Source organism: Lactuca sativa, chromosome 1 (assembly GCF_002870075.4).
Source record: "Lactuca sativa cultivar Salinas chromosome 1, Lsat_Salinas_v11, whole genome shotgun sequence".
Taxonomy (NCBI): Eukaryota; Viridiplantae; Streptophyta; class Magnoliopsida; order Asterales; family Asteraceae; genus Lactuca; species Lactuca sativa.
In genome coordinates this window covers 203216203-203288291 of record NC_056623.2, presented here as the reverse complement: position 1 = coordinate 203288291, position 72089 = coordinate 203216203, and the positions used below count along the sequence as shown (strand labels likewise).

The window sequence follows — 72089 nt, the reverse complement described above, 5'->3', positions numbered from 1 at the left end:
AGCACATTCTTGAGCTTATCCATGGGTGTGATTAAAACAGTGAGGCATATAAGAAGTTTTTCTCAGATATGCTTCGGTGGTATATGGCCTTCAGACAGACTCTTCTTGCCATCATACCAAAGTTGTTTAAGGTTGTGAAGCGAACTCCTCAACCTCCACCGAAGTGAAGTCTCGCTTTAATTGACGCAAAGGGGGAGATTGTTGGGTCCAAAAGTGTTGCGTCTTTGGGCTCGGTCTAGAAGTGTTGCGTCTTTCATCGAGCTCTGCTGAGGTGTGACTACATTTGAATCATTAAGCATTACTTGATTCTATATCGTGTTTATTGTGTCTGTTTGTTTTTATTGATTAATATGTTGAAGATCTAATCGATCTAAGAGTTTTTCAACTCATCACTATCTAAGGAAAGGTGTATGATTTTGATAAAGTCTTATCAAAGCATCTCGTATCAGAAATCTGAACTTTGGTAAGAAAGTTAATAAAGTATTGATTTCTAGAAGTCCAGTTGATTTTTGGATACATGTCAAACCTAGTAGGAGCATAATTGTTATGCTAATAATTATCATGTTAGTGGGAGCATGATTATTATGTTAAGTGTTAATTATAGAAAACAAAAGTATCAATTCGTGACTCTGCAGGATTTGAAAAGTTGTTTTGCTATAATTAAGGGAGAGGAAATTATACTTCATTTCAATTCTAAAAGCTTAGATTGAGATTTTAATCATCTTTAGTCAAGGATATATATATATATATATATATATATATATATATATATATATATATATATATATATATATATATATATATACATATATGAATTTTATGTTGGAATGGTTCAACCTAAGGAAATTCTATATATATTGCGTTATCAATATTCGATTATGATTATGTCATCCCTCTTCATAGTCGAATTATGAAAACATGGAAAATACAAAATATTGTAGCAAAAGACTGGTCTAGGATCATGTCTTTATGTGAGACATCATGAATCGTGTCCCATATGCTTCGGATATAGGATCGATTACATGTGCTATAATATTTATCCTTTCTAAATTTTCCAAATGCCCATGGCATTAAGACGGGAAAAGGTCTAGAATTGGATATGACTAAAATGATTAAGCACTTGTCGAGGACAATTTGAGGTTTACCAAAGATTGGTTCCTCATGGACAGTTGAAAGTATCATGTAAATTTCTGGAAAGGACCATATTGACATATTCTGAAAAGAGGCAACTCTTGTTCAGAAGTGATAGTCAATATGGGAATATGGAAATGTCTCTATATGTGGAAGTTATTCAATCTGTGTAAGATTAGAAAACTTAATGCAAGAAGGATGTTCAAAGGAATGTACTTTGAATTTGAGACTTCGTTTCCATGGAATTGATCTCCATTAAAATACTCTGTAATGTATGTTGATAAGTCTTTGTGACTTTGTGCATAGTCATTATAAGAGGATCAATTCATATAAGTTTAGAATCTAACAGATTTCGTTAAATGGCAGGAATTTGGAATTCTTACATTTACGATAAGGATTTCGGATTATGAAATGAGCATCATTGGAATCATGTTCAATTGGTCTATTTCACAAAGTAGGGATAATAGAAAAACATAGTGTGCATACGTGGAATATGGCATAACTATTGTTTGGACAAACACAGTGTAACAACCCGAAATTTCGTTTCATTACTTGTACCCCTTTTCGCGACTCGTTTCGATCATCCAGTCGCCGTTTTCGATTTCGTTTCCGATTTCCATCAATTAATTAAGTCATTGATGTGGATTTTATTTTATGACTTAATAAGTGTCCTAATACCCTTAGAACTCATTCTAACGCCCAGTATTAGCGATCGGAACATTTCTAGAATCAACCATATCGGGTAACGGCAACTTAATCGGGTGCGACCAAAAGCCCCGTTTAACGTCGGTATCGGGTAGAATTCCATCGTGTCCCGAACTTAGGACCTATTTAAACATGTTCAAGCTATCATTTGAAGCTTTTTCTATCTCTCTCTAACCTCTCTCTGAAATCCAAGTTTAAAGGTCCAAATCTAGAGTTTAAGGTCTCAAATCTTCAAGGTACCTTCCTATACTCATTTTGCATCATATTGGACCTTCAAATTCGAGATTTATTCATGATTTAGAGACTTGTATATGATTTTACGGCCCAAAATGGTGCTTAGGCCGTAAACCCATATTTAAAGGGTTTTAAGCCCTTAAACCCTTCCATGGCTTAAACAAGACTTAGATACGACTTTTAGAATATTGTTTATGGACCTAGAACACCTTAGAAATGAATTTTGAGGCGTTTGTGTGAGTTTACGGCCAAGGCATGTGCTTGGGCTGTAAACTCCTTAAACATGGGTGTAAACTCATTTTCAAGGTGTTAGAAAGCCATCCAACACCACCAAAAGCCTTGGAATAAATCATAGAACCAACCAAAAATAGTTTAAGGACCTTAAACACATCAAAAATCTTCATTTGAGAGTTTACGGCCATAGAAGGTGCTCCATGGCCGTAAACTCCTAAAAGTATGTCATTTGTGTCCAAAAATCATTTCAAGGCTTGTAGGAATTTTTAGAATCACATGTGATTAACTTTGGGACCTTAGAAACACTTATTCAAGGGGATATGAGAGTTTACGGCCATAGGCTCCATGCCAAGACCGTAAACTCCCTTAAGGGTGTTATTTGATGTTTTAAATAAATTCCAAGCCTTAAGAAAAATTATTCCAAGCATTTCCAAGTGATATTAGCCATTTGTGAACCATTAAGCTCCATAACCCTTGCCAACATGAGTTCACGGCTGTGAAATCATGTGTGGGTAGTGTTTAGGCCGTAAACTCAATTAGGAAGTTTACTCTTGGGGAGTAAACTCAAATCCCAAGTCCCTCGCTTCAATCCCCGTCCGTAGATGTCACCCGGGTCACTCCAAACACCCGTTTTGAGGTGTTTTCGTTCGTTGGAGTGTAATATCGTATCTAATTAGAGCTTATAAATCTAATTAGATATATTTGTATATCATTTTGTATTACATAGGAACCTCGCGTGTTATCAAACCTTGAATCGACACTTAGCATCCGGAACGTCGCGTTTCTCAACCGGTGAGTTCATACCCCTACCCTTTTTCAACTGTTTTCATTGTTTTCAGGGGGGAATACAAGCAAAAGTACAAGGAAATCTTGTACTCCAACTTATTATTTTCAGTTCAATTGATTTTATTCTGTATGTTCTAATATCAATAACTGTGTTTATCAAATAGTTCGAATTACGAAGTTAGCTTTCAAATTAATCATAGATTTCTTGATAAAATGTTACAATCTAAATTATGTTTCAGAATCTACGAATAATCCATACTAATCATCATTTAGAACGAATACGAAACTATAACTAGGAACAGAACGAATACGAAACTATAACTAGGAACATAACGTATACGAAACTATAACTAAGAACAGAACGAATATGAAACTATAATTAGGAATACAACGAATACGAATACGAATACGAATACGAATAGTAATAGGAGTAGGATTAGGGAAACGAATACGACTATGAAAACGAATACGAATACGAATACGAATAGTAATAAGAGTAGGATTAGGGAAACGAATACGACTACGAATACGAATACAAATACGAATGCGAATAAGTATATGAATATGTTTAAGAATAGGAACACGAATACGAAGATATGTATCTAAGTACACTCCAAGGTAACACCATTAGGATATCATAACACCTAGTTAATACAATAGGTACGAATGGAAATCAATCATTACATCGAAATTCAATAACTAAACTTACTTTTAGGAAAGTATGGGACTTTCCTGGGGAAACGTTACATAACTAGAAAAGTGTAATAACCAGATAACTTTATATCTTTCACAATTGGTAATATACAATCAGGAAAGTATGGGACTTTTCTGGGATCAAAGTTAAACATAACTAGAACCGTGTAACCTAACAATTAATCAAACGTTACTTGTAAGAAAATATGGGATTTTCTTGGATAACAAACTTTTCGGAAAACCAAAGGAAACTCGTACATTTTCACAAAACGAACATCTTATGAACTCACCAGCTTTATGCTGATTTTCAAACTGCTTGTATTCTCAGGTCAACATTAGACAGGTACCCGACGATATCTTTTGGCGAAGACGGAGTGCATAGAAGACTCGTCTTATTTTGTTCATATATACTATGTATCACAAATGTACAACTTTACTTTTGAACAAATGTAAACTTTAATATGTAATGTAATGGTTGTTTACTTTGCTTACTATGTGCATTGGATTTGATACTCAACGTGGAGTCCGCCCCGGAAATGTTTCCGCCTTAGGTTTTCGGGGTGTGACACACAGTGTGCATGCTTGGAGCGTGGCATGACGATAGTTTCAATTCAAGTATTAAGTTGATTATTCGAAACATTATACAATGAATAACGTGTAATCAATATGGTGATAAATAAAAGGTGTTTTGTTTATATTCATAAGTTCTGAGACCATATTGGATTCGATTATTCTTGTGTTTCACTTTGCATGTTTTGACTTCCCGAATAACTAGGTTATTCAAACTCTCCATAATCAATCATACTTTGGAGGTAGGTATGAATTAAGACTGTCATGAATTGGGCTTGTAGATGGCTAAGGTTCTTAGACATAGCAAAAGTTGTTGCAGCATTCATGAGTGCTCCTGGAATGAGATTCGATTATTTGATTAAACCCATGGTCATTTGAATCACTTCATGGATTTTATCACGAGTGATCATGAGACGATAATATCTTATATTCTTCAAACGGAGACGTGTGAGTTGTAGTTGTGCGTCAGTTGCACATTGACATATGTAAACGCAACTAGTAACTTGGATGTTACAAAGCATATCGTTGTGTGTAATTTGATGAGTAAGTACAAGCGAACATTTGGGTCGAAGTTTATCCATTCCTTTTACCCTTGGAGGGATAAAAGCGATATCTCTAGGTCCCTCAATGATTTAATGATGACACCCTAAGTGCTTGGCCAAGCTTGGACTGATTTGATTTGTTCAATTAGCTGGTCGTCATAAATCAGAAATCGGGAAACAACAGATGGATAGAGAGAATGATTATAATCCATGCCTTAGTCCATATGATATATAGAGTTCCATGCCTTAGTCCTTATCTAATGGACACGTCATTGATTTGTTCAGAGTTCCACAACGGATTTTAAGAGCTACGATTGCAAGTCAGGTTGTAGAGTCATACTTGCAATAATAGTTATTAGACTTATCCAAGTGGGAGACTGTTGGATTAGTGTCTAAGTCCATAACTATAATTGGTATGTACTTGATTCGATTTGGCATGGTCCATTTGGGTTGCATGGCATCAGAACAATTTGGATAGACTTTTGTGAGAAAATGATATTTATGATTTATTAATATATTATAAGTTCTAATATATTAATATGAAATCATATTATTTAATTAGTATTGATCAAGAATTAATTTGGAATTAATTATGTGATCAAAAGAGACTAACTAAATATATGGGGATTGATTATATAAATCATTCATTCTTATATATGTGGGCTTATGATCCATAGTTCTTCATGTTGGGCTAAACCCATGGGGTAACCCATGGATACTCCATGGAGGTTAAAACCCATGGATCATGAGGAATATGGAAAGTCATGAGTTACATGGTGTAACCCTAATAGCCACAATATATAAAGACCCCATAGCTCAAGAAAATAGCGCTAACGATTCATATGAGAGGACTAGCCGATTTTGAGCATAAGAACTTTTCTCTCAAGTTATTCCAAGTTGGTGGTGGTGTTGTGTGAGTCATTTGAGGTGTCACACTTGGGGCACTAGGCTATTAAGCTTCATGGAATCAAGCTACAACAAGAGGTATGTCATTCTAATCGATTCTTGTATTATATATATACTATATATTATGCTAGTTAGGATGAAACCTTGGAATATTGAATATTTGCATGTATAATAGAGAAAACATAGATCCAACTTTTATAGGGTTGCATGTACACCATAGGAGTGTTAGATTGCTCAAAACCCAACTCTGCTCATCCCTGGATGACAATCAAAATATGCCAAGTCCCTTCTTCCTTTTCGTACTGTCTACATCAACACCATGTTGCTAATGGGAGTTAAGCCGATTCAACATTGCTCCTTTGAGAGCCTGAGTATGGTATTTTCTATCGCGGCGGACAAAATCAAATGTGCTTTCAACTTATTGAAGAACTTCATGCTGCTCCAACATAGAGTATATTTCATCTTCAATTCTAGTGAATGGTGCATAAAGAAGCGGAACAAGATTAGAACTGGTTGATATCATTGGAACTAAGAAATCGTATTAAAGAGCTTAAATGAGAAATTTTCAGTGGATGAAGCAAGACGAAAAATACACGAATGCAATTAAAGTCAGTTTTGACATCATCAGATAGGGGAGATTGTAAGGTCGAACCTTATAATCTAATGAGTCAAATACACGTTGACCATCAACCCTAACTTATGAATCTCACGAGCTTCAACGTGTGATCATTAGTAGTAGTGTATTTACTTTGTATTCTTTAATTATAGTAATAGTAGCTTTCAGCTAGTTGTTCTTTGATATCAGTGATTAGGATCAGTCTGTTGACTTAGAAAGTTAGACTAGAATCAATCCCTTCAATGTCGGGATTGATTATTACTAGTGTTACTATACATTTGTGTAATCGTTTTGCGCTAGTTGTAACCCAAAATATTGCCACTTTTTGTCGATTCTCTATGTAGGGATCGCTTCTTAATGAAAACATCTTTATGATAACTTTGTTCTTAGTTCTTTCTTGTTTGTATCCAACCAAGCGCACCTTCCGTTCATATTTCAAATAATGAAAACTAGGTGTCACAACCACCATAGCCATCGATGGCATCATGACCCACCACTATCTGCTTCACATCTCCACCGCTACCCAAATCTGTCCCCACCTTTAATTTAATTTTGGCAACCTTTCTTCAACGTTCCAACAAACACCTAAAAGCAACCTAAGGGCCATTTAGCGGGTTTGCTGCATTAATTGGATTTAATTTCTAAAAATCACAATATTAAACCCTCAAAAATTGTACTTGAAGCTGACCTAGTTTAATTGTTTTGGAGCTTATGCAGTGGTAGTATTAATGTTATCATATAATAGATGGGTTTCATTCATTCTTTGTTGTTTCACTGATTGTTTGGAGTTATAGGTTTAGTTTGTGTGTTTATAACTGCTTTTAATGTTTAATTTGGTTTTTTGTTGATTTTGGTTGCATTTGGGGAAATAGATTTTGAATTGATGTTTGTTAAGTTCAAATTATGAACTGATTTGTTTGGACTTTACTCCTATTATGAGTTTCTTTTAGTTCCATAATGTTTTTTTAGCATTCTTTCTACTTACGCACAATTTTAGTTCAAAATTATATATACAAACAAAAAAAAACAGTAACATTAGATGATTGACCGGAAGATGAATGAGGGAGGGGATTCTGACGATGACTTCTGGTGCGTGCATGAAAATATATGAGAGAAGATGGTGGGATAGGCCGGAAACGCCCTTCTTTTTTTTCCATTTTTTAACAGGAAGGTGGTTAGGGATGACGATGTTAGTAGATGACGGTGATGGACGTAAAGAAAAGAGATACATACATATGGAGGTAGTGAGAGGGGCATTACGCGGAGGTCTGGTATTCGTTTGTAGCCGATGAGAAGAGGGGTGATCTTATAAGGTTCTTACTGATTTTAGGGTTTTTACAAAAATTTTCAATACAGTTTAATATTTAAATAAGCAAAAATACAAGTGGAAAAACGAAAACGTGCTTCTCTTTTTGCTAGATAATGTTGGAACATTTTTGCTAGATAATGTTGGGTTCCAAAGTCTATAACCAACAACGACCAAAACCAATAAAAACATCTTACTTTAGATAATTGATACAACACCAAATCTTAATTCTGAAAAGTACATATTTTTTTTTTTCTTGTTGTTCAAATTTGAACCATTTTTACAAATTTATCTCATTTTTACCTTTTACTATTCATGAACCATTTTGACAACCACATGAAAATTTGTCTTGTTTTCCCGTCTTCATCTTTCATTATCTTTGGGATACGTTTATTTTTGTTTTTCGAATATTTTATCAACTTCTCTGTAGCCCCTTTTGTGGGCCACCCATTTATTTAATGCTACATTAATATAGACACCCCACTCTCGTTTGTGCACTGCTTACCACCATTACATTTCCACATATCAACTATATACACCTACTTAGCTACTACTCTACTTCCGAGGGGTCTCATTCTCATCAAACGAAAACTCCAGTAATGGAAAAATCCAAACACATTCTGATTTCGCTTTTGATAATCTTTGCACCTTTCATACGTGCATCAAACTCAAGCTCAATCATCAAGAGACTTCCAGGTTTTGATGGTGATCTTCCTTTCAAACTGGAAACCGGGTATGTCTCCGTTTTCATTGTCTTTACTGTTTCAGACGACTCTTAAATTAGTCTTTTGTTTTTCTCGAAAGATACATTGGAGTTGGAAAAGATGAAGCAGTGCAGATCTTTTACTACTTCGTTGAGTCCGAAAGAAACCCCTCCGAAGACCCTTTTCTTCTTTACCTCACTGGTGGGCCCGGCACTTCGGTACTTTATTCCATGATGTATCAAATAGGTAATCATCTTGCGTTTTGTGGCTATGGTTGATTTTTGTTGTAGTGCGTTTTGCACTGATTAAAGTAAAAAAAAAAAAAAAATGTATTCCCCCAAATCCATATAGATAGATATTGCAAGCATAAAATCGAAAAAAGTAAAGTGATGACATTGGACATATATAATTATATATTGTTGGTTGTTGGAGTTTAATTAGATTAAACTTTTAAAGAGTTTAAATAATGTCTCAGTTTTATATGATCCATATCTAAGACAATCGTGTTGATATTTTTGGCATATTTTCGAAAACATGATGTATTTTAAGAGCATATCTATCATATTACGCTTTGAGAAAATATATATCTTGGATTGGACGAGAGGATTAGGCTATATAAGATATAAAACTAAACAGACAGGGGATGAAGATAAATACAAAAAAAAAACATAATCCTAATTATATATAAACACCAACACCCTCAAATTGTGTATGGCGTTTGACTTCCAATGATATTACAAATTAAGGAGCCATAGCTTAATAGATTAATGTCGAGTTGTGGAGTACAATTACCCCGATTTTGTGAAACATGTTAATTTTTGTGTGTTCTCTATTTTATTCTCTTCTTATATCTTTTTGTGATATGTCGTTTATAATCCTAAAAATCAAGTGATGGATGGTGAAGACTGGGATGATCAATGGATTAAGGGTTTAGGTTACTATTTTTACATATACACCCTAATAGATATAGACACACACACAAAATATGAAGATAACTATTAAAGGATAACCCTAAAGTATATAAACACTATCTATATAAACACTAAGGGCATCTATAGTTCATTGAACTCATTAGAGTTTAATGGGATGTAACTTGCCGAATCCTCATTCTACTCTTCATACAATTTATTTTTTCTATAATGCATTTGAACTCTGTTTTAGGCCTTTACGAATAATAAGTTAATATTTCCTATGTGAAATTCCAAACCTTAACCACTTCCATAACAGCCGGACATTCTAGCAAACATCATTTGTTGGGTATTTGGTTAATCATATTATTTTTATAATTTATATGAATCATGTGCTTTTGAGGCTATTATTATAAATTATTTTTACTTGGCCATGCCAAATAAAAAACACTATGATTGGGAGGTTTGGCCTAACTTTCATTTATTTGATTAATTGTATTATTTTAATAATTTCTGTCAATCATGTGATGTTTTACATCTTTAGGCTATTATTATTTTACTTGGTTTTGAAATTTGACGTTTTTACCCTACACACTAAAAATAAAACCTAGTGACACTTTTTGTAACTTTTAAAGTCATTGTATACTATTATTAAATAGTGACTGATCTTACTTCCGATTTATCCACACCACTTATTAACATTATTTAACTATCATTTTTCCAGGTCCACTTAATTTCAATTTGGAAACTTCAACGGATGATAACATTACATTGACATTAAATCCATATCCATGGAATAAGGTTTACATTCTCACTCCAAAAACATGGTTTCTAAAAATTAATATTATAATCCTATAAATCTTACTCCTACATGAAACGTTTATAAAATATAATCGTGTAATTTTGTAGGTTGCTAATATGTTATTCATAGATGCACCAGCGGGAGCAGGGTTCTCATATTCTACAACATACGAAGGAACGATTTGCAGTGATTCCCTTCTAGCTTCATATGCTTATGATTTTCTACGAAAGGTTTTGTAATAACTTCTATTAATTCATTAATTTATTGACTTCTTATTTAATCTTAAAATGATTTTGTTGTACATGTTAATTATACAGTGGTTTACGGATCATCCTAGTTTTTTGAGCAATCCGTTCTACGTATCGGGGATTTCATACATGGGGATTATCATACCAAATGTTGCTTTGCATGTATATAATGGTAAGAGCTCTACACATTAAGGTGTTGTTTGTTTTTCTGAAGCAAAATTCATGTAGTCTGCGGACCACCTTTGTCGTAGAAGAGGTGGACCAAATGGTTGTAGACTGTAATAAGAAACGTGTTTGCTTTTTTAACATCCGCAAGCTGCTGCATATATTAAAAAATTAAAATAGATTGATTTTATAAACCCAAATAGTTTTTTAATACCGAAAAATTAATAATGTATGATATTTCAGTAAGAATTTATGATATTTAACAAAGAAATGATATTTCAACAAAAAAAAAATAAAGATATTTTAGCAAAAAATAATGATATTTTTCAAGAAGTTATCATTATTTAATATAAAAATGAAAAAAAAGAATTCAACAAGAATAAAAAAAAAAAGGAAAAATAAGATTTCGGCAACATCTAATCAAGAATTCAACAAGAAAAAAGAAAAGGAAGAGGTTGGAAGAGGTTATACAAGTGTTGCACCAAACAAAAAATGCGTAAATGTTTTTTACTCTAAAAGCTTTTAAAAAAACAAACAACTGCGAGATTAAAAGTGTTGTGCGTGTTCTGTGCCACCCAGCAATAAAAGTCTGAATCTGAAGATATTTTTTTCAAAAAAAACAAACACCATCTAAATTACAAAAATGGTCCATGTGGTTTAATTAAATTTGCGGTTCAATTTTACAAAAGTTGGATTGAAGATGCGAATTCAACCGAACAACAGGGGCCATTTTGGTAGTTTACTCTAGTTTAAATTGAAAAATATAAATGTGGTATCTTATTTTATTTTATTTTTTAAACCGATGTAAATATATAAATAAAACATACAAAATCTTACAAGAATCCAGGAACAACAATAATGCCAAAACATTATAATACAAAGGAAAATTAAGTAATGTCACTAGCCGCAAAGGACAAAGGGACAATGACCCCATCCGCAAAAGATAAATTTAGTACCTTTCGTATGTTTTTAATATAAGGTTAAAGAAGATATTTTTTGTGATTTTGGTTTTTAAATTATAGTTTTTAATATAAGGTGAAGGAAGATATTTTTTGTGATTTTGGTTTTTAAATTATAATTTTTAATATAAGGTGAAGGAAGATATTTTTTGTGATTTTGGTTTTTAAATTATATTTCATGAAGGTTTTGACTCTAGTTATTAAATAATAAAAATTGACAATAAAAACCGGTAAATGGCATCATTTGAACCGGCTAACCTGATATGATTTGAACGTTGAACATTCTATACCAATAGGCTTCTTTTGTGTGGACATTGAGCGAAAGAAAATACTAACAAAATTCATCTCTTTCATCATAAAACTAAATAAAACCAATTAATCAAACATTGTACTAAAACAATCTGAAATCAAAATCAAAGCTCAAAAAAAGAAAAAACAAAATGAAATAAAATAGTAATATTAAACTCATTTTGATTTTGTTATCCAAATCAAAGCTTTATATTGATTTTTTTTTTCATTTCCCCTTTTCTAGTATAATGTGATAACAAAATTTCACAAAACCATACTAACCAATTTGCGTACCCTTAAATTATTTTAAGAATCAGTCAAACACAACCACTTGGATTTGGTGCAAGTAACAGTCTAATCAGTCAAAGACAACCCTTAAATTATTAAGTCATATTTGTTAGTAGTTAAAAGGCTCAATTTTCTAACATTCTATTTATGATGTCTTGTATTTTGTAGGCAATGAACGTGGAAATCAACCACAACTCAATATTAAAGTAAATATTCTTCTATATAAACTTTATAATATTATTTACAAATATTGTTTTATAAAACAAAGTACATAACATAATATTAACTAATGTTTTTTGGATTATATATAGGGGGTCATTAGTGTTTCTCCATTAACTGATAAATTCAGTGATTTTAATTCAAGATTTGAGTTTGCTCATCGGCTATCATTAATATCAGACGATATTTATGAGGTAAAGAAATATATTTATACAAGAATTTTTAGCATTTAATGCTCCATGCGACCACATTTTTTTTTTGTAATTTGATAATATTTGTTTTATATTTCAGTCTACAACACAAACATGTAAGGGTAACTATGTAATCAATGATTTACACAACATCCTTTGTGCAAATAATCTCCAATGGGTGAATGAGGTAATACTCTTTTTAATAAGATCTTATAGAATTTTATGTAGCATAACTCTAATCCTGATTCTCAATTGTAGTGCACAAGCAGGATTAACTTAGAGAATATATTGGATCCGTTGTGTGACACAACATATCAAGACCCAACTTGCAGAGTAATTTCTCTTTGAAATAAATCGATCAACACTTACTTTTTGAGTTTTTTCTAATATGATTCTTTTACTGAATTCAATGTTAGTTGTATTTTGTTTAGGAAGCTAGGTATCTACTCATTGGGATATGGGCAAATCAAAAAGACGTTCAGAAAGCTCTCAATGTTCGTGAGGTATGTTATATATACTATATAGCACTTATGTTTCTCAAAAGGTATACATGCAAATATAGTCGAGGTTTTTGTAATGTGTGAGTTTCAATTCCAATGTGTATTCGGGCTCATTTTACACATTGGGCTCTTATCTGGTTGTTGTATGTCTGATTTACATTTGACATGATGCTCTAAGAACAGGGTTTAGGTGTAAAAATGACCCTTTTGTACAAAGTGTGTCGTCATTTCATAATATGTTCAAGAGTTCTTGAATGCGTTTCTTTTTATCTACAGGGAACAATAGAAAAATGGGTGATTAAAAATGAGAGTCTTCATTATGATTTAGGGAAAAAGGACACAACATGTTACTCTTACGATGTTTTCAGCACAATCCCCATCCACAAAAAACTACTTGCCAAGAAATGCCAATACTTGATCATATGGTAATACTTGTACACTTGGAGATAAGATTTACAATTTCATTATTACATAGAAAAAGTATGTTTTGCAACATTTATATATTTATATGTCACATACCAACACTTATATAATCATGTCTTATATTCATAACCTATTTAAAACAAATGAAATATGATTTATTCAACAACAAATGAATCACTATTATCATGAACGAATTTCGAGAATCCTAATTGCACGTTTGGTCCCTAAACGTTTTAATAAAAGAATGAGTAAATTAATGAAATCGTCCCTATGGTTTGGTCAAAATTGCACGTTTGGTCCCTAACTTTTTTTCTACACTCGGATCATCCTTGTGGTTTGATTTTGTTGCGTTTTTCGTCCTTATGATTTGGTTAAAATTGCATGTTTGGTCCGTAACTTTATGTATGTCAGTGACGAAAAACGAAACAAAATCAAACCTCAGGAACGAGCCGAATGCAAAAAAAAAAAAAAAAAAAAAAGTTAGTGACCAAACATGCAATTTTGACCAAACCATAAGGACGATTTCAATAATTTACTCTAAAACATTTATAACAAATCTACCAACAAACATCCACCAAGTGTCCAAGTGATATGTTGTGTGTAACCTTGGACCATATGCGTATTTAAGATTTATAGTTTTTTTGTCATGATGACAGCTTTTATTTTATTTTTATTTTTTTCATTTCTTAAAAATTCTATTTTGCAGTGGTGATCATGACATGACATTTCCACATGTGGGCACAGAGAGGTGGATAAGAAGTCTCAATCTTCCAGTTGAAAAGAAATGGGCACCATGGTTTGTTAATAACCAGATCGCAGGGTAAGCTTAAATTTAAGAATCTTTTAACAATACACTCAAACTATTTTTTCATTTCCATTCTCCTATTGTTGTTAGCACATTTTATTTCATGAAATGATACATTATTTAGAACTAATCAATCAAAGTGGTCATTTACGTTTTTGTAGATATCAGATGACATATGCATTGAGTGAATACACGTTAAAATATGCGACTATAAAGGTAAGAAACCTAAGCCTTAAACTTGTTCTATGGTACAATTTTGAGTGTTTTTGATTAAGTGTTTTTTTTTTAAAATGTGTACCCACAAAAGATACGAGCATTTCACTTAATTAAATAACAAAGATAAATAATGCAAGCATATGCAATTTATCTATTTGCATAACAACATAAATAAATATTTGAAAGGTTTTTTTTTTTTTTTTAAATTTTATTTATCTCGGGTCCACTCTTCTGCAGGGTGCAGGCCATGGAGTGGCATTGTACAAGCCTGAAGAAGCTTTGACCATGGTGGATGGGTGGCTTGCATCTCAAAAATATTTAAGTGACTCTTAAGAATAATATTTCATTCATTATTATATTGCTACTATCGATGCTTCATGATTTTGTATTTAAAAGTTTTATTTCGAAAGTATTGAAACGATGTGGTGATTTTGCATTTATAAGTTTTGTTTACAAAGTATTGAAATAATGCCTCCAAAGCCCCCTCGTCGCCTGTTTTCAGTAAAGGTGAATCAATGGATCTTGAGTGATAATTGATCCATTTGATTTTTAAAAGAGAAAAGGTAGTGTTCCAGATTAAAAACATAAAAGCTAAGAAGAAGAAGAATAAATATCAGCTAAGACACCAAATCATAAACATGTGCTAACAACATATAGGGTAACACCCCTCACCAAACTCACAATGCCGCATCAATAATCATTAAGAGTTTGTCAAACAAAAAAACTCGTACAAAAATGACCTATGGTTATATTTTTGCCAGAACTGCCCGATCATACTTTTGATTAAAACTGTGTCTGAAGGTTATTGCTAAAATCCTACCATTGTTTTAGTGACGTTTTAAGTTGTATTTCATGACCATTAGTAATATAGTTGAAACATTTAGACACGTTTAAATATAACAAATATGACAATTATTAGCCACACTGGAACAATGTGGCCAAATGTTACGATCTGTCATAGGCAATTGGAGAGCTAGTTCTACTTGTAATATTGACTAAGGTTTGCAGAAGGAATGAGGATTCTGGTTACCTTTCTAAATATATGACGCATCGGTAGGGGCGTACGATGGATATCTGATTAGGTTCAGGTTGAGGTGTAACACCGTAAATTTCAAAACAATTTTTCGCATTTTATAAAAGCATAATTCATTTAGTATTCATAAAAACATCAGTGTTTGAAACTCAAATCCATAACATATAAAAATTCCAAGATCTCATAACATAAAAATCCTGTGTGTGTACTGATCAGGCCAGCGCCTTCCCGCGGTCATCACTAGTACCTGAAACAAATAACACCAAACACTGTAAGCACAAAGCTTAGTGAGTTCCCCTAAATACCACACACAACACATATTAGCCACTCGAGGCTATAACTCTGTGGGTCCGTGGACCCTACTTTGGGAACCCTCTAGTTCTAACACTGTGAACCTTCCGGTTCCAACTCTATAAACATGCACAGCATAAATCACATAGAAATAATGCAGTACAACACATAACATACATATAGCATACAAATACTCTGTCACATAACTCTGATTACCTACTCAAGGTAAAGTATAGTGAGAAGACTCACCTCGCATATCTCGATAACATGCAAATCCCTGAAATCACTAGTGCTCGATCTCCCGAGCTATAGTCCTCCTATAACACAACACATCTCTAATTAACACTTTCCCTACTAAGGTTGACTAACCCTATCAAGTCAACACTGGTCAACTCTGGTCAACGGTCAACGGTTAACTCAACTCGCCGAGTCTGGCATGGACTCGCCGAGTCTCTACGGGGACCCGATTCCTCCGAGTCCCTTCCGACTCACCGAGTCACTCACCCGACTCGGTTACTCAAACCCTGGTTCGAAATCACTGAACAACCCGCACCAACTCGTCGAGTCTGGAAATGGACTCGGCGAGTGCATTCCATGCACAACCCCAAACGACCTTCTGAGGTCAGATCTGCTTCACTAACTCATAGATCCAGTCCTTCCAAGCTTATTCATCACGTAAAGTTCATGTCTTGGCGCTCATAACACACCTAATGACTCATAAATGGTGTTTTGACCTCAAGCACAAAGACCCCAATCCAGAACCTCCATGGATTCATAAAAAGCTTGGACAAAGGGACACTCTGGACCTCCAAGGGTCCAGATCCAGAACCTAACTCACTTAAGGGACCAAGGAAGCACTAGATCTAGCCACAAAAGGGTTCAATAAGCCCTAAATCAACATGAACATCACCATAACAGAGAATGGTTCGAAAAATAGTACCTCAAACGTGATGTTCTGGACCTCAGATCTTCAAGAAGTTGTTCCTCTTGTTTCCCCTTGGCTATTGCTTCTTTTCCCTTGCTAGATAACACCTACAAGGTCAACAATAACTCCTTATCTCATTTCAAACGCTCAAGCTCACTAGGGTTTCACTCTGGGGACTGGTGAGCACAAATGACGGCCATAAGGCCCTTTAAATAGGCCCCAAACCCGAGAAATTGGGGTTTCATTAAACAGCGCAGACTCACCGAGTCCACCAATGTGACTCGTCGAGTCCAGTCATTAATCCGGGTGAGAAATCGCGTCTCTACTCGGCGAGTCTTCGCACCAACTCGCCGAGTTCTTCCACAAAACTCAAAATAAAATGAATAAATATAATACTTGAAATTCCGGATGTTACATGAGGGCTATGTTAGAGCCTCTCTACCGGTTCTTCTCTGATTAACGCTTTGAGATTCGAAGCATGACCTCAACACCTGATTAAGGTATAGTTGGGTGAGGTTTCGACTCGTGATTGATTATGGTATGGTAGATGGACGGCAAGGGCATGGGTTAGGCCCATGGCCATTGTGAAAATTGTAACACTATGGGGTAGCTGTAGCATTCATCAGGTTGATAGGTTGTTGTGAAAGTGTTGTACGACTAAGGGGTAGCCGTAACATTCACCATGTTGATAGGATACGAAGTCCGTTTTTGACGTTCTTTATATGCACGTGTAGGTAAAATTACGCTCTACAACTTTCGTTTAGACTTCGTCGGCTAATTTTTAATTTAATTTTTACATTATTATTTTTAACAGACCGGGACAGGAAATCTGTTAAAAATTCATAACTTCTTCATCCGACGTCTGTTTTCATCAGACTTTTTACCGTTGTACAGCTAATGACAAGACCTTCGATTCTCGTTTAGGTTGTGTCGGCTGAAAATCACTCGATCTAAAATTCGAGTTTTTAGTTGTCTACTGCTAGGCTGAAATTTCGAAAAATCATAACTTCCTCATACGAAGTCAGATTTGGGCGTTCTTTTTATACATACTCTCGGTTTAACGAGCACTACGACTTCCGTTTAGATCACTAAGGCTAATCGTTCTTAAATTTTATTTTTTTATAGATTTAACAACATCGATTAGTAATGGAGACAGCGGGAGGTGATTTTTTTATAGAGTTAACAACATCGATTAGTAATGGAGACAATGGATACAGCCAGAGGTGAAGGCATGGAAATAAAGAGTGTAGGAATAGTTTTTTTATGATCTTTTTATTTTTATTTTTGATATTTGATTTCTAGAATAATAATAACAATAATAATAATAATAATAATAATAATAATAGCAGTAGTAGTAGTAGTAGTTATAATAATAATAATAATAATAATAATAACAATAATAATAAATCATTAAAAATTTTAAAAATATTGTTAGATGCCATCTTATTCATCTTATAGGGTAGTTTTTGTTATCATTTAGGATCATATTTTGTACATTTGCATGTCATTTAGATAAATAATGTTCAGCTCATGTACTTCGTTAGAATTCTCGTACTGCTCATGTTTTATTGTCAATTTCAGATAGTTCGAGTGGAGTAGTGCTTTGGGAGCAGTGCGATGCGCGTTTGGAGCTTAAAATGGAGCTTGAAACTTATGGAGTATGTTGAGGAATGTTTGGATGATGCTTTGGTCAAGAAACATTCAATTGAATTGATCACACGAAGATAGAATATGCAATATCAAAGTTAAAGGATGTTGCTGGCAGCTTTGACCCCCTGTCAGTATTTTGACCATATCTTGAGAACCGTAACTCCGATTGATGGGATTCAAAATGATCTGAAAAGGAGACGAAATTTTGGACTTCATAGGCATAACCTGCGATCGCAGGTTATCTCCTAGGTTCTTTTGTGCCAAAAATTCATCCGGAAGTAAAATCTCAAAACCTGCGATCGCAGGTTGGCCAAAAAGTGTCAAAATAGCATCCTACTTCATTAAAACGACATCAGATGTGTTTATTTCAAAACCTGCAATCGCAGGTTGTGTACATGCGATCGCAGGTGCGCCGTTTTTGCTGTTGGACTTATAAAAAGACCCTGATAGCCTTGTATTAACCTAAGTTGACAATTCTAGAGGTTCCAGACGACAAAAATACGATTTTTGAGGTGTTCCTTCTCCGATTTCATCAATTTCTGAAGATCTGAAGACTGTGGATCATCTCCTACGTTTAGTTTAGTAAGATTAGTTGTTTGATGTCTTTATTTAGTTGTTTTATCAGATTTTAGCCATGTCTGGCTAAACCCTAGTTTTCAGTTCTGCAAAGACAAGTACTTTTCATGTGATTGATCATTAGATTTGGTTTTTGATTTGTGTTTCTATCTAGATTCTTCAGTTTTGTTCTTAATGAATGTTTGATTTGAATTCTTGTTAGTCTGATCACCTAGCTAGGGTTTTATCATTCCAGTTAATCAGTTATAGAATCCATAATTGTTCTTGTAAACTGGTAAAAGTAACAAGTATTAGATTGGTTCCGTTTTGGGATTTAACTCTGGTATAAACTGTGAAAATCATATCGTTACGCTTCCGAGCCTGTGAGAAGTATTGGGTATTGCTAGGAATTTTACATAGAACTTAATGCAACTTTTCTGATCTTAATTAAGAGCTTATTTGATTAGACAGTAAAAAGTTAGGGTTAATTAAAGAGCTTGTTTTGATTAACTAAATAAGGTAAAAGTGGAATTACTAGAGCTTGTTAGTTTTTCTCAGTACCAGCTTAGATAGAACGCATCTCAAATAACCAAGTCAATGTTGTTGCATGATTAGGAAAGTCAAAGCAGAGCTGAAACCATTTTTATTATTGATTTTTGTTTACTTTATTATCACTGCATTTCTAGTTATTAGTTTTAATAAAAAAGAACCCCCCTTTTATATTCTATTTCTTGACTAGATGTGCCTGATGCAAAAAGGCATTGACCATTAGGCTGTGTCCCTGAGGATTCGACCCTGCTTCCCTGTGCTATATTTTTAGTGCAACCAGCAGTGATAACTTATTTGCTTAATATGTGCGCGACAGCATGTTTAACAAATTGTCGTCGTTTCCGGGGACACGGTGCTTTCTAGTAGTTTTATGCCAAGAATTTTTCGTTCAGCTACACCTTTAGTTTTTGATCTAGAAATCGAGCGAACTGCAAGGAAACCGAAACAAGAAGCAGCAAGAAAAAAACAATCAGCTGGTCTCTTTGGTTCATCATCTTCCATACCCCCAGAAACCTCCACTCCACAAGGCGCTCCCTTGTAGAATGAATCAGATCCGTTTTTTCCAAAAGTACCCCCATCTTCTCCTCAAAACAGACTATATAAAACTTACTCCCCACCCCTTCCGTTAAAACTGAAACCACAAACTCTTCAAAAACTGAATCTGAAGACTTAGTTATGAGTGGAAACGAAGCAGAAAAGACCCTTAGAGAGTGGGCCACTCAAGAGGTCAACCAATAGCCCCTTTGCATTACGTTTCCAGAAGCCCAGAACTTCGAACTTAAATCTGGGCTGATTCATCTTCTTCCCACTTTCAGAGGATTGGAAAATGAAGACCCACATAAATTCCTCAAGGAATTTCATGTGGTTTGTTCAGGAATGAAGCCTCATGTTGTCACAGAAGACCAGATAAAGTTAAGGGCATTCCCCTTTTCGCTTCAAGATTCTGCAAGAGAATGGTTGTATGAACTCCCATCAGGTTCCATCACCACTTGGACAGAACTCGCAAAGCTGTTTTTAGAGAAATACTTTCTAGAAACGCGAGTCTCCAGTCTTAGAAGAGAAATCCTTGGTATCAAACAAGGAAAAAGAGAAGCCCTACATACCTACTGGGAGAGGTTCAAAAAGTTGTTGGTCCATTGCCCTCAACATGGAATTAGTGATTACCAACTCTATAACTGTTTATGTGAAGGTCTAACACCCATGGAAAGACGGCTTATAAATGCTTCCAGTGGTGGTTCTTTGGGTGATATGACACCAACTGAAATCAGAGAGCTGATCGAAAAGTTGGCAATCGAGTCTAAACATTCTGGAAATGAAGATGAATGGTATCCAGATCAGGCAAGAGGGGTCAAGGAAGTCAGCAATGTTCATCTAGAAGCTCAGATATCTGAGCTCACGAAAGCAGTGTTGTTGTTGACTAAAGAAAAAGCTGTTGCGAAGAAACCATGTGGCATATGCTTGAAGACGGACCATCCAGCTGATATGTGTCCAATTTTGCAAGAGGATGTTGCTCCAGTTAAAGCTGTTGGGGGCTACCAACAGAATTTTCAAAATAATTATCAGCAGAAACAACAATTTCAGCCTCCACCCGGATTTCAGCAGCAGTGAAATTTTCAGCAGCCGGGCTTTCAGCAAAACTTTCAGCAGCAAAATTTCCAGAATCAGAATTACCAGAATCAGAACACCCATCAACAACCCAGTAGTTCCAGCATGGCCTTAGAAGATATAGTGAAGAGTCTTGCCACGAGCACCCAAGCATTCCAGACCGAAACTAGACCCAATATCAAGAATCTGGACCAACAGGTGTCTCAACTTGCCACTTCTGTGGGTCGTCTGGAGTCTCAAGGAAAGTTACCAGGGCATACTGAAAACAATCCAAAGCATAATGTGAGTGCTATTTTCTTGAGAAGCGGGAAGACATATGAAGGCCCGAGCTCATCTGAACCAGAAAACAAAGAAGCTGAAGAGTTTGAAGAGGTGTTGGTTGAAGAAGAATCGGAAAAGCTGGAAGAAAAAGAAACTCCAACACTACCCAAGCCAATTCTAAAGGAGTACAAGCCACTACCTCCATTCCCATCAAGACTGAAGAGCATAAAACACGAGCGTGCAGATGAGGACATCATGGACATTTTTCGCAAAGTAGAGGTAAACATCCCGTTACTTGATGTTATAAAACACATTCCTTGTTATGCTAAGTTTTTAAAAGAATTGTGTGTTTCAAAGAAAAAATTGAAATCTAATGAAACAATTAAAGCTGGTGAAAATATTTCTTTAATTTTAAAAAAAGGTTTGCCTCCAAAGTACAAGGATCCGGGGATTTTCTCAGTTCCTTGTAAATTGGGGAAACTTTATTTTCCAAAAGCCATGCTTGATTTAGGAGCTTCAGTTAATGACCTTCCCTATTCTATTTTTGAAAAATTAAAAATGGGATCTTTGCAAAAGACCGAGACCATCATCCAGTTGGCGGATCATTCAACAGTACACCCAAAAGGTGTACTTGAGGATGTCCTTGTCCAAGTCGGTGGGCTTATTTTTCCCGCTGATTTTTCTATTTTGGAAATGGGAAACTTGGACACTTCAGATTCAAACTCTATTATTTTGGGAATACCTTTTATGAAAACTGCAAAAACAAAAATTGATGTTTTTGCTGGTACACTTTCAATGGAGTTTGATGAGGAAGTTGTGAACTTTAAAATTAATAATGATGATTTTCCTTCTGAAAATATTTCTATCAATTATATGGGCACCAGCAGTCCTTTGTTAGAGGATTGCTGCCAGTGTTCTAATGTCTTTGTGCAAGAAAAATTTTTAGACAGGAATTCATCTGATAGTATATCCAAGGAGCTGGCAGAAGATAAGCTTGGGGAGGTGGAAGAAGTTGAGATGACATTTGCTACGGAAGAAGAATCAAATAAAAATCTGAAAAGGAAAATGTTTTTGGACAAAGAAGAGGTGAGAGATGTGATTTCAGATATGAATCTGAAACGAAAAGAATTTGAAGAGAATAATTTTGGGAAGAAGTCTGAAAGTAATTTGAAAGATATATTTGAAGACAATCTGGATTCTTTTCAGTCTGTTGAGCAAGTTCTAGATCCACCAATATTGCCATATTTGAAGGGATCTGGAGTTACAAGAAAAACAGTTGAGCTTCAAAGAAGTCCCAACCACACCAGTTAATAATCTGGTTGGGCAAAGTCGAGCCAACGACTTTAAAAAAGGGCGGCTTTCCGGGAGGCAACCCGATGATTAGTTTTTAGTTTTTATGCTTTCAATAAAGAGATGGTCGCAGTTCCAAGCAAGCTTGGGGAAATCAGAGGATCTTCAAAGTCGCTGAAATTCGGATTTTTCGCCACATTGTCGTCAAAATCAGAATTTCTACGAACATATCAGGTACATTCATTCCTAGCTGTACATTTTTGTTTTTATTTGCTTTATTGAGCTGTTAATTCCTCTCTAAGCATTGAGGACAATGCATCATTTTATGTTTGGGGGAGGGGGTTTGTGTAAAAATTTGCATTTTTTGTTAAAAATTTTAATTTTTTTTTTCAGTTTTTCATTTAAAATTTTTCAAATTTTATTTTTCTTTTTGCATTTTATTTTCTACATTGCATTTAAAAAATCAAATACCCAAAAATATTTTTATTTCTAGTTTTTTTTTTTCTGCATTCCAAAAAAAATGAAGTATACATGAGATGAGGATTTCTTTTTACACTCGATAGCTCTGTTAAGATGAAGTGTGATAGTTACCGAAAATGACAGTCTCATTGCAATTAATAATAAGTATTATCTTTTGAAGTGCTTTAAATGTTTTCAATATGAACCAACATAAGAGTCAGACAATTTTTACAATGGAAGTGTGGGATGGAAAAACGAATAGTGTTTTGAAAATAATTTCCTTGAATGCCTTAAAAAGAACCTAGATTGGATAACCCTTATCATTCCTTGAAGTACTGAACCCTATAGTTTCTACGCCTTTTGAGGTTGGGAGGGAACTCTTGTTATACCCACAAAATAGTTATCATTTTTGAAGTATTGAAGATATGGTGGGCCTCAAAGTAAAATCCGTGCCTGATCTATATATATGTTACAAATGGTACATCAAGACTTGAAGAAATCTACAATTCAAAGTCAAAACCAAATCAAGTTCAAGTCGAAATCAAGAAGCAAACAAGTTAAATTTGAAGAGTTGATGAAGACAAAGAAGATGTGTGGTATAATGATATTGATCCCTCGATAGTGGAATCATAGGGGTAAGCTTGGATTTTCTGTCCATAATGGAGCTTACCGCGTTTACTGGACGAGTTCGGAAAAAAATGAGGGGTTGGTCAAGCTAAGTTTTTATAAACGAATTTTCGTGAGATTATTTTTAAAAATACACTGTTTTCACAAATTTAATTCGGCGTAAAAATTATTTGCTCGAGCTTGGTTTAACTCATTAAATATGAAATATGAATCATTAATATAAGATATTGAGATTGTTGTCTAGGTAGTGATTTCATTGGAGCTTCCTCGTTGTGAAATCTGATCATGTGAACAAAAAAAAAGTGAAGTGTTTTGATAAAGTTTGAAATTTTAGTTTCCTTAATCTTGTTTTAGTTTTCATTTTAAGTTCTTTTTAGGTTATCTATATTTTTCCATTTGTTTATAATGTTTTATCTTCTTCTTACTTGAGGGCAAGTAAGGTTTAAGCTTGGGGAGATTTATTAGATGTCATCTTATGCATCTTATAGGGTAGTTTTTGTTATCATTTAGGATCATATTTTGTACATTTGCATGTCATTTAGATAAATAATGTTCAGCTCATGTACTTCGTTGGAATTCCCGTACTGCTCATGTTTTATTGTCAATTTCAGATAGTTCGAGTGGAGCAGTGCTTTGGGATCAGTTGGATGCGCGTTTGGAGCTTAAAATGGATCTTGAAACTTATGGAGTATGTTGTGGAATGTTTGGATGATGCTTTGGTCAAGAAACATTCAATTGAATTGATCACACGAAGATAGAATATGCAATATCAAAGTTAAAGGATGTTGCTGGCAGCTTTGACCCCCTGTCAGTATTTTGACCATATCTTGAGAACCGTAACTCCGATTGACGCGATTCAAAATTATCTGAAAAGTAGACGAAATTTCGGACATCATAGGCATAAACTGCGATCGAAGGTTGTCTCCTTGCGATCGCAGGTGACCTTTTTGCGATCGCAAGTTTGGTCGCAGGTTACCTTCGAGGTTCTTTTGTGCCCAAAATTCATCCGGAAGTGAAATCTCAAAATCTGCGATCGCAAGTTGTCTCCTTGCGATCGCAGTTTGGCCAAAAAGTGTCAAAATAGCATCCTACTTCATTAAAACGGCATCAGATGTGTTTATTTCAAAACCTGCAATCGCAGGTTGTGTACATGCGATCGCAGGTGCGCCGTTTTTGCTGTTGGACGTATAAAAAGACCCTGATAGCCTTGTATTAACCTAAGTTGACAATTCTAGAGGTTCCAGACGACAAAAATACGATTTTTGAGGTGTTCCTTCTCCGATTTCATCAATTTCTGAAGATCTGAAGACTGTGGATCATCTCCTACGTTTAGTTTAGTAAGATTAGTTGTTTGATGTCTTTATTTAGTTGTTTTATCAGATTTTAGCCATGTCTGGCTAAACCCTAGTTTTCAGTTCTGCAAAGACAAGTACTTTTCATGTGATTGATCATTAGATTTGGTTTTTGATTTGTGTTTCTATCTAGATTCTTCAGTTTTGTTCTTAATGAATGTTTGATTTGAATTCTTGTTAGTCTGATCACCTAGCTAGGGTTTTATCATTCCAGTTAATCAGTTATAGAATCCATAATTGTTCTTGTAAACTGGTAAAAGTAACAAGTATTAGATTGGTTCCATTTTGGGATTTAACTCTGGTATAAACTGTGAAAATCATATCGTTACGCTTCCGAGCCTGTGAGAAGTATTGGGTATTGCTAGGAATTTTACATAGAACTTAATGCAACTTTTCTGATCTTAATTAAGAGCTTATTTGATTAGACAGTAAAAAGTTAGGGTTAATTAAAGAGCTTGTTTTGATTAACTAAATAAGGTAAAAGTGGAATTACTAGAGCTTGTTAGTTTTTCTCAGTACCAGCTTAGATAGAACGCATCTCAAATAACCAAGTCAATGTTGTTGCATGATTAGGAAAGTCAAAGCAGAGCTGAAACCATTTTTATTATTGATTTTTGTTTACTTTATTATCACTGCATTTCTAGTTATTAGTTTTAATAAAAAAGAACCCCCCTTTTATATTCTATTTCTTGACTAGATGTGCCTGATGCAAAAAGGCATTGACCATTAGGCTGTGTCCCTGAGGATTCGACCCTGCTTCCCTGTGCTATATTTTTAGTGCAACCAGCAGTGATAACTTATTTGCTTAATATGTGCGCGACAGCGTGTTAACAAATATATAAGGGCATAATGGTCAATTTAGGTCGGCGCGGGATAAAATCTGAAGGAAAAAAAACAGACTACATGGATGGTTCGAGTTTAAAAAAACGACTTAGGAACCAATTACACATATTACCCAAAATACATGGACCATTTATGTAATTTACTTTTATGTATAATAATTTTTTTCCATCCCTATCAGTCATCCAAACCCAAATACGATGATGAAATGTAATGGCTTATTTTATCACTCTTTAAGTGTATTAATATGGTAGAGACAGGAAAACGGGAAATGAAGGCAATGCGCAAACACAAAGTAACTTAACCCAATTTCTTAACTGGTTTAGTGAAATACAATTATAAAGTTATGGTAAACTTATGCTAAAAGTTTTGAGATATATAACAATATATTATATAACTAGAGCTTAATATTATATATTACATAATCTATCTTATTTGAAAGTTCAATTTATGTAAGCAATATGCATACATTAACGCAAAAAAGACAGTAAAAACAACTAAAATGGTGGCAACAGATCCCAAAGCATCAGCTTGATATCCAAAATAGTTTTGGACATACCATTGAATTGTTGGGTCATATGACATCCCAGGCACATTAATTGTTTCATTCAAATCACCATACTGTGAAATAATGAGGCCTTGAATAGTCCATTGAAGAGGGCAAATCCAGTAATACCATATCCACCACTTAGGGATTCTCTGTAAATTTAGGAATGAAAACCATTACAAAATGCTGGTAATTGAAGGTATAATATTATAACATTTTAGGTGATACATATATATATATATATATATATATATATATATATATATATATATATATATATATATATATATATATATATATATATATATATGGGAAAAGGGAATATACATTACAGCTCTACCTAAGCTTAGGTAGTAAACCTCTTGAAAATACATTGTTTTACTATATAAAGATTACAGTTAATGGATTCACGATTAATACTTGAAGATGTAAATTCATGATCGACACAATAGGGTTTAGGTTTAGGGTTTAGGGTTTAGGTTTAGGTTTAGGTTTAGGGTTTAGGGTTTAGGGTTTAGGTTTAGGTTTAGGGTTTAGGTTTTAGGGTTTAGGTTTAGGTTTAGGGTTTAGGGTTAGGGTTTAGGGTTTAAGGTTTAGGGTTTAGGTTTTAGGTTTAGGGTTTAGGTTTAGGGTTTAAGGTTAGGGTTTAGTAATGTTCACTTGGGTGAAGTAATAAACGATAATGGATGATAGAAAACAGATATGGTAAAAACGATGATGAAAGAAAGAAATATTATGGAGGATGATATATTTACCAAGTGAAACCAAACCGGGTACATTCAGCAAGTTAAAACGACATATTTTAGAGGTTTAGTACCTTAGCTTAGGTGGGGCAGTAATGTATATTCCCTATCCCTTATATATATATATATATATATATATATATATATATATATATATATATATATATATATATATATATAATGTATTGAATTGATGAAATAATGCATTGATAAATGGTGTTTGTCTCAATTAAATGACTCATTTACCCTTATCTAGAAGTGTATTGAATTGATGAAATGATGCATTGATAAATGGTGTTTGTCTCAAGTAAATGACTCATTTACCCATTTTTCTAGAAGTAATGCTAAATAAAGAATGCTTGTTTATTTTTCAACTGTTTTCGATATGAAATATAAATAAACAAAAAGTTAAAATTTTTGAAAATACATGAATAATATATTTTGGATATAAATAACATTCTAAATTTATTTATATTTCCTCTTTCCACATGTAAGTCATTCTATATGTATTTTGTCAAAAATTTACATTGTAATTCATTCTATATGTATTTTGTCAAAAATTTACACACCTATATATCTGTCCGGATTTATGGTCAAAATGAAACACAAAAATAGAACTTAAGGGTTGAATGGAAAAATGATATTTATAAATAATGCATGTCTAGATAAATTGTTTTATGAATGATGAGTATTTAAATTTTTTTCCATCTTAATGAGTATAAATGACTAATTTTAGTTTTATACCCTTCTATATATGTGTTTTTGTTTGTGACTTAATACAAAAAGAAGAACTTAACAAAGAAAGTATGAGAAAAGAAACTTTCGGGATTAAGTCCTAACTTTTTGTAAATTAGCCTTCCTTTATTTTTCTTTTCATTTCCCAAGCAAGCTGTCATATTCTTAATAAATAAATAAATATCATTTATCCAGACAACAAATTAGAGGAATTACTGTACAAATTCCAAAATTAGAAACATTACCGGTCTTGGGATGAAGAATCCAGAGAAAAGATTGAAGAGAACATTGATGGCAGCTGCAAAGATAGAGGCTGCTTGATGGTTTGGGGTTATAGACACAATCATGAGTCCATAGTACGTGAAGTATAAAAAGGTAAAGAAGCTGATGAAGAAGAACCAAAAGAATTTTGCCACTGTCCATTCGAAGCTTACCATGGCATATACTATAATAGTATAATATATGGTTTGGACAAGCACAAAAGGTATCTCTACAATTACCTGCACAAAATAGCAATGTTCTTCTATTGTTTTATTTTGGGTTTAATACAAGAAATAGGAACATACATTCACAAATTGTTCAAAATGAGTGTCCGGATGGGACTCACTTAACATTCTCAAAAGATCACTCTTTTATATTGGGTTAAATGCAAAAATTAGCAGTATACTTCCATTGATCTTGTTTATTACAACATTTCACTTTGACAAATTTACCGAGTTATAACAATGTTATCTAAGTTCAAAGCAGTTTTTCATTAATATAATTGGCTACAAAAGTATAATGCTATAACTGTCTATATTTTTTCTAATACAACACCTTAATAAGAACAAGATTGAAACTATAACCCTATAGTAGAAAGTAATGGAAGTAGGATGCCATAAGATACAAATATATGAAAGTATGATACCATTTCTTTTATTTATCCCTTAAAAGTATTATTTTATGAGGACAATCTATATCCCTATGATAGAAACGTATTGTTAAAGATATTATTCCCAATTTAATGTTGATTATATGTTTTAAATTAATATCCACGAGATTATATGCATAACATCAAATCAGCAAAATATTAGGCTTTTCTTGCCAATCTTGGTACATAATGAGTCAGATGATTTATAGGCTGAAAATTTGTAGTTCGGGCCAAGAATGATCTTGTATACTGAGTGTATGATGACTATTCATTTTAAAGAGAAAACAAATATTTTTCCCAAAAGTAATCTCTACAATTGTCATGTACTTTGAATGATCTCTTCACTATAGCATCCTACTTTTATTTCTTCCTATTAATTATAACATTTAACCTAAAAAATCTACCCTTATAGACATGTTAACCAAGTAAAAAGCAATTTATCACTGCTTTTATAGATAGAATTTCCAAAAGTATGATGTCATAAGATGAAAAAGTTGAAATCACAATGCTATAATTCGGTAGAATTTTCGTAGTGCTTGATAGGAAATTTTTTAATGTACAACATTGTAAAGAAAGAAACGAAAGTATGGTATTATAAGTTATAAATAACATAAATGAAGTTTCATCTGACCTGAGCCATGGCATATGGTAATGCAGAGTACATCCCAGCTGCTTGTTCTCGATAAAATACAGTTCTTTCAAGGGATGCAACTGGTATAATTGTTACACAATTGTTAAATCCAGCAAACATCACAGCAACATACATTGCGCCAATTATAGTAGCTAAATCAGTGCTGTTGTCCCTGTAATATAAAGTGTAGATATAAACCTTGTTTTGATAAATATATTAGTTGAAGTTTGAGTTTTAAGGCAGTGTTGGGTATGATGGCAATTGGGGCAAATGAATTGTAAGAAAATTTTTTTTTACTTCCATTGATGGAATGGAATGCACTATTCATATGAAAAAGCATTCCATTCCAACATGCAAAATAAACATAATCATGTACATGATAATGGCATAAGGAAGTTAATGGAACGAGTGACTGCATTCCATGATCATGTACGATTATAGGAATAGAATGAACTTTATATCATATGTACATGATGTATTACTTAATCTCTAGTATTCACATTATTTTACTTATAATTAACGAAATTTCCGATGCAAAGAATAAAAATTAAGCATAATAAAATTTTGTTAAACCAAAATAACTTGTAATATCTTTTAGTTATTAAAAAAATGTTTATCCAAATGAATTTGCTAAAATGCATGTGTCATTGACAATTACAGAAACAAATAAGGGTTAAAATGTTAGGAATTAAAATTAACAAATTGTTAAGGAATCACATTCCTTGAGGAATGTTTCAGTCCATCCAATTAAACATGCTTTTTTTTTCATATGAATGGGATGCACCATTCATTCCCTTATTCCACCATACCAAACAATATCTAAAATTTCAAGAGACAAACCTTTTAGTGCCAACTTTCCAAAAGATTGTCCCAAGGAGGAGAGCAGTAACCAATGCAAAGAAAAACCTAACAAGGTTATAATCAGGGGTTCTCCAATAACTCGACCATTGTTTCTTTATGCAACACTTGAATTGGCCCCATGTGGACTGTGAATACTTTGTTTTGAAGATTAGGTCTTTTGCCCTTGAAGTAGGCTTGCTCAGTTGTTCCACTAGAATATTATTTGCTCTGATAAAAAAAATCTTACATTAGTTTCATAGTATATTTATTTATTATAGTCTTATGTAGTCCTAAGTTAAAAAGATACATTTTTGTAGTCTTAAGTAGCTAAAAGATACACTTACTTATACAAGGGTGATGATCTATAATGTTCAGAGAAATCAGTTCCAAGCCGAGATTCTGTTGAATCTGAGGTCACTTCTAGCATCCATGTTGCTGGATTATATTGTGATTTGAGTTTTGGGACCCCAGGAATTTCCTAAAATATCTAGCAAGCTTAATATGTTCCCTGATAAATATCTATAATATGAAAAAGGTAAAAAAATATTAAATACCTCAAAGTAGTTGATTATTTTTTCTGAATTTTGTCCTAAGGGTCCAAAGTATATCACTTGTCCCCCTCTTTTCAGAAGTAGAAGCTGATGCAACATATAATAAAAGTATTTGTGTGTGAGAAAGAGAATGATTAAACGCAAGAAATCGCAACATACTTTCACTTTTTTTATATCATCCTACTTTCATTTCTTCCTATAACAACATTATACCTGAAGAATCTACTCAGTTATAGTAATGTCATCCAAATCCAAAGAAATTTTGAACACTTTAAAAGTATAATGTCCTAGTTATAATTGAGTAGGATTTTAAAGCTGAAATGCCTTAACAAGAAAAAAAGTACAATGTTGTAACAGAAAAAATAAAAGTAGGATGCAGTAATAGAGAAATATGTTGACGTACATTAATTGCTATTAATGGCATTTACCTCGTCAAAAGCTTCAAAAATATCAATGCTAGGCTGGTGAATTGTGCAAACCACTGTTCTCCCTGTGTCAACGGTGTTTCTTATTGTTCTCATAACAATGGCTGCAGCTCTTGCATCGAGACCGGATGTTGGTTCATCCATAAATATGATTGAAGGATTAGCAACAAGCTCTACTGCAATTGTCAGTCTCTTTCTTTGTTGTGTGGATAAACCGGTAACCCCCGCAATCCCTACAATAGAGTCTTTAAGGTTGTCTAACTCCACTAAGTCCATAATTTCACTCACAAAATGCTACACAAAACAAAAACAACATAGTTTATTAATTTTCTTAAATGACTACATGCAAGTAATACCTAAGTATTTTAATATATGTCTTTCTATTATAACATTGTATTTGCAACATTTTTTCTTGACAAGACAGTGTATTTAAAAAAAAAAAAAAAAAAACTAGCCATCATAACACTGTATTCCTATTTGTTTCCTATCAAAGAAGTAAAATCTGCTTCACATTTTGATAACATTGCTATAACTGGGAAGATATTTCGAAGTAGTTATAATAGGAATAAGTGAAAGTTGGATGCTATCATAAACAAATTAATGGAAGTATGTTGTTATTTCTTGTAGTTAACTCTTTTCCAAGTATATTTGTTGTGTATATAGCATCCTAGTTTTGTTTTTTTCTATTATAGTATTGTATGTACACTTTATTTTTGTATCAAGGCATTACACTTTGGTAGATTATTTAAAGGATGATACGTTTTAATAGAAAGAAACATAAGTAGCATTGTTAAAAAAATCAATGAAAGTATGTTACTATTCCACGAATTTAACATTGTCACTGTATGTATGTGAGTTATGGAATCCTTTTTTTTCGTTTCCTTCTATAGCATTATACCTCAATTTTTTTTTCTTAATATAGTTTTCAAAAAAATGAATTCTAAAAAGCATTGCTATAAATTAGTAAGGTTTTAAAAGTATAGTGTTGTAATAATTAAGAACTAAATAATGAAAGTATATATGTTATTTATTGTAAGGTATTGTGAATTTGTAATGTTCATATACTTTACCAGCTTTACTTCTTTGCTAGCTTCTTTAGGGAGTCGTTGAAAAGCTGAGAAAATAAGAGATTCATAGACAGTAACTTGTGGTGAGTGGATATCAGTTTGCTCACAATACCCTGAAACCCTTGCAAATGTTTCTTGTTTTTTGGGGAATCCAGATATTCTAATATCTCCTTGGATCAAACCGCCCGTTTTTCTTCCTGCTAAAACATCCATTAGTGTTGTTTTCCCAGCTCCACTTACTCCCATTAATGCTGTCAGAACTCCAGGTCTAAATGCACCGGTGATCTCCTGAAGCAACTGAAGTTTGTCATCTTTGATCCCTTGTACTTCCATTTCCTGTTAGATTCATGATTACAAAATATTTTTCATGGTGAGTTTTATTATGTTGACCAAATTTATCCTCAATCATGAACCATGTGATTTTGAAAACAATGATTTATACAACTGGATTGGTTTTCCTAAACCCTATGGTTTGTTGGAATGTAATAAGATAGGTAATAGAATGGGTCATTACATTCTATGATCATGTTTTCCTGTGTGTAAAAAGGGAATACATTTTGTATTATTTGAAACTATCCTTTATATTATTTCATTATAGTTATAGAATTTTTTATATACACCAACTCCATTTTCAGGGGATATACTCAATTATCATAGTGCATAAAGGATTGAGAACCCGTTTGTCCAATCAGTTTTTGGTACTGTTATGAAATTGTGTTATGAAACTATGAAAGTAAAGAAAACATTTTGTCTATTATTATTTTCTAATAAAGGTACATTGTATGATAAGTAAGTTATTTACCACTAACTAAAGATAATTATCTAGTAAACATAAAAAAGAATTGTGTTATGATTGCAATCTAACATGTGCTTTGTTAATCAAGCTACTGATACTTTGCAGGGATTTATTTACCTTCAAAACATTATTTTGTTAAATAACTGTTGGATGCAAAAAAAAAAAGGAGAAATAGTAAAAGTGTTTCTTACTGGGGGCATATCAACGTAATAATTAATGTTGCTAAAAGACATGATGAGTGGAGTAAATGGAAGAACAATTCCCCTCGTTGAATCAATGGGATTGGTGGCTGATATACTTGAGTTTTCTTTTGCATCTCCTGTAAACAACAATAAGCAATTCAAAATTAAAAATCAACTTTTTTTGGCTGATATTATAATTTATAAATGGCATTATTCCTTACGTTCTTGAAGGATTGTTTCCATTTCGTTTAGGGTCTCTTTGGATATGACTGCCTGTGCCTTTCCGAGTGCTAATATTTGCAAAGAATGCCAAAGATAAGTTAACCTCGTAGCTATATGTAGATATAGATAATCCATTTTAGTATAAAAATGAATTGGGGCTTACGGTTTAAGTAGGTGAGAGACAAAGTGAAGAGAAAGTTGAACACAACTGCAAAACCAAGAAGAACAGCTACTCCTATCCAAAACCTGTTCTTATCAGGAGTGACGTCGAATGTCCTCAAAACTGCTACTCCTAGTTCAGTAACATTGTCCGAAGCCTGAATTTAGATGAATCTTTAGTTGACCTTATTCCTATAACAATATTACATTTATGTGTTGATAATAGCAAGGTATTTCATGCTTTACTCATAATAGCAATGTGCTTAGATTTTGCTACCAATATAAATATGTACTTTGTTTCTTGCGTATTGTTGTTATCGGTGAAGAAATGCAAGTATATTGCTATTGGTAGCAAAATATATTCATAATTTACAATTATGAAGAAGTTTTATCATGGTTTACTTCTTTTTTTATATAACCTAGAAAAAATAAAGATCAACAATAAAGGTAAATGTAGAAATAAAGATTGCAACAAATGGTAGCAAACAATGGTTCTAGCCGAGTATGAAGAAATTATGTAGGTGGTAAATGAAGTATACAAATTGTCTTCATTTTGCTTGTTATTATGTATAAGTGAAAAGAATAAAAGAAAATAATAGTTTTTGTTCTCTATGCTATTTGTTCTATTTCCTAAATTAGTTTCTCTTAAAATCATATCCATCAACTGTTATGCACAAGCAATTGCAAGTATGTTGACATTTGGGCTTACATATTGCTATCATCAGTAAATAATGTAATTACGTAGCCATTATATATGGATAAAAAGTGCAAGTACATTGCTATCATGGAATAAGAAAAAAGTTTGTTTGTATTGGTAAAAGGAGTATTTTTTACGACAAATCTAAACTACTTGTAACTTATCAACAAGACTTGACCCTCGACCCCAAAGAGGGAGAACAACACCTGATACCGTTGGGCTAGAAACCCTTTGGTGGTAAAAGAAGGAATTATGTTACTACTTCTTGTAATTTTCCCTTTTAATTGCTAGGAACATCGATCATTGATTGTCCTTGTAAGTCGAGAAGGGATTGTCGAAGACAGAGTAGAAGAAATGTATTAACGACATACCATTTTGTTCATCCATCTTGGAGCAAACATTTCGTTTATAGTGAAAGCATTGAAACCATAACTGAACGGTGAAACCCAATAAGCCCATCCCCACCACTTTGGAATTTGACCTATTACATGGGAAAACAATTAAGAAGAATTAAATGAAGGGCTAAATGCAAGTAATAACAACATACTTTCATATTTATGTGTATTGTAACATCCCATCTTCCTATCTTTTTCTTACAAATTTACAACATTTTACTTTGAGATTCTTTTTCCTTAATTTTGCATTGTATTTTTATAGTCTACCCAAACATAACATTATAATTTCAATACTTTTTTATTATAGCATTGGGTTGAACTTTAGAGTATAATATTGTAACAAGAAGAAATAAAACTAGAATATGATAATAAACAAGCTATCAAAGTACATCAATATTTATTATATTTAGCTATTGAGTGAATGTAGTCAAAAGGAAATTTAAAAAATGATAATATGAATTATTGATATTATTTATATTAAAAAAAATGTCCATCTGTCATTGGGTTTTAGTGCGAAACGAACCTTTAGGGATGATGAAACCACCTACTAGGAATGCTAATTCGACAACAAGAACACCACCAGTATTGGCTATTGTCATGGTCCTGCAAATTGAGGCAATTAACCTGAACAGTCCCCCAGCCATTTGTTGTATCATAAATGTCAATAGCCATTGCTTCAAGAACCTGGATATGAATCATTGTTTGTTCATGTGCATTAACATATTCCTAAAATCTATATAATTATCTACCAAAGTATGAAAATCTAATACTCTATATGGTGCTAAGTTCAAGAAATAGAAATGTACTTTTGTATACATTTTCTATTAATAGCATTATTCTTTCATTTCTTTCCAATACATCATTATAATTTCAATTATTTACGCATTAAGATGTACATTGTACCTTAAAAAATCTACCGAATTAAAGCACTCTTTTATTATTTATTTTATTTTATTTTTATTTTTTTGGCGGAATTGGGTAGATTTTTTAAAGTGCAAAGTCGTAATAGAAAAATATGACATGAGATTCTATAATAAACAAATTAAGGAAAACACACTTCTATTTTTTGTATTCACCCCTTGTATATTTGGTTTGCATCTATACTAATAGAATATATTAATACATTGACAAAATCAAAATTTTCACTTAGAAATTGTTAACTACATGTTGAAAAAACCGCATGTTTATCCGATTTCAAATTAATGAGATATACAGGTTTTAAAATTTTAACAGAAACCAGATCCGGTTCGGGTCCGATTTTCTACTTTTAAATCTCATCCCTACAAATGACCTATATTCTATATCCTACTAAATGCACGCAACAACTATCTACTTTCATTTATTTGTGTGTTACACCATTCTGCATTCCTTTGTTCCTATCACTAGATTGTACCTTAATTTTCTCTTCATATTTATGTATTTCACTTTGAAAAATCTACCCAATTAACTAACATTATGCTTTCCATTATTGTTATTATAGCAGTGAAAATAACTTTATATTTGGATAACATTGTTATAATTAATTGTGTAGTTTTTTCAAAGTACATTTTATAGTAGAAAGAAAATAAAGTAAAAGGGTATATTCCACGTGTGTATCTTTCTTACAAAATATATAAAAATTAACAGAAATGAAAAAATCATCACGTACCTAGTTGCTTCTGGTGCGAAACCGATAACATTATATGTCACAACTGTCCACACAGTAGAATCTATGATAGATATCGGTAATCCAAGCAGGAAAGTTGGAATAGTAAAGGCCCAAGGTGGGTGAAAAAGAAGGTCCCTTTGTTTATAAATTACGGGAAGTCTCTCTATGATCATCGGAAGCTCACCAAAACCATTAAAGGTGTTAGTGATCAAGCTAAAAAGAAGAGCACCCACATATATTCCCCCATCTTCTTCATTATTAGTATGCATATTAGTCTTCAAGAACACAGTTGCACCAATTATTGCAACGATGGTGGTTTGGATAATCTTGAAAATGTAGATGGGAGAATTTCTCTTCATTATTAAGAGTTCCTTTTGAAAAGATGCCTTCAAGAGCTCCTTTTTTGGGACCAAATATTTTTTGAAGACTAGAGCAGATTTTTGACTTGAGGCCTTGTTGTATGCTAGTGATAGGTCGTTTTGTAACTGCAGGCCAATGTTAAATCTTTTGAATTGCTCTGATAATTGAGGTACAGAGATATATTTGTACGGTTTTCTTCTATCTACCCAATATTGCTCTTGATCTTTTCTTGAGGTAACCTTTGATCATTTAAGTTGTTAGTATTTGGTTGGATGAAATGGAGGCACAAAGAAATGAAATGTAATAAGCAAGGTAATACTTAAATGTTGTTTTAAAACCCCTAAGATAAACTTATTAGATGTGTCCTAAGGGTCAAGGTTTCAAGTCTCACTTGACATAAAGGTGTAGTTTAGGATACATTATGGACCGTTTAAAAAATAATATGTAATTTATTTCTTAAGTATAATGCCTACTTTCATATTTACTATTAAAACATTTTCATTTAAAAAATCTACCAATTATAGCAATGTTATCCAACTACAAAGCATCTTTTTATGTTATAATCGTATAGATTTTTCAAACTAGAATGCAATAAAAGATGAAATGAAAGTATGATGTTATAATTAACAAATCAAGTGAGAGTATTTTGCTATTTCGAAAACATAATGGTTTCTTCTAGGTTACAGTATAAGAAAATTTTCGTTGTCTTCCATTGACTACAAGATTAGGATTATTTATATCTATATAATATTTCACCCATGTCTCATCATTTAGATTCACATGTTATGTATGAAACTTGGTATTGGGTGATTACCTCTTGCAGGAAGTCAGCATGTCCTTTTCTTTCTGGACATTTGAATCCACAACTCTCAAAAAACTCAAGAGTGTGTTCTCTTGGGCCATGATAAACAATGTGGCCTTGTGATAAAAGGATGATGTCATCAAATAGATGAAATGTCTCCGGTGGAGGCTGGAGGAGGGAGATGAAGATGGTGGCCTTTGTGAGGTGAGCAATCTTTTGTAAACACTTGACTATTTGAAATGTTGTTGAACTGTCTAATCCTGTTGATATGTCATCCATGAAGAGTGTTTTTGTAGGTCCAACCATCATTTCTCCTATTAAGCAACTCATCAAATGTCAACGAGGGCCTTTTTAGTTCGATAGAATGGAATGACTATAGAAATGAAATAATAAAAGTCACAAAATGAATCATTATCTTCCGTAATATTGTTCGGTTGTGTAGGAATGAAATGGATTTGTCATATAACTTTCTTTTATTGTATGTAAATAAAACATATCGTTTTAACTCTACTGTATATATTATGTAATAGCAATAATGGTTTTTGTATTCCAGAAAAAAGAAAGATATATATACAAAAAACTCAGTAAAGCTCAAATATCGTTATAATGGAAATGTATTTGGTAATTGTTTTAGAAAATACAGTTATAATTTAATTAATATCATGAAATTATTTGGAAAAGGATCCATGTTAATAAAATTAGATCGAGATATTAGAATTTTGAGTAAATTACACGAATGGTCCCTATGGTTTAGGGTAATATACATGTTTGGTCCCTAACTTATTTTTTTTAACTCGGAAGGTCCCTATTGTTTGTTGTTGTTACGTGTTTGGTCCTTGTCTTACATAAAAAGACTATTTCTCCCTTGATTTTTTAATTTATTTAAATAAACACACTCCAACCTCACCCCTCACCTTACTTTACCTACCCTATCATTTCCCTATTTAAATAATAGTTTTTTTTAGATAGGACAGGGACCAAGCGTGTAACAAAAACAAACAGTAAGAACCACACACATAATAAAAACAAATAGTAGGAACCTTCCGAGATAAAAAAAAAAATAGTTGAGGACCAAGCGTACAAATTACCCCAAACCATAGGGAGCATTCATGTAGTTTACTCTAGAATTTTTCATTCACTCCATGATGACATGATAAAACAAACACTCACTGATAAACAATGAAAATTAACAAAATGTAAAGAATCACATTCCAAGAATGGTCCATTCCGTTCATTTCCACATTCCCATCTTGCCAAATCAGTATATAGCTATAATGGAATATTAACATACATGCTTTGATTATTATTATTATTATTATTATTATTATTATTATTATTATTATTATTATTATCTCTTACTTTTTGATTGCCATGTTGAATGCATGAAAGAGAAAAAGATATGCATAAAAGAGAAAAAGAGATTAAACCTGTTGTAACACGCTTTTTCTGTCCTCCAGATATTCCTCTAATCATTTCATTACCAACAATTGTATCTCCGCATATATCAAGTCCCAAGATCTGGTCAAATCAAAGTGATCCAAATATGAATCGGAGAGTAAATGTATACAAAAGACATAAATGCCCTTCATATCATCATCATAAAAAATATCCCTACAAAACTTTTCCTGTCCAATTTTGTCCATAGTCTACGGTCTATTACATGCATAGTACTAAAACTTTTAGAAATATACCTTAAGAATGTAGTGGGTAATTAGATTGTTGTCTGTTCCTTCCATAGCAATAGCCTGGAGTCAAGAAGGAATCTATTAAATACGAATAATAAATCACTTACAAAATAATCAACATAATGGAATGCGTTTAAGATAGCTTACAATTCAAACATATCATTTTCATCAGCTACAATATTCTAATGGTTAAATCTAATAAATAGAAAAGTACTTTTATTGATTTGATTGTTATAAGCATCGTCATTCAAATATGAAGCAATTTTCACTACGGGTAAAATTTTGAAGTATAATGTTTTAATAAGAAAAAAATTGGAAGAAAAATTCTACAACTGGATTGATTTTTCAAAGCGCTATATGGTGATAATATTAAATTTTAAAATACAATGTTGTAATAGGAAAAAAAATGGAAAGTAAGAGGCTATATAATATACAAATAAATCAAATTATGTTGTTATTTCTTGCATTTAGCCTTGTTATAAATCAACATTATATTTATACCTTCATAAAGAGATCGACTTCAGGTTCAGGAAGTATACCATCCACCTTCTCTCGTCTTTCAAGTTCAGCTAGCAACTCTATAACAATGTAAAATAAGTTTTATACATCATTAAGAAAAAAGAGAAAGAATTAGCAAGAAAGATTAAATGCGAGAAATAAAAAGATACTTTCATTTATTTGTGAATTATAACATCTTACTTTTCATGTCTTTTTTTCCATTAACATAATTTAATTTTTTTCGTCTTAAGGCATCATACCAAGAATACAATATTTAATTATAGCATTAAACTTTTAATTTCATTCTTTATACTTTGAAAAATCTACCCAAATATGGCAATGAAAATTGCTTTATATCTGGATAATATCGCTATAAATGGATACAGTTTTCAAAGTATAATGTTGTAAAATGAGAAAATGAAAGTTTGATGCTATAATTCACAATTAATCCATGGAAGTACTATGCTATTTCTTGCATTTACTCTTTATCATGAAATATAAGATAAGTTTTATAAATCACCATTATAAGATCCTGTTCCTTGGCACCTTGCAGAAAAGTCAAGTGTTTCTTTGACTGTCATTTCTGCTACATGAACATCATGTTGACTAACATATGCACATGTCCTTTGTGGTACAAATTCTTTGAGTGTATGTCCATTGTATGTTACTTTACCTTCAACCTGTGTCATCAATTTTATCAACCACAATTTTGATGACCTAAATTAGCACCAAATGCATTAAATAAAAATGCACTTTCATTTATTTTTGTATTATAGATCCAACTTTCATTTCATTCATTTATATCCCCGTAAAATTCATTTCTTTCAAGTCATTGTACTTTGAAAAAGTTCTCCAACTATAACATTATACTTCCAATATTTTTCGTGTTAGGACATTATAGTATGAAAAAACTATCCGATTATATCAGTGAAAATTGTTTTGTATTTGGATGACACTCTTTTTGAAAGTGATGAAATAAAAGTAGGATATGATATTAAACACATCAATGAAAGGGAAGTTGCAATTTCTTGCATTTAATAGCCCATTTTTTTTCTTATGTTTCTTTTTAAACTAACATAACCTTCTTATATTCTTATACCTTTAAGCTAGAGTCTAACTTTCCAGCCAAAGCCTGTAGAAGTGTTGTCTTTCCAGAGGAGGGTGGGCCCAATAGAAGTGTCATCCTGTTTATACACAAAATTCGGAGTAAGATGATGTTTTCGTTTGACTTTTTGACTTAATGGAGACATAACTTAAATCCGATAACCTATAGAGGAGTGTTCCTTCATGAGTTAATGCAATAAAAGAAAGACTTTAAAGAGAAAAATCAGGATACAAAGATTCCCTATTTAGTATTTACTCCTAACTTTTTACAAATTTCCTCAACTTATTTTTTTCCTACTCTTTCCTTATCAGAAAAATAAGACTATGCTTACCTTGAAGGCTTAATGATTCCAGAAGCATCCGAGAGAATTGTGAGTTTTGTGCTTTTGGAAAGTCTAATTCCAAGAAAAGTCAAAGCTGACTCAGCTATGTTGCGGAGTGTATTTCCCAAAGTTGGTAGAGCTCTATCACCAATGAAGCAATCAGCTTCTACGTTCAAATGTTCGTATCTTACTTCAACTGTTGGAAGGGTAACTTCAGCTCTGAAAGAATACATAAATGGTAATGTCCTTCGAGCTTTTGAATAACATTTGATTTCTTTAATATTCTTTTGAAAAACATTTGATTTTTTTAATTAGGCACTTTAGAAAATGTATGCATCCATAACATTATACATTTAAACTTTTTTTTTTCATTATTGTAGCAGTGAAAAGTGATTTGTATTTTGATGGCATCACTGTAACAAGGTAGATATTCTAATGTACACGTTAAAAGCACTCGGAAATGTATATTTCTTAAGGTAAAATGCAAGAAATAGGAACATTGTTTCATTGATTTGTTTATTATAGCATCTACTTTCATTTCTTTCTATTGCGACATTATACGTTTATAAAATCTTCTCAATATTATAACAATGCAACTAACACAAACGAAAAGAAAAATATTGAGAGTGATGTGGTGAAAAGAATTGGAAATAGGATGCCATTGCGATAATACACAAATGAAAGCAAGTTCCTCGTATTTAAACTAAAGAAAAACTTGAAAATGTAAGAAGTGAAAGATTAGGGACAAACTTATCATATCGTTCTCTGATCTTCTTCAACAACTTGCCATTATCTTCCTCAACAACATTAAGCAATTTGTCGATAAAAAGTTGATTCTCAATCTTTTCATCCTTCTCTTTGACTTGTTTTAGAACACAAGATTCAGTTATACTGGCTCTTAAATGATCAAATTCTGGAAGTTTCTCCATAGCTGCTCGTTTGAGAGCTTCTTCATCTTCTCCAACATGACTACTACTTCTGCTATGATTTGCAGTCACAAAAACTTCATCAAAGCTCCAACTATGGCTTCCAATCGAGTTCCAGCTTGGTGTTCGTCTTCCTCGCTTTCCACTACTCTTCGACTTCTCTATCTCCATTTCAATTCTTCTTAAAAAAATTGTAAAAGTAAGTAGTCTTATATAAGAATTAAGTTTGTTTTTTTTTTCATTCTATAGTTGTTGCTAGAGTGCAAAAATTGCCGGCTTTAAATCATTATATATATATATATTATTATAGTAATTTTTTTTTTTTTACTATTTCTGCAAAGAGGATTTGTTAATGTCCATTTTTTTTAAATGGTTTAAATAGAATTTGATCAAAATAGCAAAGATACAAATATTCTTTTTGTACTTTACCCTAAATAAATGTATGTGTTGTTTCCGTTTTCACATTGTTTGCAACTATATAACAATTCTTGTTTGATCTATTTAAACTAGTAAAAACAAGTAACAAAATGGGCTTTTCTCGAACAAGTTGTGTTGTCTTGCCAATATTTTTTTTTATCATATTCAAAATTTATAAAATAATTAATACATTAGTTATGATTCTGAAAACTATAATAGTGAAATAATTATATAATTATATAATTATATTGAGTAAAACAATACAGGAAGAGAAAATATATATAACTCAGTTCGAACAATTTATAGGGGAAAAGTTCAAATTGCCTCCTATCAAACTTTCACTGTTTATTTGTTGCTAGAGTGCCATTTGGCCGGCTTTATAGTACATAAAAGTACCTATTATTTCTTTTTAAGTTATCAACTAATACAAATAACTCTTGTTTGGGTCTATTTAAACTGTATCAGAGGCATCTTTACATCCATCCATACATTTTATTTCATATTTCGTTTTCATTTGTAGGTCCTCTATTTTGATGTGATGCTAAAGAAGATGACACCAGTTAAAATTTGTAACGATGTCCTAATTAATATCATTTCAATTGGTTGGTACAATAAGACAGGCCCAAACATACAAAAAACATCGAAACTGAGTCTTTTAATGTGACCGGATTACACTTGTCTCATCTTCTTGTTCATTTGATTGACGTCATCCCTACTTACACATCTGATGAACAGTAACTGAGTTTTAGTATATTTTTTTGGTGTGCCAAATTACAACAAATACTTTTTCTTGTTTCACTAGTTGACCCAGTTTTTTACAACTTAACGTCGCATGTTCGAATCTGGTTGGGTATGGTTTTTATTTTCTCGTTTCATCATATGGGTTTAGAAACCATTAGTTACATCATAATAATCAGGGTTCTAAATAACGTAAGGCGTGATTTAGTGACAATGTCAAGCCTTAAGTTTTTTTTGAGTCGTGGCGAGCCATGTCGTTTGTAAAGCATGACTTAAGGCGGAAATTTTGTATCTAATTAATAATTTTATATGTATTTTCTACCATCATTTATTTTTATATACATATATGACTTAAGTCGACATTTTATCAAAGCTTGGCGGCAAGTACAAGCTTTGGAGCCATAGCGCGCCATGGCGAAGCCGTGACGAACTTTTTAGAACATTGTAAATAATACAATCAAAAGGCTTCTATCATAACGGGATAGTTGGATACCACGTGTTACACCCCTCCATGAAGTCGAAGGTTCAAAACTTGTCCGGGACATTAGTGGAATTAGAAGTAATTTAGGGATAAGTTATATTTACCGTTCAAAAAATAATAATAAATAATAAATAAATAAATATTAATTGTAATTTAATATCTGTTTATGAGCCACTATATTGGTTTGGTGTTAAATATAATTTACTTCTATTTCGAATTTTTTGTTTTTTTTTCTTTAAAAAAGCCATTGTAAAAAATCACTTAACAAAAGTTAACTATATAGTTTTATGGAAAATCTTCAGAAGAGTTATAATATTTTACCTTAATTTAAAAAAAAATTCTCAATCTAAAATTTATTTACGAAAAAGTGCCAATTACAGGTGAAAATGACGATTTGATCAATTTTTCCCAATTTACTGATTTCTTTACTTACCTGGTTTCATTAAAGTCTCATTATTTTACAATAATTTATGAATAACTCCCAAAATAAAATTAAGTAATGATTTGGCAATTTTCTCTATTTAACATACATTTTACTGGGTTCATTGTTGATCTACACGTCTAGTCATTAAATTAGCCGATAAGATTAGACTTGACAATTCATCTATTCGTGTCATGAAAACGTATCAGCCACAAATTTTACACAATACAATTACACAATGAGAAATAAACATTATCTCAATCTTCAAAATGTATTCGTGTCGTGTCGTGTCTCTTACATACACAATGGGAAATAACCTTTATCTTAATTTTCAATAGGTTATATAATGCTATGTATACCATTAAATTTGAAATCAAACTCATCAGTTTATCTATGATTATGTATCCAAGTTATCATGAAATCGGTAAAACGTGAGTTTTTCAGAAAAATGGTGGAAATGAGTTGATGAGATAGATATACCAAGTTATATAAGATTAGATAGACAATTTGAAATTTCTTATAAACTTAAAAATGAACAATTTGTTGCTAGTTTATGTAACTATTGTAGTTTTCGTTGGATGCAGTTTATATTTCAAAAAAATATAAATGATATCAAGTTTTATGGTAAACATAACATCATATAACCCAACATATCCATATCATCAGCTCATTTAATGACTATGCGCACAAGTCAGCAATAAAACAAATAATATGTATGTTGTAACATCCCCAAAAAATCACGGCCAGAAAAGACCGGTTAAATTAATGTTTTTTAAAATAATTTCAGAGTAATCCTTTGATTTAAAACAGTTGCAGAATTTGTTCTCAAAACGAAATATGATAAAAATAAGATTTACCAAAACATTTCTTAAAGAAATGTATTTTTCATTACATTACAATACTTGGGATGTCATGTTCCGATAAACAGACCAAAAGCATAAACATTTCAATACACACCTTACAACAATTATTTACAACAACAGGTCTATAATCCAAAATATCCTGATAAATCATCCAACTTATGCTCTGGCGCCACTACCTCTAATACAATGAAAATTGAGAAGGTCAGGCTTGGGAGCCTGGTGAGCATATAGCGTTTTAAACCCACAATAAATAATTATATTAATTTTATCAACCAACAAAAACCCAATTACTCATTCCCGTTATCCTCACTTTACGTCCCTAAACATTTTTCTCAAGGGACCTAATCTAAGAATATTTCATCGGGCGACAACACATGCTGCAAGGGTTTCCCAGCAATATATGTCAAATAAGGCAACCATGAGGGGGGATGGAGTACATCGAATGAACACCCAAGTTCATTAACACATACAAGTGGTGAGCTTGCTAGCATTCCACATGACTGTCTAGAAAAGTCCGTGGTCGTCATCTAAACTCCGCTAGATGACTGAATCAAAAACAACAACATACAGGCCTCTCTTCATTTTAACACACATCAACTATCTACCAATGCTTTACCTAACACTTTTGTAGATAAAAATACATATACGGTTTAAAATTTGTATAAAACATTTAATCAACACTTATTTAAAATAAACAAATAATATATAAACACATAACACGTATTTCAAAGCAAATACTTCATATTTATGTGTTAGAAGAAAGTAACCACACACTCACACATATAAACAACAATATATATACACATAGCACGTATTTTATAAAATACTTCATATTTATGTGTAAGATGAAAGTGACTATACACTCATTTGATCAGAAGATGATCGGACAACACTACAGCTTGTAAAAGTAGTATTCTTCGCTAGATCAGGAAGATCTTCACAAAAATCGGCTTCTCGCGGGTAGAGCTTCGGCTCAGGAATCTCACTTCTCGGGATCCTCGGCGCTTCGGAACTTGCTTCGGGGCTCGGGAATGATATCGGGGCTTCGGGATAATTCTGGCACAAAAAACGAGGCAAAACGGGAGAGAGAGAGAGAGAGAAGAGATTTTGGTAAAAGAAGTCGGTTGCCCTCGCTTGCCTTTTATAAAGGTTGAAGCCTCGCATTACATTGGGCGTAATGCTCCTGTACGCGGGGCGTACTCCGGATTCGTCACTGCATGCGTCATCGAAGCACTTGAGTGCGAGGCGGGTCACGCTTCGGTGTACGCTGGGCGTACAGCTCTACGCTGGGCGTAGTTCGGATAGGATAAGCGACTCCTTCGGATAAGCTTTGGTATGCGTGCCAAGATCTTCAAAAATTCATAACTTTCGCATACGAGCTCCGTTTTCGACGTGCTTTATATCCATACGTAGGTGAGACTAATCTCTACAACTTTCGTTTAGACTCTATTGGCTAATTTTGACTTTATTTTTATTATATTATTTTTAGTAGGCCGGGACAGGAAAACTCCGTTATAAATTCATAACTTCTTCATCCGACGTCCGTTTTCGTCTGTCTTTTTACCATTGGACTACTATCGACGAAATCTTCTATTCTCGCTTAGATTGTTTCGGCTAAAAACCGCTCGATCTCAAATCGAGTATACGGGATGCATACTGCTAAGTCGAAACTTCGAAAAATCATAACTTCCTCATACGAAGTCAGATTTGGGCGTTCTTTTTATACACACTCTCGGTTTAACGTATTCTACGACTTTCGTTTATATCACTAAGGCTAAATATCGCTCTATCTTAAATTTATATTTTACGTCATTCGGCGTTGCCGGTTCCGTCGCGACTCTTCGACAGGTCATAACTTCTTCGTTATAACTCGGATCTCGTCATTCTTTATATCTCCGGAATCCTTGTTTCGACCACTACAACTTTATGTAAAGATATCAGGCCTTTCTCATACTTTAATTTTGATGCTCATTTTATTCTTTATTCATTAAATTATAATAATTAAGAAAATAAACACATAATTCACATAATCCTCAAATATTTCATCATTAATACTTCAAAAAGAGTTACAAGGGTCAACCTAGACTATTACATCAACGTTAATGCCTAGCCTAGAAACGCGGGCGTTACAATTCTCTCCCCTTAGGATGATTTCGTCCCCGGAATCACACATCAACAAACAAATGCGGATAGTGACTCAACATGTCACTCTCCGTTTCCCAGGTGAGATTTGGCCCATTCGTATGTTTCCATCGGACAAGCACTAACTCGACCATCTTGCGTCGCAACTTCTTAGTCTTTCAGTCAACGATTGCCTCTGGTTCTTCAATTAACCTCTTGTTTTCATTAATTCTCAATTCCGAAATTGGAATTATATCGGGAACTTCTCCCATGAACTTCCTCAAATAACACACATGGAAAGTGTTATGAATTCCATTCAGTTCTTCAGGTAATTCGAGCTTGTAAGCTTGGTTTCCAACCCTCTGAAAAATGTTAAGCAGTCCAATAAACCTTGGACTCAATTTTCCCCTTTTACCAAATCTTATAAGTCCCTTCCACGATGAGACTTTAAGCAAAACCGAATCTCCAACTTCAAAAATCATCGGTCTTCGCTTTTTGTCAGCATAACTCTTTTGACGATCCTGAGCTGCTAACATTCTTTCTCTAATTACTTTCAACTTCTCAGCGGTTTGATGGACTCTCTCCGGTCCCATAAACTGCTTTTCCCCAGCCTCAAGCCAACAAGACGGCGTACGACACTAATGTCCGTACAAAGCTTGATAAGGTGTCACCTTTATGCTCGAGTGGAAACTATTATTGTAGGAAAATTCTACCAAAGGTAAATGCTCATCCCAGTTACCTAGGAATTCCAGGGTACATGCTCTCAACATATCTTCAAGTGTTTGAATCGTTCTTTCACTCTGACCATCAGTCTGTGGATGGTAAGATGTACTTAAACACAACTTGGTACCCATTTCCTCTTGTAGACTTTTCCAAAACCTTGAGGTGAAACGGCTGTCACGATCCGACACAATCATTAACGGAACACCGTGAAGCCTCACAATTTCCTTCACGTAGGAATTCGCAAGCTTATCCATAGACCATTTCTCATTGGCTGCTATGAAGTGTGCACTCTTAGTGAAGCGATCAACGACCACCCAAATCATGTCGTGACCGTTCTTTGTTCTGGGCAGTTTAGTGACAAAATCCATTGCGATGTCTTCCCATTTACCCATGGGTACAGGAAAAGGTTCTAAACTCCCATATGGTTTCTGATGTTGTGCCTTAACCCTCGCACAAGTCACACACTCGGCTACATACTTTGCAACATCAAGCTTCATCGTCGGCCACCAGTAGTAGGGTTTCAGGTCCCTATACATTTCAGTGCTACCGGGATGAATCGAGTACATGGTTTTGTGAGCTTCTTCCATCAGAAGATCTCTTACTCTTCCCGTCTTAGGTACCGAAATCCGATCTTGGAATACCTTCAGTCCATGACTATTTATACCGAACACTAACGTTTTTCCTAAACGTTCTCCCTTTCGGTCATTCTTTTCTGAAGCTTCTTCTTGAGCTTTCTTTATACTCTCCACAATTGTCGAGACAACTTCTATTTATTATGCCCTTGGCCTTTTTCTTTCAACATTGACTTTCTGACTTAGAGCATCGGCAACAACATTAGCTTTACTGGGGTGGTAAAGTATCTCATAGTCGTAGTCCTTGAGTAATTCTAGCCAGCTTCGTTGCCTCATATTCAATTCTTTCTGATTAAAGAGATATTGGAGACTCTTATGATCAGTGAAAAGCGTACACTTCGTGCCATAGAGGTAATGCCTCCATATCTTTAGAGCGAAAACTACCGCCGCCAACTCCAAGTCATGAGTCGGGTAGTTCTTTTCATGTTCTTTCAATTGTCGAGACGCATATGCTATCACCTTTTCTCTTTGGGTCAAAACACAACCCAACCCAACACCAGACGCATCGCTATAAACAGCGAAGTCTTCAACTCTATCGGGTAGAGAAAGAATCGGTGCCTCACATAGCTTCTTCTTTAGCAACTCGAACGTTCTCTATGCTTATCACTCCATGCATAAGCGGCTCCTTTATGGGTCAAAGCTGTTAATGGACTAGCGATCGAAGAAAAGCCTTGTATAAACCTTCGGTAATATTTGGCTAATCCCAAAAAGCTTCGGATCTCCGTAGGACTTTTCGGTTGCTCCCACTTCGTCACAGCCTCAATCTTTGCTGGATCAACCATTATACCTTCTTGGTTGACACGTGACCCAAGAATTGGACTTCTCTAATCCAAAAATCATATTTAGAGAACTTTGCATACAATTTCTCCTTCTTCAAAACTTCTAACACTTCTCGCAGGTGTCTGCCATGCTCTTCTTGGCTTTTCGAGTAATCAGAATGTCATCTATGAACACTATCACAGATTTATCAAGGAATGGATTACAGACCCTGTTCATTAAATCCATGAACGTTGCTGGTGCATTGGTTAGTCCAAATGACATAACCAAGAACTCGTAGTGTCCATACCTTGTTCTGAACGCAGTTCTCTCGTTATCCTGCTCTCTCACTTTTAGCTGATGATATCCTGACTTTAGATCGATCTTCGAGAAATAGGTCGAACCTTGCAATTGATCAAACATGTCATCAATCCTTGGCAACGGGTATCTATTTATTATTGTTGCCTTATTCAGCTCTCTGTAACCAATGCACATTCTCATTCTCCCGTCTTTCTTCTTTACGAATAACACTGGAGCTCCCCAGGGTGATGAACTTGGTCTAATGAAACCTTTGTCCAATAACTCTTGAAGTTGCATCATCATCTCTTTCATCTCTGTCGGTGCTAATCGATAAGGTGCTTTTGCTATTGGCGTGGTTCTTGGTAACAAGTCTATTTTGAACTCCACTTGTCTATCAGGCGGTAATCCAGGAAGATCTTCGGGAAATACTTCCGAATAATCACACACCACTGGAATACTCTGCATCACCTTCTTTTCCTTCTTAGCATCGATCGCGAATGCTAAATATGATGTACATCCCTTGGTCAAACACTTTATGACTTTCATTAGGGAAATGATTCCAGAATTTACTCGGCGTTTGTCCCCGTACACCATAAATGACTCTTTCCCTGGCGGGTTTACTTTTACTATCTTCTTCTAGCATAAAATCTTGGCATCATTGGCGCTAAGCCAATCCATTCCCAACACGATGTCGAAACCGTTTAGCACTATAGGCAATAATTCCTCGTGGAACTTATTCCCATTCAAGTCAATGAAGATATTTTTCATGCGATGGCTAACAGGTACAAACTTGCCACTAGCGACTTCGACTAATAAAGCATTATCTATTCTATCAGCAGGCAAAGCTAGTTTTCTACCAAACTCATGCAAAATAAAGGAGTAGTTGGCTCCAGAATCAAACAAAATTTGAGCAGGCAAATTGTTGACAAGAAAGGTACCTGAAGCGACATCAGCCTCATCTTTCGCAGCTTCCAGTGTCATCCGGAAGGCTCTCACTTTCGGCTTTGGGGAAATATTGGGTTTTGTTGCCTCCTTCTTTCTCGAACAGTCTTTCAAAATGTGTCCCTCTTCATTACACCCAAAAGCACACTCTTTTGTTGGACGGACACTCATTGGCATAATGCCCCATCTTTCCACACTTGTAGCAGGTCACATCCTTGCTACATTTCCCAGAGTGCTTTTTCTTGCACTTATCACACCATTTTGATTCACCTCCTTTTCCTCCTCCAAACTTTTTCGAATCAGACTTCGGAAATTTGTTTTTCTTGCTGGAACCTGAAGATCCTTCAAACTTTCTCTTTTCACCAACTTCAACTTTGCTGGTGGTTCTTCCCTTGATCATGTCCTCAACAGACTTGGCAGCCCAAATAGCTGCCTCTAGAGTAGGTGTCTGACGTACTGGCACAGCGTACTCCCATGGGAGTCCCTTTGCGTACCTATCAACTTTTGTCAGCTCGTCCGGGACGATGCGCAAAGCAAACTCCATCTTGTCAGTAAAGGCGTTTGTATAATCATCAACTGACATGTTGCCCTTTGTCAATGTCAGAAACTTGTTCTCTAACTTTAATAGATTCTGGGCCGAGCAGAACATGCGCTTGAACTGCACCAAGAACTCTGCCCATTTCAATTGTAGTGGTTCATTAGGGCTTAGGGTCTTCCCCATAGTGTTCCACCAACAAACAGCGCCACCCCTGAACTGAAGTACATTGAACGTAGTCTGCAACTTGCCCCTACAGCCACAAGTCATGAAGGCTAACTCCATTTCTGAGATCCAATCCATCACTCCGATCGGGTCCTCCTTTCCAGTGAAGGTCGATGGTTTGCAAGTCAAAAAGTCCTTGTACTTGCATCCCAATCCATTATGTCCTCCATCTTGGTTTTTTGCCGAACTATCGGTGGGTTGTCTTGGCCAATTATCCCACTAAAGTTCTCTCCTTCAGACTGCCCTTCGTTTAATTCCGGCTGTTCAACAGGCATAGAAAGTTCTTCACGATTTTGCTGAAGCAAACGTCTAGTTTCATCCATTTGACGATCCAACATCGTCCAAATCATCAATTGTACCCCAACCATTGTTATTAGCTCAAGTGTTGCTGCTATTATAGCTACTCGCTCAATCACTGGTGGTTGATTCCTGTTTTCATCTGCATTTCCAATGCCACTTATGGTTCTTACCATTTTTGATCGACACACCAAATAAGGTGAATTTAGATCCTCATTCATGATAGATATTCAAATCATCCTTATCACTCCGAAATGTTTACATGCTAGTTCTAATATCGTAGACGTACGCTTAGAATCCTACACACATAAGGTTTCCAGATCCGGTCAGCAATAGACCATAGATCCGAACAAATAATATCATATATGCGAAACATATAACATTTAGCACATAAAAACATTTTAGCCAATTTTCCTAAAATAAACTAGTACTCGTGTCTAAAATATAACAGACACACATCTCACAATTTCACTTAGCATTCTAAGTTTAAGTCTAGAAATCCTACAAATTCCTATTTGGCTTAAACTAATGCTCTAATACCAAATGTGACATCCCCAAAAAATCACGACCATAAAAGACCGGTTTAATTTATTCTTTTTAAAATAATTTCAGAGTAATCCTATCACACCCCAAAACCGGAACGGCAGAAACGTTCAGGGGTGGAGGACGTCATATCAAGTATCACGGGATATGTATATGGTAAGCAAGTAATGAACAACCATTTCATTTAGAAAGAAAGTGTTTACAATGTATGTGTTCACAAAACATAGAATTCATAAACAAATAACAAAACAAGACTTGAAGCTATAATGCTCCATCTTCTGACGTCCCAGCACGAGCACCTGTCTAATAGTCTCTTGAGAATACAAGTTATTTGAAAGAGTTGATCAGCAATTAAGCTAGAGAGTTCATAAGATTTTAGTGATGTGAGTAAGCTGTAAAAATGTGGTTGAAAATGTATATGTAAAGTACTGTAAGCTGTAAGGTGTTTTTCTGTAAAATTTGCCTGTTCCTCTAGAAAATCATATATTTCCTACTTAAAATGGAGTGGGGTAAAATGACACTACAAGCCTTTCTATGCGTAATAAGTGGGTACAAGTTATATATACTTGGAGTAAACAAACAATCGATTATGCGCATCTTCCCTCAACCCACAACCCGACGGGGTACAGTAAGTAAGGCGGATAGCACACATTCCAATTGTTGTTAGATCGTTGTCATATATAACCATGGTGTATTCACTTGTTACTCATGGAGTTATTTGTAATGGTTCCTTTATATCTAATGGAGAGTTCTTTTTAAGAAAACCTATATTTCTTATAATAAATTATTGACTATGGTGATTACTTTTATAATAGCTTTGTTTATACTGCTATATATAATTTGATATCGGATAGATAGTAGATTAGGTGACCTCGGTGTAAGCCCACGTCCAACGGGAACAAGACGTACAGCGAAGAGCACACATCCTACTAGCTGTCGGATACTAGTTTTATATATAAACACGGTGTATAAACTAAGGTGTTATAGAGTTAACTCACTTAAAGTCTTTAAAACTATACTGGCTTAATAAAATGGATTAAACCCTTAACTGGGATATCGCTAGTTTTGTATACAAAAAGTACTGACTTTGAAACGAAAGTTTTGTACTAGAAAAACTGTGCATTGACTCTAGTGTCCTATGACCTGATCCATACCTGGTACCCTTATGATGACTTAATGTATACTAAGCATAAATATATATAGATTCGGGTAGATAATAGATTGGGTGACCTCGGTGTAAACCCACATCCAACGGGAACAGGACGTACAGCGAAGAACACACATCCTATTAGCTGTCGGAATCTACTTAGAATATATGTATCCTATAGTGTATCTACGGAATCATAAGGTTAGCATCATGGTCCTAACTTTTTGAAAGTAGCCTTCTACCAAGACTCGATTGTTATGAAAGTAGTCTTCTACCAAGACTCTACTGTTATGAAAGCAGTCTTCTACCAAGACTCTACTGTTCCTTTGTCAACTGTAAAGTACATTCTCCCTAGTTTATAACCTATCTCGAATAGAGAAAAGATTAACCTTCAAGTGTTACCGACACTTTATGAAAGTAATGGGAGAAATGAGTACCCTGATGTCGTTTATAATGACATACGGAGGTACTATCAACCTAAAAACATATTTGTTTTATTACGGTCATAATGTGAAAGCTGGAACCCCTACTAACCGCTCTCATGTATGGAGATTGAGGGAACCAAACACGACCCGAGAAAATCCATGCAAGCCGTGTAATTCACATTAAAGTCAGATCCTATCTGCGTGTTGTCATGCTATAGCAAATTAACTTGTTTATTATGTTCTGTTCTGGTGTTGTTTGATTCTCTTCTTTGTTTGTTCTGTTATGGTATTGTTTCTTTGTGTGCTTCATTGTACTAGAAGTAATGAATAGTATTCTCCTAAACTATACCTATAATAGTTTACTAATGTTCTAACTGTACTAATGATGAAAAGACTCATTTGGCTACCAAGTTATGCTTATACTTTAAAAACGGAGTTATGTACAACTATAAAGTAACACAACCTATGAAAGAGTTTTGAAATGTAAAGACGACTTATAAATGACATAGGTAACATTTTGAAGGATGTTTAACAACAATTAATTACACAATTATCATTGTGTTCAACTTGTATTCCCCCCTCTTAAAACAGTTTAAAATAGTTAAATGATTCATTACGGGGTATGAACTCACCTGATGTGGGTGGTTCAAACGGGTATGCGCGTATGGATGAGAAGTTCCACGAATGAAGTTCCGAGATACAATAAGTCCTAAATGATATTTAAGGACCAAAATGACATGAATATAGTGTTTATAAACAACTATATGAAAGATAACCCTTTCCGGGACTAGGAAACACCTTGGCTAGGTGTTGGAATCACATGTGATTCAACATAGGAAGGTATAAGGCACACACATGAGTTTACTACCATGAGTTCACGGCCCAAGGGAGTTTACAGCTGTAAACTCATGGCTACACATGTGGGAATGCAAGTTTGAAAGGTAGGGAATGTTTTAGGGACATTAGCTTTAACCTAGGATGAGAAAAACCACCTTCTTTGGAGTTTTTGAGGAGTTCACGGCCCAAATGAGTTTACTACCGTAAACTCATGACCATTTATGCTTATGAGGATCCTAAAGGTCATAAGGAAGCATTCTAAATTCATGCCTAAGCCTTAGGAAGTGTTTGTGGCATCAAAACACTCTTATCTTGAGTTTTCGGCCCTTGGACCATTTTGGCTTGAGCTTGCGGCCGTAATCACCTATGGGTGATGATATTTTGATTGTTCTGAGTCCTAAACACATCTAGGTAAAGTTCTATGCTTGTCTCTTGGCTTATGGAAGGCATTTAGGGCATTTTGGCACCCTAAAATGGAGTTCACGGCCCAAGAACTTCCTTGGCCGTGAACTCACTTCTAGCCTTGTTTCTTAATGTTTTTGGGGTCTAAAACAAGTAATGGTAGTCTCTAGGTTTAGTCCCAAGGCTTTGAGGGACATTGGGCACACTTTGGCCCTTATAAAGGAGTTTACTCTCCAAGATGTTCTTGGGCGGTAAACTCTCAAATCTTGTTGTTTTGACTTGATTTTCATGTTATTAAGGCATATAACACACTTATATACACTCTAGGTTGAAGTACTTACAGTTGGGGGTGATCGGGTGAAGATCCTTGAGAGAGAAAATCGACTTTTCTCTAGCTAGAAATGTAACAAATGAATCCAAAATGGCTAAATTTTCTTTATATAGCCTTGAGGGTTTTTGGTCCGAATACCATTTTTGGACTGTAATATTCCAAACTCTTGAAGGTTTGGGCACTTATTGCAACATATTAAACCCTAGTGTATCCTCTCTCCTGATATCCTATGGAGCACTAACCTTAAAACACTCAAACTTATCCCAAAAGTTTGATAGTTAGTTGATACTGATTTGACTTCAATTGTAGTGGATGGTTTTACTAAATTGAAACTTTTGGGTTGTCACAAATCCTTTGCTTTAAAACAGTTACGGAATTTGTTCCCTAAACAAAATATGATAAAAATAAGATTTATCAAAGCATTTCTTAAAGAAATGTATTTTTCATTACATTACAATACTTGGAATGTCATCTTCCCATAAACAGACCAAAAGCATAAACATTTCAATACAAACCTTAAAACAGTTATTTACAACAACAGGTCTATAATCCAAAATATCCTGACAAATCATCCAACTTATGCTCTGGCGCCACTACCTCTAATACAAAGAAAACTGAGTGGGTCAGGCTTGGGAGTCTGGTGAGCATATAGGGTTTTCAACCCACAATAAATAATTATATTAATTTCATCAACCAACAAAAATCCAATTACCCATTCCCGTTATCCTCACTTTACGTCCATACACACTTTTCTCAAGGGACCTAATCTAAGAATATTTTATCCGGTGACAACGCATGCTTCGGGGGTTTCCCAAAAATATATGTCAAATAAGGCAACCATGAGGGGGGATCGAGTACATCGAATGAACACCCAAGTTCATTAACACCTATAGGTGGTGAGCCTGCTAGCGTTCCACAAGACTGTCTAGAAAAGTCTGTGGTCGTCATCTAAACTCCGCTAGATGACTGAATCAAAAACAACAACATCGAGGCCTCTTTTCATTTTAACACACATCAACTATCTACCCATGCTTTACCTAACACTTTTGTAGATAAAAATACATATACGGTTTAAAATTTGTATAAAGCATTTATTCAACACTTATTTCAAATAAACAAATAATGTATAAACACATAACACGTATTTCAAAGCAAATACTTCATATTTATGTGTTAGAAGAAAGTAACCACACACTCACACGTATAAATAACAATATATATACACATAGCACGTATTTTATTAAATACTTCATATCTATGTGTAAGATGAAAGTGACTATACACTAACTTGATCAGAAGATGATCGGACAACACTACAGCTTGTAAAAGTAGTATTCTTCGCTAGATCTGGAAGATCTTCACAAAAATCGGCTTCTCGCGGGTAGAGTTTCGGCTCGTGAATCTCACTTCTCGGGATCCTCGGGGCTTCGGAACTTGCTTCGGGGCTCGGGAATGATATTGGGGCTTCGGGATAATTCTGGCACGAAAAACGAGGCAAAACAGGAGGGAGAGAAGAGATTTTGGTAAAAGAAGTCGGCTGCCCTCGCATGCCTTTTATAGAGGTTGAAGCCTCGCATTACGCTGGGCATAGTGCTCCGGTACGCGGGGCGTACTCCGGATTCGTCACTGCATGCGTCATCGAAGCACTTGAGTGCGAGGCGGGTCACGCTTCGGTGTACGCTGGGCGTACAGCTCTATGCTGGGCGTAGTTCGGATAGGATCAGCGACTCCTTCGGATAAGCTTTGGTATGCGTGCCACGCTCTTCAAAAATTCATAACTTTCGCATACGAGCTCCGTTTTCGACGTGCTTTATATCCATGCGTAGGTGAGACTAATCTCTACAACTTTCGTTTAGACTCTGTTGGCTAATTTTGAATTTATTTTTATTATATTATTTTTAGTAGGCCGGGACAGGAAAACTCCGTTATAAATTCATCCGACGTCCGTTTCCGTCTGTCTTTTTACCGTTGGACTACTATCGACGAGATCTTCTATTCTCGCTTAGATTGTTTCGGCTAAAAACCGCTCGATCTCAAATCGAGTATTCGGGATGCATACTGCTAAGTCGAAACTTCGAAAAATCATAACTTCCTCATACGAAGTCAGATTTGGGCGTTCTTTTTATACACAATCTCGGTTTAACGTATTCTACGACTTTCGTTTAGATCACTAAGGCTAAATATCGTTCTATCTTAAATTTATATTTTACGTCATTCGGCGTTGCCGGTTCCGTCGCGAAACTTCGACAGGTCATAACTTCTTCGTTATAACTCGGATCTCGTCATTCTTTATATCTCCGGAATCCTTGTTTCGACCACTACAACTTTATGTAAAGATATCAGGCATTTCTCATACTTTAATTTTGATGCTCATTTTATTCTTAATTCATTAAGTTATAATAATTAAGAAAATAAACACATAATTCACATAATTCATATAATCCTCATATATTTCATTATTAATACTTCAAAAAGAGTTATAAGGATCAACCTAGACTATTACATCAACGTTAATGTCTAGCCTAGAAACGCGAGTGTTACATATGTCACACGGAGAAAGGTCTAAATCGTCACTTAGTTCTAGTTTGGGACTTATTCGTAAATTATTATAAAAGAATGAGACTTTAATGGAACCGTGTAAGTAATGAAATCAGTAAACCGGAAAAAAAAAATAGTCAAATCGTCATTTTTACCAGTAATTGAGATTTTTTCGTAAACAAATTTTAGTTTCAACTTTTTTCGTAAATTCAAATAAAATATTAAGACTTTTATGGAGATAACTGTTTATTTTATATCGTTTTATATTTTTAACAAAAATTGATTATTTAGTTTATAGGTATTTATAGTTTATATTTTGATTTTTATTTAATAAGACAAGTATATACTTATTAAACATTAAAAAAAAAAAAAAAAACTATTTTTTAAATTAACATAAATTCATTATATAATTTTTTGTATTTGTATGTTTGTAAATCTTCCCTTTTCTATAAAATTAGTTTTTACTACTTCTTTTACATCTTATTTTATAATATTAGTATTTTTACGAATTTGGTTTTAAAGAATTATCTTTTACAATATCACTTTTGACAGCTTTTTTACATTTTCGTTTTTATGTATATATTTTCAGAATTTTTCGTTTTTATAAAAAGATAATAATTCCTTCCACATTTGTTTTCATGCATTTACAGTTGTAAAAACATATAACAATATATTTTACATATTTGTTTTTACAACACAAAAGTCACTTTTTACGTATAAATAAAAGTTCATATATTATTCTCTTTCCAAAAAAAAAAAAAAGTTCATATATCATAACTTATGTGTTATCCATTATATATACATAAGAATTTCACATCATCTTGCAACCTTCTAATCGAAAACAACTAAATGATAACAAAATTATCAAAGATTATGATTCTTTATTTCGATTCAGATCTCATATCCTCATGAACATAAGTGAAACGGGCGAGCGAAATAGCATAAGAAGAAGAACCTTTTGGCGGAATCCACACCGCCAAACTTCTTCTAGCATGGTCATCTAATTATCTATGAATGTATACATTAGAGTGGCTACCATTTGCTGGAGGAAAATTTCTTATATACTATTTTTAAGCTTCAAAATATCATATTTGTCCAACTTAAAACCTAAATATCATATTTATCCTTCTTAACTAATTAAAATATTATATATTTCCAAATTTATTTTTTAAACATTTTTTTAATTCTTTTAATTAGTTTTTATATTTTAAAATCATCTTAATTTATCAAAAAAATCTAATTGACCAAATTTGCATTAATTTTAAACCTTTTTGCCATATATGGGATTGACCAAAATCAGTTTACACGTATATATCTATCCATCTTGCGATCTCACTGCATAAATAGGTAGTACCAAATTGACCTTGACATATCTTTTGACCTAATGTTTTAGCATCAAGAATGTCATCAGTTTTATGACCAAAAGCATAGTAAGCTTGATTGGAGGTTCAGTTGTCATTCCTGGTGATGGTAGTGTCTTTTTTGGGAAGAGGGACAGGTTTGGGAGTGGGTTCTTTGGAAAAATTTTAATTTTTAGGATATGAGGTGCGGGGTGAGTAATCTTGAAACATCCCAAAAAAATGGTCCAAAAATTTCGTTTTAAATCATAAATAAAAACCATAAGTATCATTCATAATATAAAAATCATAATCGTGTATCTCATAAATGTTATAAAGAACTGTCAGTATATCAAAATCATAAGTCAAAACATCAGAGTAACTCATCCTAGGCTAAAAACTGTGGTGTGTGTCACACAGTCATCCCGAGCTCTTCCCCTTGGTAGCTGAAGTACCTGAAACCAAAACTGAAAATTATAAGCACAAAGCTTAGTGAGTCTCCTGAAACTACCACATACCATACACATAATCACATAACAACATACATTAGGCCTTGCCCACTACATCGTGCCCCGCCTGGTATCGGGCCCCAACCGACATCGGACCGAAATCCGACATCGGTCCCCGCTCGACATCGGACCGAAGTCTGGTATACATATAACATATCAATAACCGTATAACATAAACACGTAATCATAAACATATAAACATTCCTCGGACTGGCCTCGACATCGAACCAAAGCCCGAAACATATAACACATAACATATAAGCTAAACAATCCTCAGGCTTGCCCCGACATCGAACCGAAGCCCAGAACGTATAAACATACATATGCAAGAATCACGAAGACATCAAGCATACAAACATTCCTCGGGCTTGCCCCGACATCGGACCGAAGTCCGGAAACATATAATCTACATCGGGCTAACCCCAACATTGGACCTAAGTCCAACATATGCTAACATACATAAATGGGCCAACATTGATGCCTTCGACCCATTCCTACTTGAGGAAAACTCACCTCACAAGTTTGCTGCTGAATCTCTTAGTAAGGAAATCTTTATCGGCTAATTCCGCGACTCCCTAGCTAACATCATCACAATAACACTTAATCAATATCCAAAATCTTTCTTAGGGTAAAATGACTACTTTACCCTAGTTAAAGTCAGCATTCTGGTCAAATTCGACGTTCTGGGTTGACTCAACTCGCCGAGTTGACCCATCAACTCACCAAGTTTTATAAATTTGGAAATCCTGAAATCGTGATCCAACTCGTCGATTCATCCCCCTGACTCGGTGAGTTCCCTTGCTACTCGAAGTCATGATAAAGTGAGTCAACTCGTCAAGTTCCTCCTCGGACTCGTCGAGTTCTACCTAGATCAGAATTGGGACAAATTAACTCAACTCGTCGAGTTCCTTTATGGACTCGACGAGTTCCTCAGTCTGTTTGGGCCTTCTTAATGGATTAAGCCCCTACTCTTCAGATCTAAGCTTCTTATTTCTCATGCACATTGAAAACGTCCTTTTAAAGGTAAAGTTTCCAACTTTACCCGTTAATACCTCTACTTTATAGGTTTAGGTCAAACCCTAACCCTTTAGGACCTAGATCTTGGTCCACAAGCCATCCACAAACCAAACTTAACGCACACAAACAGGGATCTAGATCCTAAATACCACATGAACACATAAAGCTTCCACCTTTCACTCCATGCATGGCCTTTTAGAGCTATAAAAGGCCAAAATGACACCCTACGGGTTACATAGGGCTTTAATGGTCATAAAGTTTGCACCTTTATGCCTTGAAAACCCTCCATGATTCCAGATCTGAAAGTATACTCACTTGGGACATCCATGCCTCAAAGATTAAGATTCTTGGACTAAAAACCCCAAAAAATGATGATAAACACATCTAAGATGCTAATAGGCAAGTTAGAGGCTTGCTTACCAGAAAATGATGAGGAAGAAACGAAGTCTCTGGATTTACTATCTTCTTCTTGAATCCCCAAGCTCCTCCTTCCTTCACAAGCATTAAAACACACAAAGTTTACTCATAAATAACTCACAAGCTCACAATTTGCATTAGGGTTTCTGAATCTAGGGTTTGGGACTTGGAGGCTGGAAATGAGGCCAACAAGTGGGGATTAAGATGCTTAAATAGGGTGCAAAACCCTGAAATTAGGGTTTTAGTATGGCTGCCTTACTCGTCGAGTTGGGGGCTCTCAACTCGTCGAGTAGGTAGGTTAGAAACCCGCCTCCCTTCTGTTATCTACTCAACAATTTTGGGGCTACCAACTCGTCAAGTTTCTTTATAAAAATGAATGAATTATTATTTAAATGCGTACCAGGAACCAGGCACTACAAATCTAAAGGGTTAGATAAAAAAGAAAATGGATGTTTGAGTTGTGATTGAATGGTTTGTAGACTTCTTAAAGCCTTATGTGTGTTCTGAGTATGGGTGGATATGATTAATCAATAACTGTTTTGGGTGTTTTTCTAGTGGATGAGTATTACAAAGATGGTATGATCATGAAGTTCAAGAACGTTGAGATTGTGTAACATCCCAAAATTCAAAGCTAAAAATTTCATTTTTAAAATAAATAATTATAAAAACCAGTAGTTTGAAACACCAATAGTGTCAATCCATATCAAAAACAATATATCAATTAACCAAAACATGTCACAGAAAATATTATTAGAGTACAACTCTCAAAGATCTCATATGCAGAAAATCATAGTGTGATGCGTTGTGATCATGCCGGCTCCTTTCCTTTTGAAGAAGAAGTACCTGAAACCAAAAGTGAAAACCGTAAGCACCAACCTTAGTGTGTTCCCCCATCATACCACATCCCGTACAATAAACATACTGCCAGACATATATGGGTGCCCGAACTACCCTGTTGAGCATACATGGGTGCTCAATCTACCCATGTCATGCATACCGGGGTGCCTGACCTACCCTTGTCAGACATATCGGGGTGTCCGACCTACCCCTATCAAGCATACCTGGGTCCTGACCTACCCTCTGATTTATTTCAACCGGTTACGGGGTCTATTTGCGACAAACCGGAATCCATTCGTACAAACCCTACAATCAAGCACTTCAAATAAAGTTAAACTCATTTCTGCTAATTTTTAGCCGGTTTAAAGTCTGTTTGAGTGTTTTTAATATTTATTCTTCAAACAAACGAATAAAAGGAAGTATATTCAAGGATTATGGGGTAACAATAAATCAAACAACACCTTGAATTGGTGTTCACGGCCAAACATTTGGAGTTTGGGCCGTGAACTCCTTATGGTCGTAAACTCATGCATATAGCTTGAGTTTACTCTTCATTTCCTCATTTCCCAACTTTTAAGCTCAAGAACTCCCACCATTCTCTCTCAAGTATCATAACCCCTTTCTTCCAATCTTCCAAAAATGTAAGTGTTTATTCTCTTGATTTGTTGTTATAACACTTGATCTAGTTGTTATATACCATTTCATCCATGAAATCTTATCTTTTACCTAGATCTTCAAGTGTTCTTCAAAACACCAAGAACACACACTAGTGTTCTTGGACCTTAAACACCCAAACAAGCTTCTATATTGTAAGTACTCTTGTCTTAGTTTGTAGTATACTAGATTGAGCTTGTTTACACCTTAGAAACATCAAGAAATCTAGAATGAAAGGGAGTTTACAGCCAGGACACCTCACAAGGCCGTAAACTCTATAGAAGGGTGCATTGTAGCCCTAATCACCTTCCTAATGCCTAGAACTTGGACTAGAACCCTTCACCATTGAGCTAGGGACCTTAAACTTCAAGTTTGTGGAGCCATGGGTTTAAGACCGTAAACCCACTAGGGCCATGAACCCTAGGCCGTAAACTCCATGGGGTTTGGTCCTTGGGTCGTAAACTCAAATGCAAGGCCTTACACCCCTTTGATGCAACCCAATGGCCTTCTAACACTTAAACCAAAGTGTTTTCCACGCTTCAGGGTGTTTATACTTACTTAATTAGTGTTATAATCACTAATTAGATGCATACATATGTCTTTATATATTAATAGGATCATTGTGTGTGTTCAAGTCTTCACTTGACACTTAGCACCTTGTCCAACACTTCCATCCAAACCACTCACTACAGGTGAGTTCATACCCTTTAATCAACCTTTTAAATGATTTTAAGTGCTTTTATGGGGGGAAGGGGAACACAAGTTGAATATCATGGTTATTATATCAATCACATGTGATTAATAACTATCAAACATATGGATTTACTACTCTTTCAAACTGTTTTACCAAACAAATGACTTCAAACTGCTTATCAAACTATTTTACATGTTAAACTTCTTATAAAACTCACTTTTATGTATCAAACCTTTTTTATTACAACTTTTAAACTTGTATATTGTTAAAACCGTGTCTATTACATATATAGTTATATAAGTAAGGATTGAAGGACTTAGGACTGCCAACTCACTTTATTTTGTGTTCCTTGTTTGGTTGTGGACTTAGAGTACCCTGTTGGTTGTCCGAGTGTCGTTGGATCCTTAGTTATATATTATGTATATATGTATAGATATAAAGACTTTTATCCTAGTTCAATACATTCAGTCATACAAACGATTCTACTAGTAACTATAATAGGTATAGTTAGGGATATGCTATTACTAGTTCAATGAAGCATACAAAGAGTTAGTTCATTCATGAGTCAATACTTACTATTATGAGAAACTATACAACGATACTATTATGAGAAACTATACAATGATACTATTATGAGGAACTATACAATGATACTATTATGAGAAACTATACAACGATACTATTATGAGAAACTATACAACGATACTATGATGAGAAACAATACATTCACTACACTAGTATATACTTTACATATACAAGTATACTATAACATAAATGTGATCCACTGTTTTGGGGCATGTCTTTACTGCCATGGCCCGATTTGTAACCAGAATCTCCTGGAGGGAGAGCGTGAGTTTGTGTATAGATCTATACTGGATTGACTGTCCTACACCTTGCTGCTAGCTACAGTGGGACCTGCAGGTCTTCGGGTGCCAAATGTCATTACTTTCGACATCTTACATCGTCGTGTTCATAGTCGATAGCATGGTACAATTAATCACATAATTCCGTGATATAAATCTGGTTTAAGGTAGTTAGTACAGCAGTAGTTACTATAATACAACACTACAGTACTACATTAATTTACCCTTTACATTTATTTTGTGATCATTTCACATAAACAATAATGTATAAACTATATTTTGATAATGATAGTTACACTTGGGAAAATTATACACTTTTACAAGAAACAAAATACAAAACAGTCGTGCCTTGGTAGAAGACTACTTTTAGTAGAAAATATAGGATTTTCTAGGAGTTACAAACATTCACATACTTTTACTACAAACATTTACAAACTCGTACTTAAAACACTGTTGCAAACATTTTGATACAAACAATGACACTAAAATACTTATGAACTCACTAGCTTTAATGCTGACAAACTCTTTCAAAATAACTTGTATTCTTAGGTCATCAGTAGACAGGTATCGATGCCAGCTTTTGAGAAGATGGAGCGCATTCAAGACTCGTCTTATGTTTTGAATTACATTTTTGGTGTCTTATAAACTATACAGAACACACTTGTATTAAATTATATTATTAATTCAATGGATGATGTTGTTTGTTTGTTTACTATTATCTGTGTTATGATACTATACATGACGTCCTCCACCCCCGAACGTTTCCGCCGTTCGGGTTTTGGGGTGTGACAGATTGGTATCAGAGCATTGTTTATAGTGAATTGAGTATATCAACCCATAAAAGATATAAAAACTATAAACACAACGGGATTAAAATACTCTGACCAAGAGTTTATACTTTTAAATAGTAAATTATTTAACTAAGTATACATACCTGCATTGATACTAAAATTAGTGTCACTAGGACAGAACAAATGTATTACGATTGTTGAATAGCACAATTAGGCTTAGAGACATATAGTCAAATCTGGGAGGATATAGCCTGATCAACTATATTTTTTGAGGAGTGACTAGCATGTGCCTAAGAATGGTTGTGGTGTTGCAACAAGTCTAAATACTTACCAACACTACTACAATGATAACATTATAACAAAACATGAACTTAAAATACTATAGGAGTAATTTGTGTTACTATAATTACTTATCTGAGAACAAAAGAGGTCTTTACTAGTAGGTCAATAGTTGCTAAGTGGATACACTAAGGTTATATGAGATTAAGGTGTCATAGACTCATAATTTGTAGTCTTTGCTTTACTTCTGGTTCCTTGTTTGGTTGTGGATTTGGAGTTAGTGTTACTTATTTGAAGGTCTATCTTGCTTTGATTTCATATAATTGGTATGCACTATGCAAGTATTGAAGTAACTGGTAAGGATCGTCTTATAATTATCTTAAGTGGTATGTTTATTTATATTAGATTCTTATACCCCTTTTCTCGCGTAGATATCATGGCTGGATTCCATCTTATGATGACCCGTACTTCCCTAACGAAGGCAATGTTGGATGGCTTGAAGACGAGCCATAATATGAACATCCAATCCCTTTGGATGATCACCATGCAGAAGGCTTTTCTGATGGTTCTGAATCCGAGCCAGAAGTCAACAACCTACCCCCTGTGGCTCCGGTCCCAAATCCTAATCACCGTCAAGCTTTTCAAGGCCCGACGCCTGCATGGGTGGAATGCATAGAAACATGGGGCGAAGAGCAAAATCATCCCATGCCATTCAATGGAGACCGAAGATTTTATAACACAAGTGAAGGAGGATCAGCAGACAGAGTCTTGCCAATCCTGGTCCGAAGGGTTGCCCGAAACGAAATCCAGGGCAGGACGGCTCTCCATCGCATTACGGAGGTTGATGCATTCCATTCGCACCATCCACCTAGAGCATGCTCGGGAGAGGTCTGCAACGGACCACGAGGCCCTGCTACAAGCACTAGCTGAGACTGGGTTGAAGTCATAGAGCTCCGAGTTCACCAGAGAGTCTACGTACGACACCTTCTCGATGTGCAGCGTCAACTGGCAGACCTTAGGGTTCGCCTGAGGAATATCCGCCGCCGTTAGAAGATGTCTAGCACATCTTTTCTTTTGATTAAGGAATAGCCTTTTCTTATCTGTGATCTATGAAGCACTTGTCTGTGAATTATTCTTGTCTTTTAGTACACTATCTAGTCTACTAAACTGTCAACATTTTCCCTCGTATGGTTTAATGTAAGACCTACTGTTAGGTCATTTTTCCCGAACTCATTTACATCAGTAATACAAGTAATATTGGCAGTTTCTAACCTGTTGGAAAGTCTATACTCTTGTGTTTTCAAAACTCTATTGCTATATCCCTATTCAACTCATACACAGATTCTAATGTTTGGGCTATGGAGCGTTAGTCCATGGATCACTCTCATCATACTTTACAATTGATTCTTACTATCATCATCATCTCTATCAATTTTCAGTAAAAGATGGCACCTCGCCCGCGTCCTGCCAAAGGCATGCCGACAAATCAAACACCACCACCACCTCCTCCACTAATCGATACGACAACTCTTAATGATGCAGTAGCTGCGGCTGTGGCAATAGTCATGGCTCAATATCACTCTACAGGTGCCAGAAGAGGTGGAACACCTGTAAACTCTACTCAAGGTGAAATCCTCGTGCGCTCGAGAGAGTGCTCCTACAAGGACTTCACCAACTGCAAGCCAAAGTCTTTTATAGGGACTGGCGGAGTCATTTCCCTCTTGCAATAGTTCGAAAAGACGGAGTCGATCTTCAAGATCTGCTCCTGTCCAGCAAGGAGCAAGGTCAAGTTTTGTGACATCCCCATTTTCACGGCTAGAAAAGACCGATTTTGTTTATGCTTTATAAAAATCAGAGTACTTCTTTTCATAAAAATGTTGCGGAATTTGTTCCTAGAAAAACATGATAAATACGTTATCAAAACATTTTCGAAGAAAAGTATTTTATTTATTTTAAAACGTTTGGGATGTCATCGTCAATACAGAAACATAAGCATAAACATAACTTACTAGTGATCTACATCTCTTTAATCTCTCAGTGTAATGTGACTTCATGACAACACCTGTGACATAAATAAACTGAGTGGGTCAGGTTGGGAAACCTGGTGAGTACATAGGGTTTTCAACCCACAATAATGTATTTATTATGTTTAAACAATCAAACAATCAACCCAATTACCCATCCCCATTATTTTCTTTACTCTTAAGGATTTACCCTAAGAATCAACCATTCCTCATTCATACATTCCTAAGGATCATCCTAAGGAATCGGCACGAAGTCCATCGTCGTCGGGGTTTAGGCACTAAGTCTACATAGTCACCAGAATTTATACAACATGCACTAAGTCTGCATAGTCGCCAAGGTTTTGGCACCAAGTCTGCATGATCACCAGGGTTTAGGCATCAAGTCTTCATGATCGCCAGGGTTTATAGTACACCGAGTGAACACATCGTTCACAACACTTACAGGATGCGAGCCTGCTAGTGTTCCACTAGACTGTCTAGAATAGTCTGTGGTTGTCATCTATACTCTGCTGAATGACGGGGCCATCGTTTGGGAAAAGGTTTCTCACATCGTTCACCTCTCACCCTCACCTCGTGGTCTATAACACCTCTCAACTCATCGTCCAACTTATATTCCATCTATTACATCTAACCATGTTTTACCCCAACATTTTTGTAGATATAAAATACATATACAGTTTAAATCCTTTAAAACGTGTATAAAATCGTTCAACTAGCATAGACAACAAGTACTCAGATAATACGCACACATAACACATAATTTATATAGAATACTTCATATCTATGTGTAAGATCAAAGAGACCATGCACTCACTTGAAAAGGTGGTGATTCCGAACTTAGACAGCGCTTCGCTTCTTAAAAAAATAATTTCCTTCGACGAAACCTAGTATTATTACAAGTCGAGTTTAGTCTATTATTCGCCGAGACTAATTAATAGTCTAGCTATTATTACTATTATATAAGCGTTAAATAACACTCAATATAACTCATAATAATAGCCCAAATAATTATTTTAAGGTCCTAAAAATTTTACTATAATTAAATAAAAGCTATATTAAATATAGTATAGGCGTAGTTCACTTACAGCGGGTTTTTATTAAAAACCGGGTTTCGCTGGAGCAGCATTTCCGAGCCGAAAGCTTTTCTTCTCGGAGCCTTCGGGCGTTCTGGGGCTTTCTTCTCGTGCTAGGGAGGTTCCCTAGACTTGGGTGGGGTTTAGGGAGGTTAGAGAGAGAAAGAAATGCTTATGGTGTGAAGAAATAATGAAGGGTTCACCCTTTATTTATAGGGATTTTATAGTAAAGTAGCCGCTAAGTTCCGTCCGTATCTTCCGCGTATGAGCTCCGTTTTCTACGTTCTTTATATCCACGTGTCGGTATTTATGAGGACTACAACTTTCATTTAGACCTCGTCGACTAATTCTCCTTCTATCTCAGATTTACAAAAACTATATCGTATTTATCATGCTCGAAGAGTAGCGACTAAGCTTCGTCCATATCTTTCGCATATGAGCTCCGTTTCCGACTTTATTTATATCCACACGTTGGTATTTACGAGTACTACAACTTTCATTTAGACCCCGTTGGCTAATTCTCATTCTATCTCGGATTTATAAACCTGTATCGAATTTATCGCGCTCGAAGAGTAGCGACTATGCTTCGTCCATAACTTTCACATACGAGCTCCGTTTCCGACTTTATTTATATCCATGCGTTGGTATTTACGAGTACTACAACTTTCATTTAGACCCTGTTGGCTAATTCTCATTCTATCTCGGATTTATAAAACTGTATCGAATTTATCGCGCTCGAAGAGTAGCGACTAAGCTTCGTCCATAAGTTTCGTATACGAGCTCCATTTTTTACTGTCTTTTTATGGTTTAACTCCTATTAACGATATCTTCATTTCTCATTTAGATTATTTTGGCTGAAAATTGACCAATCTAAAATTCGAATTTTTGGGCTGTGCACTACTATGCTAAATCTTAGAAAAATCATAACTTCCTCATACGAAGTCAGATTTTGGTGTTCTTTTTATGGATGCTCTCGGTTTAACGTATTCTAAGACTTTTGTTTAGATTGCTAAGTCTAAATCTTTCTCTATCGTAAATTCACTATTTACGCTTCCCGGTATCATGTCGGTTCCGTCGCGAAACTTCGACGGGTCATAACTTCTTTGTTATAACTCGGATTTCGGCGTTCTTTATATGTACGGAAACTTTGTAACATATACTAAAACTTGGTTAAGATTATTCATTCTAAATAATCTATTGTCGAAAAGTCGTTTTTGACCCCTATTATCTCTAAATTGACTAGTCGTGATCTACGGGTGTTACAAGTTTGCTGCTTGCACCTTCGAGGAAAAAACCCTGACATGGTGGAATAGCCATGTCAATTCACTAACTCTCATAATGGGAAATGATATGGGCTAGGAAATCCTGAAAGACCTCATGATTGAGGAATATTGCCCGAGGGGTGAAATCCAAAAGCTAGAGCAGAAGCTATGGAGCCTAACCATGAAGGGCTCCAACATAGTTTCCTATACCGCCAGATTCAGCGAACTGGTGGCTCTATGTCCCAACATGATTCCCACGGAAGGGAAGAAGATAGAGAGGTATATCTGGGGACTGTTTCCTCCAGTTCAGGGGAATGTATTAGCTTCACACCGCGCTACTTTCGATAGTGCTCAGAGATTGGCACAGCGGCTCATTGACCATGGGGTCCGTACCCCGGCAACAAAAACAACCCTAGCCATCTCAGAATGCTCCAAAGTCGCTGACATCAAGCGGAAATTCTAGGATAACAAGAAGAATCAAAAAACTGCTAAGAAGCAGAAGGTCGTGGAGGTTCATGTTGCGATTGTACCTACCGCTGCTACTCCGATAAGGCAGTACGCTGGAAGTTTGCCGAAGTGAACCAAATGTAACTTCCACCACAATGGTCCCTGCTGGGAAATGCAGTGTTCTAACTGCAACAAGAAAGGACACACTATTCGTTTCTGCAAATCTCCAGCAAGGCCGATCACCCAAGTCCCCAGCACTGGTGTGGGCTAGGCTTGCTACGGTTGTGGCGAGGTGGGCCACTACAAAAGGAACTGTCCGAAGGAAGGGAATGCCGATGGAGTGGGGAGAGTTTTGGCTATAGGCCATGACGAAGTGGTTGCTGACCCTACAGTGGTCACTGGTATGTTTCTCCTCGATAACTCTTATGCATGCATACTGTTTGATAATGGAGCGGAGAGAAGCTTGGTAAATCATAAATTTGCTCGCCTAATTAAACAAAAACCACGCACACTTAAGGAACCATTCACTGTAGAAATGGCTAATGGGAAAATAGAGAGCACTAGCAGTATATTTGTAGGATGTACCCTAACTTTAGATAGCCATACCTTTTCAATCGACCTCATGTCGGTATCAATTAAAAGTTTTGACTTCATAATCGGTATGGATTGGTTGATTCTTCATCGAGCCGACATCATGTGCTACGAGAAAGCAGTTCGTCTAAACCTTCTGTCTAACGAAACTCTTATTATCTACGGCGACAAACCTGGCACGAGTCTTCGTATCATCTCAAGTATTCAAGCACAGAAGTACTTACGTAAGGAATATCGTGCATTCCTTGCTCACGTTGTCGATACGATCCTAGAAACGAAAGACCTGAAGAGCATCCCGGTAGTGAGCGACTTTCCCGACATCTTTCCAGAAGAACTACCCGGATTGCCTCCGCAATGACAAGTCGAGCTCAGAATCGACTTAGTCCCAGGAGCTACCCCAGTAGCCAAATCGCCCTACCGATTAGCACCAAATGAGATGCAGGAACTATCTGGCCAACTTAACGAACTACTCAGCAAGGGCTTTATTAGACCAAACTTCTCACCCTGGGGAGCACCGGTCTTGTTCGTTAAGAAGAAAAGTCGGATCATTCTGTATTTGCATCGACTACAGAGAACTCAACAAACTTACAGTAAAAAATCGTTACCCTCTGCCTCGTATAGACGATTTGTTTGACCAACTACAAGGGGCGAGTTACTTTTCCAAGATTGATCTAAGATCCGGATATCAACAGTTACGAGTGTTAGAGGAGGATGATTCGAAGACAGCCTTCCGAACTCGTTACGGACACTACGAATTCGTGGTGATGCCATTTGGACTGACCAATGCACCCACAATATTCATGGACTTAATGAATAGAGTATGTCATCCTTACTTGGATCAATTCGTCATCGTCTTCATTGATGACATATTGATCTACTATCGAAGTAAGGAGGAGCATAGCGATCATCTGCGACAAGTTGTAGGAACCTTACGATCGGAGAAGCTCTATGCGAAGTTCTCTAAATGTTAATTTTGGATCCGAACAGTCGAATTCTTAGGACACGTGGATAGCCAAGAAGGAATCCACGTGGACCCCTCCAAAATTTAAGCTATTGAGAACTGGTCAGCACCAAAGATGCCTATAGAAATTTGTCAATTTCTAGGTCTAGCTGGCTACTACCATAGATTCATACATAACTTCTCTCGGATTGCGAAACCTCTTGCTACACTGACCTAGAAAGGCGTGGCCTTTGACTGGGAAGAGAAACAAGAAAAAAGCATTTCAAACGCTGAAACGAGCCTTATGCACCACACCGATACTATCCCTCCCCGAAGGGATAGAAGACTTCGTTGTATACTGCGATGCATCCAACCAGGGGCTTGGTTGTGTTCTGATGCAACGAGGTAAGGTCATCGCCTATGCCTCGAGACAGTTGAAGACACACGAAGTCAACTACAACACACATGATCTTGACCTAGGAGCAGTTGTGTTTGCCCTGAAGATCTGGAGACACTATCTTTACAGACCACAAGAGTTTACAACACATATTCGATCAG

At 34.8% G+C, this 72089-nt stretch overlaps 3 protein-coding genes and 1 non-coding gene across 4 annotated transcripts; 2 read left to right on the top strand and 2 right to left on the bottom strand.

Moving 5' to 3' along the window:
• Positions 1-8221: 8221 nt before the first annotated feature.
• Positions 8222-14882, top strand: LOC111919870 (serine carboxypeptidase-like 2). Its single transcript, XM_023915434.3, has 14 exons — positions 8222-8456; positions 8528-8673; positions 10060-10136; positions 10245-10367; positions 10455-10557; positions 12254-12291; positions 12397-12498; positions 12596-12682; positions 12754-12828; positions 12927-12998; positions 13272-13420; positions 14125-14238; positions 14385-14439; positions 14677-14882. The coding sequence occupies exons 1-14, from the start codon at positions 8323-8325 to the stop codon at positions 14770-14772; spliced, it is 1371 nt and encodes a 456-aa protein (XP_023771202.1). The 5' UTR covers positions 8222-8322; the 3' UTR covers positions 14773-14882.
• A 5607-nt stretch (positions 14883-20489) lies between these two features.
• LOC128131467 (small nucleolar RNA R71) lies at positions 20490-20596 on the bottom strand. Its single transcript, XR_008229385.1, has one exon. It is a non-coding gene; the product is annotated as a small nucleolar RNA R71 (small nucleolar RNA).
• A 556-nt stretch (positions 20597-21152) lies between these two features.
• LOC111919861 (uncharacterized) lies at positions 21153-22619 on the top strand. Its single transcript, XM_023915422.1, has one exon. It carries the CDS (start codon positions 21153-21155, stop codon positions 22617-22619), a length of 1467 nt encoding a protein of 488 aa, XP_023771190.1.
• A 3653-nt stretch (positions 22620-26272) lies between these two features.
• Positions 26273-51165, bottom strand: LOC111919845 (ABC transporter G family member 29). The gene is made up of 23 exons (XM_023915413.2): positions 51137-51165; positions 41947-42177; positions 41206-41415; positions 40869-40953; positions 40290-40449; positions 39773-39849; positions 39278-39331; positions 39014-39104; positions 37599-37900; positions 36425-37023; positions 35300-35460; positions 34753-34862; positions 33689-33842; positions 33546-33593; positions 33313-33437; positions 32329-32661; positions 31262-31552; positions 30837-30920; positions 30627-30760; positions 30283-30510; positions 29443-29614; positions 28147-28401; positions 26273-26575 (listed from the first exon to the last, which is right to left on the bottom strand). Exons 1-23 carry the CDS (start codon positions 51163-51165, stop codon positions 26303-26305), a joined length of 4206 nt encoding a protein of 1401 aa, XP_023771181.1. The 3' UTR covers positions 26273-26302.
• Positions 51166-72089: the final 20924 nt, after the last annotated feature.

Excerpts from the sequence above, each read along its gene's own strand:
- LOC111919870 (XM_023915434.3), top strand. The coding sequence starts at position 8,323 with ATGGAAAAATCCAAACACATTCTGATTTCGCTTTTGATAATCTTTGCA. Across the intron at positions 10,368-10,454 it reads CTTATGATTTTCTACGAAAG|TGGTTTACGGATCATCCTAG; the intron begins GTTTTGTAATAA and ends TTAATTATACAG. Across the intron at positions 12,829-12,926 it reads ATCAAGACCCAACTTGCAGA|GAAGCTAGGTATCTACTCAT; the intron begins GTAATTTCTCTT and ends TATTTTGTTTAG.
- LOC111919861 (XM_023915422.1), top strand. The coding sequence starts at position 21,153 with ATGGCCTTAGAAGATATAGTGAAGAGTCTTGCCACGAGCACCCAAGCA.
- LOC111919845 (XM_023915413.2), bottom strand. The coding sequence starts at position 51,165 with ATGTTCTGCTCGGCCCAGAATCTATTAAA. Across the intron at positions 39,850-40,289 it reads AGGAACAGGATCTTATAATG|AGTTGCTAGCTGAACTTGAA; the intron begins GTGATTTATAAA and ends ACATTGTTATAG. Across the intron at positions 33,843-34,752 it reads CAAGATGGATGAACAAAATG|GCTTCGGACAATGTTACTGA; the intron begins GTATGTCGTTAA and ends ATCTAAATTCAG.